We start from the raw sequence: 72,089 nt of genomic DNA on the forward strand, positions 1-72,089 counted from the left end.
TCTGGCGATAAAAGTTGCGGCGAGCCAGCTGAGGGAACGCCTCTCACCTGATATACCACTTTCATGAAGAAAAAAACATTCTGAATCGATAATGCTTTTTACTTTGCACTTATTTAACATCAACTTCCACGCGCGTGTGCAAATAATATCAAGTTCGTGCTCCTTTTTATTTGCGCAAACACTCAGTTAAACTAAATCTGATAATCCCAAGTCATCAGAATTAATCTGAATTTTACTCTTTACCTTCTCTTTGACTGTGACGTTAAACAAATAGTTTGTTGATCTGTAAGAAGCCTGTGATCATGTTTTTGTTCCAGATCACCTCTCCTCGCTTCCCTGTCGTGGTAAAGATGGGGCATGCCCATTCCGGAATGGGGAAGGTACGGTTTGCCGGTATCTCAGTATGAACACCTGATTTCTGACATTGATAGGTGTTGCCCCTCTGGCATTGCGACCAGGAGGACAACGGTGTTATGGTTGTCTCAACGTGTTGAGCTGTGGCAAGAATAGAGAAGACGCAACACGTTGAGCTGACGTTGTAGTCATACAGGAAGGTTTATTCTTTGACAAGACTCAGGTATCCAACAAAATCACAACTGACCATCCTCTTCGTTCACAAGAAATATTTACTGTATGACCCGTTTCCTTCTACTCCTGACTATCCTTTTTAACACTTAATACAAAACAATTAACACATTTTTACTCGCAAACATTCTTATCACCATTTTGAACAATATGAAATACATTTAAATCACAAAACCATAAACTATTGTACTCGTTGTCTAAAATATACCTGTATAATATTTACCGACAATGTGGCAAATCTGATCTGGTATCTACCATGAAGATGCTTTTAACTTAAAAATCCATCAGAATTATTATAGTGCATGAACATTATTCATTAAGTGCAACGTAAATTCAGTCTCAAACTTATCTCAGGTACTTAGTGTTACTTCATGTCACCTTTTGACCCTCTACATCGGCGCTAGCATATGAATATGTTCACTCTTGCTGTTCCAGGTGAAGGTGGACAATCAGTATGATTTTCAAGACATTGCTAGCGTTGTAGCACTGACAAAGACTTATGCCACATCTGAGCCCTTCATTGATGCAAAGTACGACGTTCGCATCCAGAAGATTGGTACCAATTACAAGGCTTACATGTGAGTGAAATGAGCATGCCTGACATCCTGCCTTGATGGCGCGTGACGTCCCCAAATATATTTCCATAATCTTCAACCACATACATGAGGAGTTTTATTCCAATTGACAGGAGAACGTCCATTTCTGGGAACTGGAAAACTAACACGGGCTCATCTATGCTTGAGCAGGTGGCCATGTCGGACAAGTAAGACCTCAAAATTGCAAATTAAGTGAAAGTGTAAATCAAATCAGATCACACTGCAACATGATATCTCTGTTTAACACGTCAGGTACAGAATGTGGGTGGATTCCTGTGCAGACATTTTTGGAGGATTGGATATTTGTGCTGTGGAGGCTCTGCACGGTAAAGATGGCAAAGACTACATTATCGAGGTACTCGAAAACGACTTAATGACATCAATATTACTGGTGATCGCAAAGGGATTTTTGCCAAATCCAGAATATTTTGTTGTTTTAGGTTGATGACTGTTCTATGCCACTGATCGGAGACCAGCAGGACGAGGATCGCGTCCAGATTGCAGATCTAGTGATTTCCAAGATGAACCAGTCTGTTCCACGCACTCCAAGCCCTTCTGCAGTCCGCGCCACAGCGGGGCAGCCGGCCCAGGTGCACAAATCAAAAACCACGTTCACTGCTAAAGCTGACCTTTACTCACCAAAACCATAAATTGCGAAATTATTGTAGAGTTTGTCCTTTGAAGGAAATAACTCAAACAATAATAGGTTGCAGGGAAGTATTGTAGACATACACTGATGCTACAAAAACACCAGGGGACTTACCACAAATGTCAGAAACAATTGATAAATGCAGGATTTAATTATGTATCAAAGTTGTTGATGAAGGTCTAAAACGACACAAATGCGTTTAGCATATTCACATTATGAAATTCTGAACATGTAAGTCTGTGTCTGACTAAATCATTAATCTTCTTCTCAGAAACACTGATTTTTTTTATAACATTCAAATGCATTGGGTGAGCCGATGCACACCTCTGAAGTATTCGATATGCAGCTTCAGCATTGACCTATGCATACAAATGACTGTCATCAGTATAAAAGTATAGATTTATGCCATATTTATGGAAATATATCCAAGAGACAGTAATAAATAATACACCACACACAGACTCCTGTGGCATTGCAGACTATTTCAGTGAAATACAATCTCATTAGCGACACATCAGATAACAATGAAGTGGAACTGGGCTACATGGGCCAGAAGGATTCACACACCCACACTGAGCATCATTAACACTTCCACACACTTTTGGAGAGCCTTGATGCATATTTCCCACCACTGAAAATGAGTCTTCAAAGCTGGAGTATCATTTAGTCAGATTTACTCTCCCTGGCTCATCTTGTCGCAGAACATTTTGATAAGAAAAACTTTCAAAAGATCGAAAATCTTTTCCTCTGGAAATGTTTCATTTTTGTCCTTTAAACCGGCCTGTGTTTTGCAGAAAGCAGTTTCTCCTCAGCCTGTCTCACAGCCCAAAGTACCACAGTCTCAACAGCGTCCCTCACCGCAGGGTAAGACATACATTTTTGACCTTAAAAAAAAAAAAAAGAATCGAAATGAAAATAAATGTCAGAGTTAATTGATCATTGTTCTTCAGGTGGCCCTCAGCAAAGTCCCCCATCTCAGCAACGCCCACAGCCACAAGGCCAGCCCCCAGTACAGGCCCCCCAGTCTGCTGCCAGCCCCGCTGCTGGAGACTCTGGTACCCAGGCTAAAGCCAACCAAGGACCTGCAGCCCAACCACGGGCACCAGGTCAAGGTGCTCCTCCAGGCCAGAGACCTGCTTCTGGTCAGGGCTCTCCTCAGCGGAGCCAGGGGGGCTCCCCTCAGGCTCAGAGGCAACAATCTGTAACACAACAACAGAAATCTGCTGCCGGGGCTCCTGGCCAGAAACCTCCACAGCAGAGGCCTGCGCCACCGAGGCAGCAGTCCCTGGGAGGGTCGCAGCAACAGAGGGCCCCCGGCCAGCAGCCGGGTCGTCCCGGGCCACCCACCACCCAACAGCCCCGACCTGCTGCTCCGGGTCAGGGGGGGCCCGGAGGGAGACCCCCTCTGCAGCAAAAGCCTCAGCCGCCACAGAAGCCAAGTCAGGACAACCCGGCTATGAGCAGCTCTCCACAACTAAAGTAAGTAGCTGCAGATGATAAGTGACTGAGGATCATTTTCATCTATTTTCTTCAGAAAATGAAGCCCATTGCTGAATGTGTACAGAAGTTGGAAATTCCCCCGTTGATAATTATTTTAATGCATCTGATGTTGACATCACAAGTTGTTGATGAACATAAAAACAAAATAACTGGTCGTTGATTACAATAATGATCTGGGCAGGATCACTAAAAACTTTCAGCCAGAAGAATCTTCTCCCTCAGGGACCTGGACTGATCTGAAGAGTGTCTAACAGAGCAACAATGCATTTTCAACCTGGATTAGACCTCGACTGTCTCATATGATCTGTTGATCAAACATTTGAACTCGTTGATCAGATGTTTTCAGCTTTCAATCTTATCTTTGCATGAAGGCACTCCTGATCTCATTCATGAGTATTAAAAGGAAAAGCAAGCTTCAGTTGTCTTCAGTCAGGATTTAAATTAAACTGTTACCACGCAAAAGTGACCTTCACTTTCTTAAGATAACAGAACAATTAGACTGTGATTTCAAGATCTTGTCATTAAAAAATACCGTCAGCCATTCTCATCTTCTGTACACATGAACAAGAAAAAAAATTCCCCTCCTATTCTTTGCCTGCACTGAGAAATGCATGCCATGGAGGAAATGCCTTCATTGACGAAGTATTCTCTTGAATGAGCATGACTTGTTAATTATTACATTTTATAAGTCTTTCCACTGCAGATTCACAAGACATAACATGTCGGATTGTCTGGAGAGATTGTGATTCATTAAAACAATGAATGCGTCACAGATGCTAAATGTTGTAAGATACAGTTGATGAAATATTCTATTTAGACTCTGAGTAGCAGAGATAAGGAAAACTGGAGTAATCTGATATTTTTCTGGTTTAGCTTTTTGTCATTTCTACAACTGTTGATAAAAGTGCGCAACTAAATCAAAGTAATTTTAGCCACTTTTATATACAAATTTCCAACTGATGAAGGGGTACAGTGGTGTTGAAGTTATCCTGTCCAGGATGTACGTACCTGCCTGAAGCCATATTCAGCTGATTGGCTCCGGCCCCCTTTAACCCTGCATCGGATAAAATAGCATATAACCCCAATAAATGCTGACTGATCATGTGACTCTTTTTGATTGAGAAGTTGTGCCATGTTTTCTGCGAGTTGAACACTTTGTAAAGTAACGACAAAAATGCCCTGTTGCTTTTACTTCAGCACCTTTTCAAGTTGATGCTTTATTAGAAAATGATGATTGGATACTTTCCACCGGCTGCATGTTTGGCTTGACACGAGTCTTACGCCTTGTGCTCATCCAGACTCAACTCTCGGTCGGATTTGACCCTCCAGTCACAAGCTGGATGCTCCAACCGTTAGAATCCAACCTCTCGGCCACCACTGCCCCCATTTTATTGATAATCTCACATAATCCAGTCGCTGTATTTCAATATATAGACCTGAAGGTTTTTATATCATGAATCCCAGACAAAAACATGCATCATATGGCAAAAATGTCATTCACTATTCATATCATATCAAAGCTTGCTTGAAATGATAAGGTGATACTGAATGACCGCACAGAATGAATGTACTTTCTTTTCATCTTTTACTGAGCTTTCTCTCTCAGGTTTCTTCCTCTCTCCGTCTTGCCATGCTCCGGTCTTTTCATTCCATGGGTTTGCTGCATGACTTTAATAGCCTCTTCCTCTCCTCTATTGCCATTTTCCTCTCTTTATAGCAAATCCCAGTCTCTTACCAATACCTTCAACATTCCAGAAACCCCAGCGCCACGAGCCAGCCTTAGCCAGGACGAGGTGAAGGCTGAAACCATACGCAATCTACGCAAATCTTTTGCCAGTCTCTTCTCAGAATGAGACGGCGTACGCCCCCCTTCCCTCCTCCCACCGACTGAAAACTGGACAGGCAATCAAGAAGAGACAGACCACTTCCTTCACCCCAACAAGGACCACGATGACGCCATCACCAATTCATGTTCAGGAGCTGATATGGAACAAAAAGTCCACTATTTACACTCACTGCCTACAGAGCTTAAATCTTTTAAAAGAAACACAAAGTAGAATCCAGTGAAGCACTGAGGTCTGAAACATTCCTTGCCTTGTCTGAAGCTCATTTACTCAACATGTGTGCGCGCCACATGAAAGCTTACATATATGCATGAACACACGTACACAAAAATAGGAAACGAAACAACCCAATACTGCTCTCAGTTGTTTGTTGGTGCCGTAAAGTCATTGTGGTCTTATGTTCAAAAGCAATTACGGAACTGTACGAGAGTCATTCTCAGAGGGAGGACCATTGAATCTTCAGTTTCATTTAAAACGATGCCCCTGTTCTTATGAAAATAATGCATAACATTGCGGAATCCCATCTGGTTGCTATTGTTGGATAAAGAGCAGGTTAATAAACTGTTATTACTGCTACAAAATGGGACAAAAGCAACAATTTGATCAGGAACGGCTTGTGAGCAGCAGCAGTTCAAATGGTAAAACTATATAACCTATAAACCATGGCATTGTTTCACCTGTTTGGGCTCTTTCTCGAAAATGACTTTCAGAAATGTAGCTTTTCCCCAACCAGAAATATGAGGTAGAAACAATTCAAAGATCTGATTCTAAAACCCACACTGCCCCTCCTCTCCTGCCGCCCTCCCTTCAAATTGTTTCTGTACAGTACCGAACTCATTACTGCTGCACACACACAGTGTCCAGCGTTAGCAGGAGCTAGAAACGTTTGCGCTCTCGACCACTCATGGTGATGTCTTAGCTGCATGTCAACAGGAGGCAATGGTTGCATTCTCCAACCTTTGACTTTGGTGCTTGTAACTGTGTCGTCACATGTAGTTGAATTAGTTAGTAAATTAGCTTCGTAGGTGTCGTGAGTATGTTGTTGCTCCCTGTTTTTCTTCACTTTTTTTTTTTTTCTTGTTGCACAAAAGCAAAGAGCCCCAAAGCTCCCCACTTTACAAGCATGCCTAACACGGGCTAGACGGTCAAATCAAATGGAGTTGTCTCAGGGATGTCCAGTTGATTGTGACTCTCGTGAGTGTGTGTGTGGGTGAGGGTCTTCCATTGCAGTCTCAATGTGTTCGTTTGTGATGAAGGAGAAAAAAAAGAAGAAAAGAAGCATGCAGTTCAATGAGGCGGAATGTTTTATTGTTTCTAATGCATTTGCACACTTTTACTGCAAAATTATACTTGAATACAAAAGTCATGGACTGATGTACAAAGTCTACATTTTCAGGTTTTATTCATCTGCCAGTTAGACAACGCAGCAGCTCGCGGGTCCCACCGAGGGGTGCTGCTGTGTCTGCGGCAGGTGCGGTACAGTGGGACAGAGCATTGACAGAGCACCTGTACAGGTAGAGCAAGGGGGAAGGGACATACTTTATAGTTTTATTTCATTGTCCCTCTACGTTTTAAACAAGGTGACAAGACAAGCTTTTGAATTGTAAACCAGCTCATGTTTTAATGGATGTATACTAAGTTCTCCAGTGTGTCGGGTTGATTATAATGTGTCACGGTTGGTCAGTGCAGTGGGATTTTGCACTTTATCGTACAGAACAACAGAGCCTTTGCTTCCATATATGCTTCTCGGTTTTCAACGGGTTCATGGCCTGGAGGGTGCAGGCCACACTCAAAAGCATACTAAGCCAAGGAATGTGATAACATGGGTTCATCTGTACAATACAGCAAGGTGAATACTGTCAAGGTGAAGGGAGGTCAGCCGTGGGCTGCTCCACTGCAGTAGATTTAGCCCTCACCGGCACCAGTCTTTTGCACTGACAATACCCTTTCTTGATCACTCCGCTAAATATCTAAGCTGTTACTGGACAACAATCCCAGGCACTTAAAACGTCTTCCAGAAGGAATGCATTACATCTGAATGTCTATGTAGTACGGCAATATTGAGGTTTGGTTTTTTTTTTTTGTCCGGCGATGACCCAATAACCAAGATTATAAAGAAGTCCCAGTGTCCCTGCAGATTCTCCATGCTGCCTGTGTTTTTCGATCTATTTGTATAGCCACAGTGACCCCTTGTGCTCAGTGGTGCATAAATGTGTGAATGTCGTTCTGTAACTGGTCAAACCAAATAGATGTGCTGTGCAGAGCCGAGTGATGCCGATTGTCATGTTCCTCCCCTTGCTGCTATTTGTGCTTGTTGATATTACGTGTGTCTCTGAGTTTTCTATTTTTATTTCTTGTGTAATTGGTTTTGTACATGCATAATTGTCCTTGTATGAGGCACGACTATCTGGGGCTTGTAAGTTTATGTATTAGTTATTCAGAGCTTCATTTTTAAATCTTACAGTAACTCAGTGTCTTTACATAATTGCCAGATTTATCACAGCACAACTACTGTCAAGAGAATCAGTAAGAACAGTCACTGTTACACTGAGTGTGTAATTTATGAAAATGAGCCATTTACAATTTGCATGGATGGATAACTCTGAAAAACGTCCTTCTGTCAGTCAGAGGCTGCTCGGCCATGATGAGACATAACGTTTGACCCAGGACCTCCAGAGTCTGATAGAAGGAGCTGTGGCATCCATGCAAAGTGTTTTTTTTTTTTGTTTTGTTGATATTTTCAGATGATTTTGGTTTCTGAAAGTTTACATTATTTATTGTGGATGTATTTGACTGTGAATGTACATCTTTTGTTATCTTTCCCAATCTTTTGTTCTATCGATGCACTGTATAATCATTGTGAAAAAAATCAAATCCTTAATAATTTGAGTGAAAGTGATTGTCGGTCAATGCCTGCCAGATTTGAAAATGTGCATCTTAAATGTGAGTGCAAAAATCAAAAAGAGGAGATTTTTATTGATCCAAAATAAGAAAGTGCATAATGTAAGTCACAGTGGATTATTGAAATAAGCATAAAAATTGATGTTATATGCAATGTAGCTATATTATGTGAAAGATGAGTATGTTAATAAAACATGCACATGTCCAATAAAGTCTATGATCAACACTGGCGGTTTTGTTTCGAGTTATTGGCGAAATACAGTAACAGTAACCAATGAGTGTCCACGGTTTCAGTTTTCCATTTATGTCCATCCAGAGTGGTGGAGAATATTTTACATTTTCTCATTCAATTGAACGGCCTAGGGTAGAGGTCATTATAGCTGCCTTTTTCAGACTTTGAAACAAAAAGCATCACAAAAAGCTCAAATTGTGCTTCTAATTCTCATATTTATCTTAAATTTTGTATATGGGAATATATTAGTTCTTGATTCTATGAGACGCCTGCCAATCACAAACCCAGATTAACGCATTGTGGTGCTCTAAAGTGATCTCAATCAGTGTCTGTTTCCTTTGTTTGCACTTACAAAATAGGACTTTTCCTTTGACCAAAGAGAAAATTTTTTGAAATAGATTTTTTTTTGTGTGCAAAGCTACAGACCCATCTCATGTGCCCACACAATTACAAAATTATGATATTAACTGTCTTTTTAGACTAATCTGGGCCAACATGTGTTGAAATAGTAATCACACTGATGCTGAAACTTACAGACAATTCAACTTTCCAATGCAGGATCTCTCAGTGAAACTCGTGAATACCATCACAGTCACTCTTGACGTAAGATAGTTAAATTGGGAACTTTTTGGTTTATATCTTTGAATATGAATATAGATAAATAATCATACCCATGTCTCAATGCTTTGGGCTGTGATAGATTAGCTCCTGTAGAACAACCCAGTATATTTAACAGCAGACTTACTGATGTGACCACAAGGTGGTGTGGGCCTGCAGTCTGACTACCACAGGCTGCTCTACTCAGTTGAAGGAAGAGCTATTTATTCCACTGCTTTAAGCTGCATTGTGTCAGTTTGACTGAGAACAGATGCAGTCAGAAACATTTTATAAAAACTGAAGCTTATTGTCAGGACGAAAAGAGCATTTCTTTCAGACAAGCAATATATCACAATACACAGATATATATAAACAACAACTTCCCAGCAAACACTATTCATCACACTGTAGTCCATCTTTTCTTCTCAGACTCAAGCCTTAATGCAAGTATTATGTTACCATGGAATTTCTTTAGTGTTTCCCGTCTGAAAGCAGCAGCTGCAGCTGACAGAGGCTACTAGTATTATTCTCCCTCATTCAACAGAATGATGTGCTTCATTCCATTGTGCAAATCAATAGCTTCTATCTAAAGCTGAAACAAACACATCACATTTGGGTTGTTATTTCTGTTCCCCCGCCACCAGAGTAAAAAAAAAAAAAAAAAACATTTTCTGGGCTGACAGATTTTGCTCATTGTGCAAGAAGGTTCAATTTTAATCACAGATCAATTTTCTCTTCCCTTGAAAATTTCAGTTGCAGACAGAAGTGTCTGGAGAGCAGAATCCAATTTGCAGGCAGGATGTTATATAGGATGTCGCTTATGAAAGGTCAGTGTGATTTTTAATGCTCTGTCTGCGGGCTTGCATTTCTTTCCCCGCTGCCCAGCAGGCCGTGCTGTTCTCACCTGACAAATCTTAGTTTGGTGAGCAGGTAAATTGCTCATCTGGTCAGAAAAGACATGATTTCACATCAGAATTTTTTCAGGACTTCAGTATCACTGTCGCGAAAAGAACCAATAACTTTTGTATCTAGACAGAAGACAATGAGGCGTAATTGGACAGAGTCTATCACTGTCTGGCATATCTGTTCCCAAGAACATGAGAGAAATGGTGATTCCCTCCTAATGCAGTCTTCAGCTGGAGCTTAATCATCCTGATGAAACTTTTATGACTTTGCTGCTCACAAATAAAGGTTTGAAGTACAGACAGGGGAGAGGAGCAAAGTGGGTTGGGCCCTCACGACTTCATCTTTGAGCCAGGATATTTCTAGAGACTGACCCAGTTAAACAGCCCGGAGAAGCTGCAAGCACAGGTGCATCTGGATGCTTACAACCAGAATGCGTAATTACACACATTAAGGTGTCATTTATTCACATATTAAAGCAAGTGTCAAAACTGATTTGCACACACAGTTTGATGGTTTTGCAGTGCAGGGCATGCTTGATCTGAATGGGAGCAATTTAAAAACATCGGGGTCCAGACATATTTACATTTTTTTAGGTCAAGATTGTCATTTCAAATACAAAAGAAATCACACGAGCATTCTCAGCTATGTGAGAAAGCCTGATGTCAGTCTTTTTTTCATTCAGTGTTGTAGGAAAGTCTGAATGGGAAGCAGTGGCTGTTACAGCTATTATACATGGCCTACAGCCTCACACAATTAGTGCAACCCCGTACTGCTTTGCATTGTGCTGCTGTGCGATCCAGGGTGAATAATATCCATATTTAGAAAGCCCTCATTGATTCTTCCCAGCTAAGGCACAAAAGATTTGTTGTCTGTCCGGTCTTGAATAGCAGGACATTAATGACAGCCCTGCTTTATAAAACCTCCTGCTGACCTTAATCAGTGTTTGACAAACTCACAAAACTCTGAGCTCGTCTACATTTGCTCGAAATGTAATATATCCGCTCTCTGTTTCTACGCTGTTGCATAACATTATCATGGTGACCGCAAATAATTCACATTATCAGGAGCTTTCGGAAGGAAGCAGCACCCACTGAGAGGCCTGTGTACTCGTTCCAAATGTGGTTCCCCTTTAATAAACTTGCACACATGACTGAGTGATTCCTCAGCCAAAATGGCAGATGATGAAGGATGAGAGAGTAGTGTGCAATAAAGATTTAATTAAGTCTCACCATGGGATGTCTTACTGCGACTCCAGAGACCACGACAGAGGAGTTTGTGTTTGCCCAGTGCAGCTGTGAATAATACCTACACTATTCTTAATTTGACCTACATGAGGAGGGTCTAAGAATATGTTCGCACATGACCGCAGGTCTCTCTTCCCATCTTTATTTGCACCGTGAGGGTGCCAGAGGGGCTCTCCTTATGCTGAACCTTATGTTAACTTTAAAACCGTCAATCTCAGCTGGGGATAATCTGGAGCGAAAAGACACACTGTATGAGTAAATGTACAGTCAATACGAGGATGCTCTGCCAAATCCCTCCTACGGTGCATTTGCAGATTGCTGAGGAGTTTACAAGCGATTTCCAACCTCCCCTCATTTTATCTTCATGACGTAAATTTTTATGGTCTCAGTGGAAGACTCCCATCAGCATTTTACTTCATTCCCTTTGAAATCTGTTCCGTCTCTTTTGCTCCTACTCAGTGTAGGTTACCATGGATACCGCTCCCAAATGGATTGGCTTGTTCATGAATTTGTTTCTAAGTGTTACTTGAAGTCGACTGGAATGTTCTTTTTTTTTGTGTGTGTGTGTGCAGCCAAGGTAAACATAATTACATCATCAAGAGTCGGAAAATCACAATAAAGCCTATTCTATCACCAACATTTCTTTAATATTCTCCCCGCATGGAGCATATCAGTGACCTGGGAACACCGTCCATTAGGGCCTAAAACAATTCTACCTCACTTTGGAAAAACCTACAATTCTAATGCAAATAATGTGATGTGGATTTTGCATGTTCCCACTGAGCCAACAAGGCATCCAACTACTACTCGTCTGAAATCCTCATGAAAGCACTATATGGACTGTTGAAGCTGTAAATGATGTCTGGGGCAGGAAAGTTTCACCGAGAGGATTGAGTGGTTTAATTTGTTGAGGAATTAAGCAGGGTTTCTTTGGAATTAAGGGAAGACTGTGTGCATGTCCCACTGAGCCTCCAGAGTCACCACTGCTGCACTTCACTCCCCTCTGAATGAGAACCCACTGAATCCCAGTGTCTACACACGAATGTGGGTGGATCTACAGGAGCCAATAACATTGAGCAGTATGTCTATACAAGAGGTCTAATTCTGGTTGTGTAAAATATTCATCACTGCAGGGGTCATACAGAACATCTCAAGGGTCCCGGGGGGCTTCGCGTGACATCTAGAAGAAGCTGAATTTGCTCGCCTTACTCTGCTCATCTAATGTGCTTTTCGTGTTTTCTTCGCTTAACGACAAAATACATTTGGATTACTGCGGCACTGCCTATTTTTGGGCCGAAGTCTGCGAGCAAACGGGGCTTGGCTGTACCGTGTGCACATCCTGTGTAATTCCCTTCAATAGGGGCAGACATCAGAAAGAAAGTTTGCAGGGAGTCACTGAATCTTACATAGAGTTAATTGGCGACAGCTGGAGAGCTGAAGGTTGTTTACTGAGCTGCATGAGAGCTTGTTTCAGCAGTGAAGACAGAGTGAAGCACTGTTCTGCTTTAATGTCGTTACTTTGTGGTGGTATAAGCCTGATTGATCCCCATCAGAGGGACGTCTAATCAACAGAGAGCCATTGATTTCCTCTCCACGGAGTCTAGGAGGTGCCTGAGACACCTGCTAGCGGCCAGCTGACAGACACTTATGCCTGCAAACCAACAGCTGACACAAACTGATGCCAGTTCACTGTGTTGGGGAGAGTGAGTCACACATGCTCAGATAGATCGCACTCTCAAGGAGGCTGGATGCTGCACAATGTGAGATCCACTGTATTCTGAATCACGTCTCATACACGCGCTATGTCACAGATGGAGTCTCGGTGAGCTGCGGTGTTTTGCAACTCGCGCGCGAGGAGAGAAAAGTGAAGATAGCAATAAGCGGGGGAGAGCAAAAAAAAAAAGCCTATCATATACCCTGCTCAAGGAGTGGAAAGCTGTCCTCCCTGTAACGAAATGAGGTCTGTCAAAGCTAAGTAATCATTACGATCTTCAGCCTGACCCTCTGCACAGTTTGTCTACTGATTTCTATCTGCCATGAGAGTGCTTCAGTAAGCAGTTCTTGTGCGGCAGTCACATGCTCCGGGGCCGAGGCTCACTGCCAACTGTCCCCATCATCTATTCAGACAATGCACAGGGACGTGGCGAGGTGAGACAGGGGCAGATGTGATAACACAGCTCCCATCTTGAAGTCAGACAATGCAAGAGGATGTGGTAAGGTTGGACTTCAGGCCCAGATGACAAAAAGCAAGCCAAAGAAAGTTATGTATGATTATAAACCACATGAGGATGAATGGGAGAAAACATTTAGTTGTACTGGAAACATGTTGCATTACGGACATTCATGAGGCATGAGAGCAAATTTTAGGTGCAGTTTATTCAGATGAGAAGTCTATCAGAAGAGCACAGGGTCAGGATTTTATACAGGCTCTGCTGCAGTTAAATTAATGACTTTGTCAATGGATATCAGATATTTGCAGGGTAAGGCATCTGAGGGGTAATAATTTCATGCTCCTCTGTGACAGCCACCATGATGAAGGATGTGGTGAGTAAGACTTTAGGCCACAGGTGGAGAACAAAAGCAAACTACAGCGGTTATGTGGGATTATAAACCACCGGCAATGGTCAATAAGAATTTCCCCCCCCCCCGTGTTGAATTAATACCGTGATATGAACTCCTGGAGTCTGACTATACAGAATTCATAAGCGCTGCAACAGTTTAATTAATGTATGAGTCAACAACATAGATGTTGCTTTATGCTTGAATGTCGCCTTGGAATTATTATTATTATTATTAAAAAGAACTAACTCCAACCACATTAAATAATGAAAAAGAAAGCTGTGTATTGGCACAGGACGGATTTTACTCGTCATCATTCCTGGATCATCAGTGTGGGAGGACCTTTCAGGAGGAGGAGAGGCTCAACCTGCAGGGAAGTGTTTCGATCGTGCCTGTTAAACTTTGTAAAAAACTGAGTAGTCACGTTTGGTTTTGCTCGCAGTAAACAGGACGTCACACTGCAGGATGAGCACACCAGCAGCAGCAGGTCTCTGGGAAAACACCCACACAGTGAATGCTTAAAACTCGAGATGTGAAAGATGAACAGCGAGACCGCAGTGCCGCTCCAAGACTGATCACCCCTCCCTCAGTCCTCCTCCTCCCTCATAAAAACACGCACAACCACGCCTCCAGATCCACGCGCACAGGCGCAGGCTCAGACACACCTCCTCCTTACCCCCCATCACACACACACACACAAACACACACACACACATACACACACACACACACACACACACACACACACACACACGAAGGCAGTGTGAGTGCAGGAGCATCGCAGGCTGAAGCAGACAACATGTAACGGCGGCATGAAGGACGAGTAGTGTTTGTCTCCGGGAAGCTCGCAGCAGGTGCAGCGGGACTGAGGCTGCACCTCGGCGCGTCCGTCATGCGCGCCGCATCCGACCAACTCTCGGTAAGGTAACGGCCTTCTTCTTCTCCCACTCGGGGAAATCCGAAATTATCCCAAACTTAGCCGAAGTCGTCCCCCCTCCCAGCTCTCGTCCTGATTTGAACCCGCTGCAGCCCGGCTCAAAAGCATCGGGTCAGAGGGGGAGGATGGAGGGCCGTGCGTGCCGCATTACCCAAATAAAAAACATTTGGTGCCCGAGTGCGTAACAGCAAGTATTTGATGAGGCTTCAAGGCTGGATGCGCCTCTGTGCGGGCCCGCAGGGAGGCTTCGGGCAAATCTGTATTTGTTTTTGTCTTGAAAAAGCCACGAAAAGGACGAGTTGCTTTTAAACCAAATAAATATGAGCTCAATTTACAAGAGGCTGCGTTGAAAACCCACAGGCTCGTGCAGAAATAAGTGCAAAGGAAAATACTGCGCTCGGGCTCTATGAATAGGCTGTTATGCAATATTGTTGTTCCGTCCTTCGATATAATTGCTCTTGATTGCCAGGGATAAATATGCCCCCGCAGATATTGAAGCTATTCACATTGATTAGCCTATCAAGCATTTGTTTCCCCCTCCAGACTGAGATTTCTGCCCCCAGTGTTCAACTGCAGGGGCATTTAATGGTTCCATTGCTGTGTGCTGTAGCCATGGAGACAGCATGGGGCATGTGGTTTTATACTTGTGCTCGTGTAGTGCCTCTGCTGAATAGGAGCCTCAGACCATGAAGATGAGTGGAGGCAGGAATGCACAGATTTGCTGAATGGAAATGATCTGTCTTCTAATTGTAAACTAACACATCAGCTACTTTTCTCCACACTTGTTGTTTTAATAACCCTTCAACCCAGATTTACTGACTTGATACACGAATATTCTAAATATTCTGTGCGTCTTCTGTCAGAGACCACTTTTAATAGCACTGATGCATGCCCATTGATGATCCCATTCACATCAATAATTGATAAGCAGTTGATTAAAATTGTTCATATCTATTCTTGTGTTAAAGTGAAGCCACTGCCTTTTTGAGAAACACAGATTGATAATGTTTTTGGATTCGTAGAACAGCAACAAAAATATCAGTTATCACTTCAATATCAGTAAAAGTTCTGAAATTACAATAATTGTGTTTTCGTATGACTCTAAATATAAACACATTCCTAAAATTACAACCATGAAAAATTGCTCATTTTAAAGTATTAGCCAGAATTATGTCTCTTCACAAGTCTCATATACATAGCCTAAATATCATATTTCATTTAAAAAGAGGTTAAAGGTAGTTAAACTAAATCTGACCTGGTTCAATAATAACCAGCGCCCTATACATTTTTACATTTTTACATTTGCTGCTATTCTGTGTTATAACAAAAAATTATACTATGACCTTTTCTGTTTTGCTGACACAGGTTTATTTGTTCAAACCTGAAATGATTTGAAGCTTAAAAGTAAGAGGATTTCAAGAGCATTTTTATCTATTCAGAAAAAAATAGATATTCCTATCATTTTGTGACTCTTCATTAATAGGATATTCATATTTTCTTTCTATTACATTGGAACCAATGACACAGAATCTGTCCCAAATTGCAATGATGGAATTCAGCCAATAATTAGAGATTAGTCACTATAGTCCCGGGAGTGATCGAGTAGCAGATAATAGTAGAGTAAGAATCTGCACTACGAAGGATCCCAAACTTTTCTTATGAATTGCGCTACATTTAGGTTTAGGAAATATAGATGATATCACAAATATCTTAGTCACGCAGCAACATGGTTCAACAAGCATTTATAACTTGTAATAGAAGCAATGCCATATCATTGGAAAATATATTTTAAATTGATTAACTTACTGTCATGTGATCTGGAATCCTTATGCAATGTTTTTCAACCTGATGGTGCTTTACAAAATCTCTCTTTTGATAAATAAGCATATATTTCTGCACGAAACAGCCACAAATTACACGCATTGGTTGCTCTCTGATATGTTTTTGAAACATCCCAAAATATAAGAGACCAATTGCAAATGAGTGACTAAGAGTGTGTTTATTGTGTGATGGGGATGGTGGGGAACAGACATGATTTCTAGGTGTGCTGTAGAGACATGAGAGGGGGACGGCTGGTCAGTACTCTCTCGTCACGGTGAACAGATGGTAACTCAGGGTTGGCTTGTGGGTGAGTGCCAACAAGAAAGCCCACGTGTGTCTGTGACACATAAAATCCATTGTCGAAATATTTTAGACCTGAAAATAAACTGCTCTTTAAGCTGTGACTCACAAGCATTAACTGCGTACCTTGTATCGGTGGAATTTTGATACAAGCTTTACCGACATGATATTTGTGTTTGTATATTTGCTCTGAGGTAATAGACTTAGAGCAAGATTATTGTAAATGTTATGTAAACGTTCATGAATTATGAACTAGATTTAAAATATATATATTTTTTCTGTTATTCAGATTTATTCTGTCTTGTACTTTTTCTTGTACTGAGTAGTGCAAGGTATTGTGAGTATTGTGGGTTTCTTTGACAGTTACCTAAAGGAATTTTCTCACTTGTTGTAGTTTGATTACAAGCAAATTGTCACACAGTTCTATTGACTCACTGGCTTTAAAAAATGAAAGATAGAGTTTTGTGTTGCTAAGGTACAATGTTGAGTTGAGACTATAACTGTTTGCTTTACTTGGTAATTGTAAAACTATGCCTGTTAAACATTTGCTCAATAGCATTTACTGATCTGTGATGAAAAGAGCTGTGAAGTGAAACTTAAATTCTACCCAAATGTGATGTTTTTGTATCTGACATTCAGTTTGTTTTTCTTTTATGACTTTAATCCTACACTGAAATTGATTTAATTGCATTTGCTTCATTTTCATCTCTTTCTTCCCACAGGCTGTGTTAATCATGAATCACACCGAATGGAGAGCATTGAAGTTCCTCTAAGATGACACGAACGCATCCTCCTGATATACTGGCATCAACCCTGTATCAGGATATTACTCTAAATCCTGTCAGTGATCGCTCCATTTCTCTCCATTCAACCCAGCAATGTGACTCGAAAATGATTGATAAATCAGAAATCATCAATAAAAGACACTGCCGTAGTTTTGACTTTATTGAGTCGCTGGATGACCCACAGCCCTTTTCTTCCTCAATGGAGTACCCTTACAAGAGGTCTGACCATCAGACACTGAACAAAGATCTCATGTGGAATGGACTAGATCAGCCGGGACATCTTCGCTTTTCATCTCCTGATCTGTTCAACACCAGGCAGTTCCAGCAGCACAACACGCAAGATAAAACAAGCCATCTCACATGGTCAGACTCTAAAAAGAGATCCCGGTCTAAGAGTGCTCCTCGCGTTAAGGCGACTCTAACGCCTGTACCCATCTCCGTGTCTCCTCCTGGGGCCAGGAAGGGGAAGGATGCGCCTCAGGTTGTGTCGGATCCCTCAAGAACTTCTGAAACACAGCGAGAGTCCTTTTCTTCAAACAGGGCTTTTTTGAACGAGGTGCATCCCATCAAATTGCAACCTCACGCTCCCCTCTATGTGTCGGACTGCTTTGAGGAGGACAAACCAGATAAACCTGCCATAACCCCTCATGTCAGGTGCCGCGTGGACATTAAACCAGATGCTGCTGTGCTCCAGCATGCATCAAGGCAGGTTCCCAATGTACGGACTGACCATCCTTGGCAGAGATACTCCCATGCCAGTAGCAGTAGAGGTTTGTACGTACCACGGCAGATTGTCTCCTCACCAACGCCCACTCCAAGCGAATGCTACAGTGGAGATTTTCGACAAGGATACCAATACACAACCAGCATGTCTCCAATCTCTTATCAGCATGTAGACGTGCACAAGGTGCCATCACCGACAGCACCATATCTCAGTCAGGAACATAGAGCTTACTCTAATCCCAACATACCCACAAAGTTTTTCTACACAGAGGACGCTATTCGGTATCCAGTCCATCCCTATTCTAGAACGTACTTTCAGGATGATCGGTCCAGTTTAACTAGCCATGGTAGTACGATGACGAGTCAGTATGATCCAAGGACTCGATGGGTGCACACCCTTCCTGTGAGGTCATACTACACAGACCATCTTTCCAATAGAGAATCAGTGAACTCTCTATACAGTAGACCTTATTCTACAAGTGAGGCAGGATCGTACATTTCTCAAACGCCACTCTCTAGAGCTTATTATGGAGAGGACAGCCGGTTCAATCCATATCATATGAACAGTTCAAGGTTGCTCTACTCCAAACCGTACGGCTGTCCTGAGGAGCAGTACTTTCCATCACGGCCATATAACACAGAAGGTCGTCGACGCCCCCGAATCTCCCAGGCGTTTTCAGATGACTGGTATCGTTCAAGTATATCTGGTTACTCCAACCAGTCTTCGCAGCACACGCCATCAAGAGTGAGGCCAGACTCCAGTATACCCCCATGGTTTATCAACAGCTGTGCCGAGACAAATCGACTTGGAGCAGAGGCCAAAAACCATTCAAAGTCTTGGGACAACATTCTTTTTCCGCGACATGACAGAGAGCAATCGGTGCCACGTGGACGGAGCTACGAAAACCTATTTTACCAAGCAAAACATGCACCGCCCTCAGATGTTACATCACAACCTGTAATACTTAATCTTTCAAGTTCACCCAGGCGCTATGCTGCCCTGTCACTTTCTGAAACCTCCTTGGAGAGGGGATCGAGCAATCCCTGGAGGAATACAAAAAGTGGCCACTGGTTCGTAACTCCTGAAATCACTATTACGGACAATGACCTATGTGCAGGCAACAATAGGCGGCGTGAAGTCCACTCTGTCACCTGGGACATGTTGGACAATGAAAAAGGACCATCTCCAAGAGTAGCCCCTCAGAAGCAGCCACCTGACACAACAGACTTCACCAAAGACAGGAAACACAACAACTTCTCCCTTCAGCAGAGTCTGGAACAGCTGGATGAACTCTTAGCTGATCTGGTTGTTGACTACAAACCACCGACGGGCAGAAAGTCAAGTGAAGACCTCATAGACCAGCTGAAACAACTCATCACAGAAGACGATGAGAAAGACAAAAGACCATCTGAACTGGAAAACTTAGGAGGTCAGAACACACAGCTCCCATCCTCTAAATCCAGCCCCGATACAATCAAAGATCCTGATAGTGGATGCGATGCTTTACAAAGGAGCGCAGAGGAATGTTCTCCAGACCACAGCACAGATGAAGATGACACCATGGTGTGTGCTAACAAGAAGTGCAACAGGGTTGAAAATATGTTCAACGCCTGCTTGTACTTCAAATCGTGTCACAGTTGCTACACCTTTTACTGCTCACGAAATTGTCGCAGGGATGACTGGGAGATCCACAAAGAGACATGCCTGTACGGTCGTGTCAGCAGTGTCTGTCGACATACTCTCAAGTTCTGCCGAGAAAACTCGGAAATACACAAAGCGTTCTCGCGTGTTGCAAAAGCTGGCTATCTCTCCAGAGGGAGAGGCGTTCTCTTTCTGGGTTTTGCTAATCCGGAGACAGCTGACAACTTCCTGCAAGTTGGACTTGAGAGCCTCCTTATGTCTCCGACATACTTATCTCTCAGAGAACTGGATGGGTTCAAGGATAACCTTGGTGAATACTGCAAGGATTTACAGCAGGCAGGTAATGAATACGACCCCAATGAATGTTTTCTTCTGAATGTATCCGTGGCTGTTGGTGAACTAGTGCCTAACAGACCCTCTCCGAGGGTCCAAGCGCCAACAGTTCGAAAATATGCAAAGGTGTCCTTGGCCTCCTCAAGCCCTGACAAAAAGGTGCTGAAGACGGAGAGTGAAATGGAAACTCTCATCCTCACTCCACCTCCAGGCACACCAGACATTGACAAGGAGGGGGAGGATGGAAGAAAGGCCAGGGAGGTTTGCTTTGTCAATATTCAGCGCGAGCTCAGGACCAGGGGAGTCTTCCTTCGTCACGAGTACCCCAAAATCTATAATCAGCTGTGCGAGTTTGTGGAGAGCAACAAAAGGTTCACTCCTACTACTATTTACCCAATAGACAAGAGAACAGGGAAACAGTTCATGTGCATGATCATGGCTGCATCTGAGCCAAGAACACTGGACTGGGTGGGTACCCCTAATCTCTTGGATGATATTATATAGCATAGCACTAAATATTATGATAATGATGTCAACTACACTAAATGTACATACTGTAAATACACGGTGTGATTAAATGAACTGAACATGGATATGGGATCTCTCTCTCTCTCTCTCTCTCTCTCTCTCTCTCTCTCTCTCTCTCTCTCTCTCTCTCACACACACACACACAGATAGGTACATGCACACGCCACACCACTTTAAAGGTTGTCCTCTGTTGTTTTTGGCTTGTTTTGATCCTGTTGCTGCACACAGAAGAGTTGCTACCCTGCATGTAGACTAGGCACAATCCCAGTTATCCAGGTGTTTAAGATGTGAACATGTATGATCTGTGCAGTTTCTGCTGACAATGTATGAAGCACACAATATATATGAAGTCCACATTTCATTGCTGCCGCATAATAGTTGGCCGAACCAGGTTTCATATTGTTATGGTCTCCCACTTTTTATTTTTCCAGCAAATGTTATATCAGAAATTTTGATTGAACCTTGTTTGAGTGGTTGTAATATTACAACTGTTTATTGGTAATTAGATATTTTTTTTCTTGATATGCTATGGCTTTGTCTGTATTTTATTTTATTTTATTTTTAAAAATTTCTGCTATATTAATTGTTATTTCAGACACCAAGAAAAAATAAATCCTGCCACCCGTTTGTTTTCCCAGTCTTTTAGGTTTTCAGTTGGATACTTTTTTTTCATCTTAAGGCTAGACTTGATGTCATTATCATATAAATTGCTTTGTTTGAAAGTGGCCTTCAGTCAAAAACAGGAAAGAAAATGCATTTGACACAAAGCAATGTATAGGGTTAGGTATTTCTAAAGACTTAACAGCTCTAGACATATAGGTTGTATGAACTACCATTGTAAATGAATAATTATTTTGCTCAAAGCATGTTATTTATATTCAGGTATTTTAATATTGATATTGCCTATATTTAGATTTATTATGTTAAGAAGACACAGTTTGATGCTTTGAAATGTAAGAGGTATATTATATATTGAGTATTACGTAATTCGAACATCATGACCCTGACACCTTATTATAACTAATTCAACAGTATGTTCTTAATTAAAGTATATGCAATAAAAGAGCAACCTTAACATCTATATATTAAAATCCTATTTTATTATAAATAAAAAAAATACTTTGAGCCAAAAGCTGTAATGAATCTGTTTGCACTAAAACACAAATTCTAAAATGAGAATGTTCCTAACATAGCACTGAACCCGGATATGATGATATGCCTGCTTACGTTGTCATTGTTGACTAAACTAAGGTTGCTCTTTTACTTTAGTAATGATCTTTGTGCAAGACCTTCCTCAACTTTATATTTTGTGATGTTTATAGCTATACGTATATGAATATATAATAAATGGAATTTAATGAGTGACCTTTTGTCTTTGACTTTTTACACAAACACAAATCAGTGCACTCCTGCTCAATCCTTAGCAATCTCTTTACACACTGAGCTATTTCTTTATTATCATCTGACCTTTTGCGGATGTTTCATGGAATGGTGGAGTATTTTTTGCCCCCCTGGAGCTGTTATTTTTTTCTTTTTTGAATCGTTAACACAAACACGGACATATCACCAGGAGTGCTCTGGATGTGGAGCCACAGGCCATTTTCAGTTTGCTCTCTATGCCCTTACCTTCAGGGAGGCGTTTTAGGTTAGGGCACAGTCACTCTATAGGTAACTTACACATTTAAGAGTTTGTTTTGCTCGGGAACTCTATAGCTCTGTTAATCAATGGAAAAACCCAAATAGAGCCAAATCTACCAACACATAAGGTGGCTCTGTAGTGAGAATGTTAAGAGGACTGACTCTCATTGTATGAGAATTTTGAGTCATTCATTTATTCATTTATTTATTTTTAAGTAGAACTTGATTCAACTCAGGCAATTGATCCCAGCTGACCATGGGTAAAGGCAGGGTACATTCTGGACATGTGATGTGTTCGCCACAGGGCAAACACAAACAGAAAATTACTCACATCTGCAGAGAATTTAGACTCACCAGTGTCCATTAAATGCTTGTTTTTGGGGCTGTGGGAGGAAGTACTGATGGGAAATGCACAGGGAGAACATGCAAACTCAACACAGGAAGGCACCCAAGCCCAACCAAGAACTTCTCCTGCCACTGTAGGTATTCTAGAAGAGAGCTAAACATGCCTTCAATAAATAAATGAATAAATAATCAAGATGAAAGTGGGTTATGATATAAATTAGGCCTCAGGATGATTTATCTTTCTGGCCTCACAGTAGACAAGTGCAACGTTTCAGTTCTAAGCTGAGGAGTCTTCTTATGTGCTTGTGTGGGTTTCTCTCTTGTACTCTGGTTTCCTCCCACAAACATTCACATAACCATACAGTCTATTGAGAGACACCATTTCATCAGATACCCAGGTCTTTGTGTGCATGGGTGGACAGGTCACCCTGACTCCTGATCAGTGTTGTCTGGGATCGACTTAAACTACTCTGCAATCCTGAGTTAGATCAGGTGGATAGAAGATGAATGGATGAATACCTGATTCACTTCACTGTGCTGGTGCCGCCTGCTACTTTTTTCACATCATTAGACTGCCACCTAGTGGAGAAGAGCATGCACTACTTTCACTAGCTTGAATCAAAGAGAAATAAAAGCCTCATTTCACGTTCAAAATGAATTACTGAATAATGTTTTCTTAAAAAAACCCAACACTTTTCACAACAACTTTGAGAAATTATACAATTCACTATAAACTATACCCACAGATAAAGAAGGACAATTATTACCATTATTTGCTAATTTCTTTTGTCATGATTCTCTTTCAGATAATGAAAGTAAGAAATTATGTTGGGAAAATGCCACTCCCCTGATAACCTGAATTTTTCAACTTTCAGGTGGATAGGCCAGCCCCAGATTTTGAGGACCGACTGAAGACCTGGGAATCATGAGGCCCGGGCCCAATGTGACCTTTGACCTTTTCTCACCTGCCCTCGGGGTGTCACTGGGAAGTCCTGAATCACAAGAAAATTACTCTTATTATCGGCTTTTGTTAACAAATAAAATGGTCACATATTTCACGTTATTGGCCATTAGTATATCATTGTAATAGTCTAGCAATTGTTATCTCAAAATATTTGTGTTTCACAGTGGAAAAAAAGGAAAAAAATATAGGTTTAATTTTGTTATTTACTGAAGAGACAATGACTGGGAATGGCTCTGACAAAAGGTGTTGCAGAGCTCATACAAATTGTATAAAAAACGGAATCCTATCATGAGACAATTCATATTGAGCAAAATTCAAGTCGATTTTTCATGTGGACCTTTGGGAAAATTAGTTGCCCATCCCTGCTCTAGTGTAAGATGACCGGCAAAGCTTAAACATCAACACGATATAAAGTAAATATTTTAAACAGCTTTTATTAGAAGTACCGTGTATTTGAATGTATTTGTGTGCAGTTCGTTAGTTAGTGTGGAAGCTCCCTTTAAGTGGAGAGGCGCTGCTCGTGCGCATGCGCGGTGCGCAGGTCTCCTCGTGATGACAGCGGATGACAGCCCTGTTCGCTCCTGCAGCAGCCGCCGTGAGTCCCGCTGACCGCCGACAAACTCCTCTTCCTGACGCCACAAATCTCATGATCAGCCGCGCCTAGAGGCACTGCGAGCAACCAGCGCAGGGTAACCCACGCCAGGTAAGCCGCCGAACTCAAGTTAGCGCGCATCGCGAGGCACATTCGGCACACTTGGGGAGCTTGCAGCCCGAGGCTAAGCTAACGCGGCTAACCAGCTAGCTTAGCTGACCGTGTTTGACTAGCAGGCGTTAGCTCGGTTAACTTGGTTAACGTTAGCAGGCGGCTACATCAGCTACTGCTACCGGTTAAATCAATTCTAACTCAAGCCTCTTCTTGACTAGTACCGTTTTCGCAGCTCGGTCTGAGTTCTGTCAGTTTGCCGACATAGCATTTAGCTGGCTAAATATTAGTTATGTCGTATATTTGATATGCTGCTCGGCTCGTCCGGTGATAAAGAGGCAAATAAAGCTCGCGGACGATGTGCGAAATGAATAATCGACGTAACCTCTTTTGATTTGTTGTCCTCAGTCGGTCAGTCTGGCTCGTCCAGTGCTTCCATCAAACCAAGGACACAACAACCTGGAGACGTTGGCGGTGTTGAATGTTTACCTTACCTTTTAGTATCCAGTGTGCCTCCACCCACATGCCTAAAGTTGTAGTCATGTACAGTCAGACAATTAGACACGATCATGCTGCTTAGGCCAGGAAATAGACCGTCAGTTATCACTATTCTGAATTCATGTTTAAATTCTACATGTGTAATATCTCAGCATCCTTTGATTTCGTGCTCTTAAACTGTATTATGTGTGTCTGAATGTGATGATTTGTCCCTTTTCTATGTGCTAAATGAAATATTTTACACTAACATTGACACAGATGCAGTGAGCTGTTGGGTAAGCCTTCATCCATGCCACATCAAGTCACGTCTCTCAGTGATAATATGAGTTATATATAACATTCCAGTAAGTTACGTTTGGCCAGAGTGCTTATCAGGTGTGACTAAAGCACAGTAAAGGGGACTTTCTTTCTATATAGTGGTGACTGCACATTGCCAGGAAATTGGGTCAATCAAGGTTTAAGCAAGGGATGACTTTAATGTTCAAGTGTGACCAGTGGATCACATTCTTTTTGCTTTGAAATGGGATTTACAGTCATTCCTGGGCTCACGCATTACTTGAGAGGATGCATGTTTCTAAAGGTTTTTTTTATTTTCAGTCGGCACAGCAATGAATGCCAGTATTGTTGATATGGATTCCAACATTAGTACTCTTTTACTTGGTTTAATGTAATCCTCCACCTCGAGTCAGTGCTTCATTCATTCCTACAGGAAGTTAACAGGACATCAAACTGAAGAGCTAGGGTTTTTTTCTTTTTCTTTTTCTTTTGTCGGTGTATGTCAAAACATTTGCCTCACTGTATTGTGACAGCGCTTGTCTCAGTTTAAGGTTTTGTTTTGGGGAAAATATTTGTGTATTCATATTCAACAGGATTTCTACGATCTCTTGGAAGCGGTTTTATTCTGTACTGTGGATTGTGTTTTATAGGCATCAGTTGGTTCCGTTTATCAGTTTGTCAGGAAGCTTGGTTGGATTTAAAATCATTCCCCAGATAAGAAAAACCTCCAGTTTGTAACAGAAATGCATCAAAAACGAGAAATTGCTCTCTTGACAGTAAACCGTCTTAACTTGATTTGATCCTAAAAGTGATGACATGAATTTAAAATGATCGTGTTTATATCAAATCTTGTTTTTTTATGAAGTTGTTTGTTTGCCACCTTGTATGTAGCTGCATATCATATTTAAAGTCAATCAAGATTTGGTTCAAGATTTTGTCAACAATGCCCATGTTGTTAAAAGTTATTCAGTATGAACGGTCATATTTTTCGATAAGGTTCCTACATTTCCTGAAATGCAGATCTAAAAAGGATAAAATTGTATATATGGTGTCACTCACAAGATGAATGGATTTCCCATCTCTACATCAGGACCGGTGGATGTTGTGAGGCAATCCTTTAGGGGAGTGGTGGTCCTGAATGTTGGCAGGAAAAACCTAAATGGGACGTGTGAGTGCTCGTCTGGACCTCACTTGTGTAATCGCAGTGTTTTTAAAAACCTGCCCACAATGTAATTGTCATTAGTGGTATGCAGACAGGACTAGAGCAAGAGGATAAATCCCTAGTCCCCGTTCTCAAATCTTGTTTAGTTTTATTAATTTCATAATTAACAGCTGAGGTGTAGTTAGAGTACATAGAGGATAACTTTTTTATTCTTGTAAATTGAAATGCATCAATGTGATTGTCACCTTAGATTTAATGGGGATCCAACGTTATAAAGTCATACCAAAGTTTCTGAAAGCCACATCACACTGTGTAGCAGGTGAATCAGTCTGTTGCGGAAGCCTCTGCCAAACATCCCTTGCTTGCTGAGAAGTGTAGGAAATTATGGGAAAAGGAAGTGTGAAGAGGATGTCTCCTCACCACAGATACCTTCCGTAGAAAGTGAAATCCTTAGAAGGTGTATTAAAACCAGGTTTGTTTCAGGATTCGGTTTGTGTGTACAGTGGAGCTGCTTAGTTCTTCAAAATCATGATTTGCATTTTAAAAATGATTTCCGAATTTATATTTTCCTTCTGTTTTATGTTTAATGTTCCTGTCTTTTCTGATACCATGCCCCTCGTGTCGTCACCTTCCCTTTGTTTGTAATGGGTTTAAGCAGATATTGACAGTATATTTCTCACACCAACTTTTGAGTTGTAGACTATCCCGTCGATGGTTTGGTTTCTCTTCTGCTTTAGAGTTCCTCAGAGCTCTCCATGACTGACTCACCAGGTAGCTCTGCACTGTGGATTGTGTTGCAGCTGAGGGGCACACGAGGCTGTGACAAACCGCAGTAAACCTCTGTGTTCGCCACTTAATAGCCGAGTTGCTTTTTCACTTCTGTCCAAGTATGTGAGCTATGCAGACTTGAGTGCGCACAAGTCTGCTCTTAACCTGTTGATGTTTACTTTCTGATGTCAAATGGAATCCAGCCAAAGTAAAGTTACCGTTGCTTTTCCCCATTGGGACATAAGAAAAGTAACTCATACATTACAAGTAGTTGCTTTTGATAACACAGGACCTGCTTACTTCTTTTCTACTGATGGTGAAATCAGGGGATTTCCTAACTTTGTCTTCGGGCTTTTGAAACGACTGAATCCAAAACGATTTCCATGCTATTTGATGTCCATCAATCTTTTCTACAGCTTCATTCAACCCGGACACAGGGTGCCGGTGCTGGTCTCGGAGGGGTTTTGGGCGAAGGCAGAGTAGAACAGTCCGTCACAGAACAAATACAGAGAGACAAACAATCATGCAAACTCGCATTGGCCTCGCATTCTTGTTTCTCGTCTGTGAAAAGAAACCAGAGAAATCCCACTCACACACAGGGAAAACTTGCAAACTCTGCGCAGGAAGGCCTCAGACCTGGGACTCTCTCACCACGAGGCGAGACTGCAAATCTCTGCAGCGCCTTATTTACTGGTCATTAATGGTTCATACCTTAAGTCTTCATGGTCGAGCTCTCTGCTGCTTTTCTATAGAATATACTGCACACATTTTGATAAGTTGATACGAGTCAACACTTGGATTATTGGTTGCGTATGTATTTTAAGTGTATCTCATATTTTTACTTCTTGGGATATGCCCACATAGGTATTTTAAATATTTCTTGAAGGAGCCAGTCATTTTGCCTTTACCTTTTTAAATCCCGTCTAACATATGTAATCAGGACATTTTAAGGCATCTGTTTTGACTCTTTTATGTTGATGGAAGTGTCATTAGCTTTTAAATGTATATTATGTTTCCTGATAGTTTGCAAATTAGTGCAATATATCAGCGTGTATCACAGACTCCACTTAGTGGTGCTCAGCAAAGGATTTACAGGCACTATAAATACATGCTATTAGATATCTCCTTACTGCAGGACGATGTGTTATATTTAGATATTTAGATTTTGTCTTTGGATCATAAAAAAACATCAAAGACTTTCAGTATTTATGTTTGCAGAATCAAGCTATTGCTAAATGTGTCATCCGAACTGATGCAATCATCAGTACATTGATATATAATGAAGTAACGTGTTACATATTTGACAGTTTTATTGCTAAATAGCTGAATGTTTTATTCTCTGTAGGATTGCTTGTTATTGTATTGATTGCCGGATTACCCAGCTAATATTATTTGAAGCAGCACCCCATAAATAACCTTTTATTTCTACCTAGATAAAGAAAATGATCGTGCTCGATGTGTATTTGAATTCATATCTGGCCTGTTTTCTGTTTTCTAACAAAATGACAATCCAGAGGAGTAATTAGAGATCCATAATCGCTGTTTTATTTAGGTTTGCCAGGGAATTCATTGTCGAGCCTATCATTATGTGTTTAAATCTGCATAACCAATTTGATTTGTCAGGCACATCAACTCCAATGTTGTGGTTGTCTGTTAGCTTGCGAGCGAGAGTCTGCCTCGCAGTCATCCCCACTCCGAGGCACTTCTCGTCAGTCTCGTCTCATTCTCATCCCAGAGCTCCAACTCCACAGTTCCACAGTTCAATCGCTGTTTTCTATGTCAGCAACCAGCCACAAAGAGGCTTTTGTTGAAAGGATTCACCAAGAAATCATTCGAATTTCATGCACTCGGCTTGGGTTGTATGTTTTGGCTGTGCATATCTGGAAAAGGATGAGTGATTTGCATTTTCGGTTGTGTCGCGTCTCCCAAAGCTTGAGAAAGGGTGTGCTTCTCTTGTTACCGGTCCAGTGTGTGAACCACACTGAATGCAAATCATCACTTCTTTTGCATTATTCAACCATAAATTCTAAGCTGGTCTTCGATCAGAGTGATTCTGCTTCAAGTAAATTCAGCAAAACTGAAATATCTAATAGGATTTGTGAAAAAAATAAGCATTTGTCAAGATAATTTAATCTTTTGTAAATGCCAACCATTCACAAAGAATACTTCTCGAGTTCATTGGAGTGCGGATATTGGCTGACGGCGGCCTTTTTGTGCTGAGTATTCACATGTTCCCTCTCTGCCTGTGTTTCTTTGCTGTAAGTGACGGTCCTCCTTCCGTCAGTCACTCAAAGATAAGCTTGTTAGGTTAACTGTTGACTCTTAAGTTGGCTGTTGGTGATTATCTGTCTCTTTGTCTTAGCCTTATGATGCACAGGTGACCTGTTTAGGTTCAGATTATTAGTTTTTCTTTTTCTTACAACTCCTAATATGGGCTTATTTCAATAGAATTTGCGACACAAGCTGGTCGACTCAACATCGCCCCAGAAGACATTAAGTAATCGCTTTCAATGGCTGATCATACTTTTCTCGACAGGCACAACAGTTCCCCTTCAACACAGCCAACTTCTACTTTTTTTGTGTGTTTTTGTCAATTTGACATATTATTAACGGTTGTTGGAGCTTTTGTGTAGTTTCCCCTTCCATGTATGCGCCTCATTTTACCTGTTTCCATTGCTTCTTGTTCCCTTGTGCAGATTTGACCTCTCTGCCTGTCCGAGCTTGTGAAGATGGTGAAGCCAGACATCCGCACTCTGGCCCACCACCTGAAGCAGGAGCGGCTGTATGTGGCATCAGAGAAGCTGCTGATCCAGAGGCTCAACAGTGATGTGCTGAAGACGGCCGAGAGGCTGTACAGGGCTGCTTGGATCGCCAAGCAGCAAAGGATCAACCTCGACCGTCTTATTCTCACTAGGTAAGACCTGGCATCGCTAGTCACTCCTTGTTTTTTCATCGGTTTGGATTTAATTTAGCTGATTACTTAAAATCAGGTTGTATGTCATAACATCCAAATAATTATAATTTTTTTTTCTTTTAGCGCCACCACTTAGCTGGTGAAAAGAAATGTAAAATGAGATCATCTGGTTGTGTAAAACTTGTGCGTTGCATGCTTGTAATGAAATCTCTGTTCTGTAGTGCGGAGGCCTCTCCGGCCGAATGCTGCCAACATGCCAAAATGCTGGAAGACACGCAATTTATTGATGGCTACAAGACCCTGGGTTTCCAGGAGACAATCTATGGCGAGTTTGTGGCCAGGTTGAGGGATAACCCCAGACTGGTGGCGTCCTGCCTGGTGGCGGGCGAGAGGCTGAACCAGGAGCACACACAGGGCGTCATCCATACAGTCTTCACCTCGCTGTATGGCAACTGTATTATGCAGGAGGATGAGAGCTACCTGCTCCAGGTCAGAGATCCTTCTCATCTCCACTGTGCAAATAGAGAGCAGTTAAGTAAGTCTGAGAGGTACTTATCCGGGTCGCGCATGTTTTGCTTGCCCATTTCTAGGTGCTGCGATATCTGGTGGAGTTTGAACTGAAGGAGAGTGACAACCCTCGCCGCCTACTCCGACGGGGGACCTGCGCCTTCAGCATCCTGTTCAAGCTCTTCTCCGAGGGCCTTTATTCAGCGAAGCTCTTCCTCACCGCGACCCTTCACGAACCAATTATGCAGCTCCTGGTAGAAGACGAGGACCACCTGGAGACCGACCCTACCAAGGTGACGGAGCGCCTGACTCCCGCCCAGCAGGAGCGCTTTGGAGAGAAAGGCTCTGAGGGCTACAAGCAAAGGGTGCAGGCAGCCGTGGAGGCCAACGAAGCCAAGCTGGTCGCGCTGGTCAACAAGTTTATTGGTTACTTGAAGCAGAACACCTACTGCTTTCCTCACAGCCTGCGCTGGATCGTGTCTCAGATGTACAAGACTCTGTCGTGTGTGGAGCGTCTGGAGGTGGGCGAGGTGCGCACGATGTGCACTGATCTCCTGCTCACCTGCTTCATTTGCCCAGCGATAGTCAACCCAGAGCAGTACGGTATCATCTCAGACGCACCAATCAATGAAGTTGCCCGCTTTAACTTAATGCAGGTGAGTGTCGGCTTCATTTCTTCTCAACTGAAGGCTGATGATTCACCGCAGAAATATAACTCTGTTTTTTTGTGGTCCAGGTGGGACAGCTTTTGCAGCAGTTGGCCATGGCTGATGATGATGCTGACCCAAGACGGAAAAGCAGCTTGTCAAAGTTTGATAAGGTGTGTGAAAATGCACTAATGTTTGTTTTTCCTTTCTAACTCCAGCTGTTTGACCTTGTTTTCATGTTACCTTTTCATGTATTGCAGAATTGTGTTGCCGCCTTTCTGGACGTGGTGATTGGAGGGCGAGCAGTTGAAACTCCACCTATGTCATCGATGAACCTTCTAGAAGGCCTCAGCAGGACTGCAGTCTATATTACACATAATCAACTTCTAGCACTGGTAGATGGTTTTTTTTTCACAGTTTATGTACAACTCTAATGTACCGTTTTAACAAACATTGTTTGAAAAAAGTTCACAAAAGGTTTAGGAGGATTATTCAGTTAACCGGGTATCCAGTTTTCTTCTATAGCAACTTTATCCAAATTATGGTCAAAAGGATCTGCAGCTGATAATTATCAAAACGCTGGGTACATCCTGGACAGGTGACATTCCATGACGGGGGCCAACAAACCATCGATGTTCTAATATCATGTACTATTCATTGTGTTTTCATGCAATCGCTTCAGTTTTCTTTGTGTTTATGTGCCGTCATTATTGATCCTACCATTCTCACCTCATCCTCAAGTAGTGGCATGTACTGGTGCAAAGTCCTAGTTCATTAGTTTCAGACTGATGCAGTCATTTTCATTCAGCACACGCATTGACAAAATAGCAAATGAAGCTGCTCATATTTGTTGGCCCATGAGTGTGTTAAGCTGAAAACAATATACAGTTAGTGCTTTTGTGGCCCACTCATCCTGTGGCCATGGCAGTGAATGTGCCTTTGACCATCTAAATACCTAAAGCGAAGCCGCGATGGTAATTAGATCTGTTTCATTTTCTGTAACAGCCAACATATTCCTCTGTGTAATCAGGCCAGGGCTGCAGTGCTCGGCAGTCTGGCCTCATAGTGCGAGTGGGCTTATGGACATTTCTTTGTTGAGTTTGGATGTTCAACCTGAGTACTCCAGCTTCCTCCCACAGTCTAAAAACCATGCGTATGTGGCTCATGGCTGACCCCAACTCTAAATTCCCAGTCTGTTAGTGTTGTCATGATACCAACATTTTGGTATCGGTACCACCATGTAGTTCAATACTTTTTGATACTTTCCAAATAAAAAGAGAATACAAAAAATGTTATTAGATCCAGCCTGTCTTAAGTAGGACCAAAGTCTTTAAATGGTATTTTACTATGCAGTAATCTTTATAATATTAAATTGGTAAAATAAAATATTTTCATATTATATTCTTTTATATTCTTTATATTATATTTATAATAGCTTACAGTTTTTTTCCAGAGCTATTTTTTCATGGGTATATAAGTTATTACCTGTCGTTCTTTGAACTCCCTATGCAGGTCTGGGTGTTTGTCCTTCAGGTGTTTAGCCAAGTTAGTAGTGTTTCCACCCTTGGCCAGACATGTTCTCAAACACAGTTTGCACAGTGGTGCTTCGGTGTTAATGGCGACACCGTGCTCATTTGTTTTGAAGCCAAAGTACTTCCATATAGCACTTGATGCACCGGTTTTTTCTACAAGTTTCTTTTTACGGAGTTTCCAAGGGTCGTTTCAGTCAGTTACACATGCGCACTTTCACATTGATGCAAACGCCATGTCATTTACGCATGCGCATTTCTTTTCAAAGTACAAGCTCGGTTGGGAGAAGATTGTTTTAAAAATATGTTGTTTTGACTTTTATTTGGAAGTTGTGTAGGTCGAGTATGAAGCGCTTATTCAGTTGCGGATCTCTGGGTCGGAGCGCGGGAGTGCTCGCGCTCCCCGTCTCGGAGAAACCGGAGTGCAAAAAAAAAAAAAGGAAAGAAAGCGGAGCGCCGTTTTCCGCACTTTCGATTGTCTAAAACATCCAAAACAAGTCAGAAAGCGGACCGGCCCGCTGACGCTTCCCCCACAGAGAGACTGACTACTCTCCACGGTGCAAACTACAACACAGTGACGCTCCGCGGTGACATAAAAAAAAGAAAAGATACTGGTACCAGCCGGGCGTAGTATAGTATCGTTTTAAAGGCGTCAGTACCGCGATACCAATACAGTACCGGTATACCCAACAACCCTACAGTCTGTATGAATGTCATTGTTTGTCCTGTTAAGAACTGGTGATCTGTCCAGGGTGTATCCTCTCCTGTGTCAATAGTCAGCTGGGATCAGCAACCGTGAGTCGGATAAAGTGGAATAGAAGATGAATAATTAGAAGAAAGTAGTACAGCCGGTTTCAACCAGTGGGCCAAACTTTGTGCACAGATTAGCCAATGTTGGAGTGACACAAGTATAGGCTTGTCCAAAATATGCCATTAAAACAGTCCCCATTATTATAATGTATCATATTTCATAGTGCTTAGATCATGACTTGGCAGATCGCATTTACTAAAGAGTCGGCCATGCAAGTCACTTGTTCCTACAGTTGTAGGCCATGACGGCCTGATAGATGTGTGACAAACGCTCCTGTAATTAACTTGCCAAAAATCTGACAAACAGGTAAAAAGTTTGTTAATGGAGATAGAGTAGAAGTAGAAATGTGACAAAAAGACTGAGCCATTAAAAGGGCCTCGTGACCATAGTTTGACCTGACGTAATATACAAAAACGTATTTGTGGAAGGGCCTAACGCAGCTCATATGCCCATAACTTTGTTTATATACGTGAAAACAGTATAAAAATGTTACTGTCTTTCGTTGAAATATATCTTGAAGTTGAACTCGCATATAATTGCACATTCTGAATCAGACCTGTTTCACAAAGTGCGCGTTTGGCGAGTGCAAACCTGCCAAAGATGTCTTCCAAATATTAAAATCATTCCTAACAAAGTGTGCTTCTTCCACAGGTGGACTTTGTTCGGAATGTGATGGCTGGTGATCACCTCCGAGAGGAGGAGCACATGGCCCTGGAGACCCTGCTGGCCAATGTGCCCCAGTCTCGGACCGTGAAAAGCAACAGCCTGGAGCTGACTCCCTCCAACACCCCGCAGCTCTCTCCAGCGACGACTCCTGCCAACAAGAAGAACAGACTACCCATAGGTATCGTCTTTCACAGCCACGACACCCCTTTCATTTTGGAATGTTTATTTCCAGATGTTCCGAGTCTGATGCTAGCCCCTGGAATTTTTTTTTGTGATGTGATGGTCCGAAGGATATGTTGCTCTATAGAAATATCACGACTTGAAGCTAAAAGTGTAATATTTTGTCTAATGAGCAGCAAAGTAAACAAGTGGAGTTGAGTGGCGATAGCTAGTGAAAGCCTGTGTTTTATAGGAAGCTAATGAGCTACTTCTCAGCTTGTTATAAAGATAATTAGCATGGCCTGGATTGAGGCTCAATTACAGAAATGACAACCAATTAAATTACCAAATATAAATGAACTAATTTTAATTGGAATGGATGGAAAAGATGCATAGATTACCTTCATTAGCATTTCCAAGACAAATTATGCTGTAGCAACACCCCCTTAATTAGAAATGAACCACTTGTGCTTGAAATATGACAGTTCTGTACACAGTCTTGAATTGATACTTGGAACTACTTTGAATTCTGAGATGTACTCTTTATTCTCTTTCCAACTCCCTACCTTGTCCTTCTCCTTCTCCTTCTCTTTTGTGCTGCCAATGAATGACCAGGACAACACTTAGCCGCTATAACATCCTGGGACCCCACAAGCACCACTCTGTCTGCCCACATTCCATTAGTAACCCCTTTTGGTGGGTAGACTGTCAAGTTGTTGTAGAAGTGGAGAGAGAGAGAGAGAGAGAGAGAGAGAGAGAGAGAGAGAGAGAGAGAGAGAGAGAGAGAGAGAGAGAGAGCGAGCTTAACCCGTATTGTATCTGTTGTGTCACCTGTTGGATAACGCCATCAAAGCACTAGTTCATGCTACAGGCTGCACAATAACCACGCTTTGTAACCTAGCACTGCTGTCCTCCATGTGCTCTCACCATGCTTGCTTTGCCCTGCATAGTGATTTTGAACAAAGATGTTTCCTCACTTCTCTTGTTTCTTATAAGTTTTCCCTCCCCCCCTTTTTTTTTTTAATGTTTGTTTGCTTCCTCATTCAGCGGAATACGGCTTTGCATTACCAGGTAGAGTGGAGGAGTTAAATCAGTCCTCGATCCTTTGAGGTGTAGTTAAAGTACAAGAGAGACAACTCAAACTTCTGCATTTATCATCTGCAACCTTGTTGGCATTTTTACATAGCTAAATCTGCTTATCTCACACAGGGCAAGGGTGAGTTTAATTATACTGATACTATCAAAGATTTTGAGTGATATTTATCAGCTCGCGGTTCTTGAGGCACGAATTCAGGTCATGTGAAATCACTCCTGTGAAACAATATTTAAAAAAAAAAAAAAAAAAAAAAAAAGGTAAAGTAGCTTGGCCTATTTTCCTCTGATTTTTGACTTGATAATTCACAGCTCTTGAGTGTGCCGTTGTTGCCTTGTCCTGGTACCAGCATTTACAGATTTTAGCAACAGCTCTTTATTCCTGTGTGTCTTTATTATATTTATCTCAGAAAATAATAATCATGCTGTAATGTGAACAGCTTGGCCTATAAAGACTTGCTCCTTGTTAAATCGGTGTGATATTGTTGTACTTTTGTTAGTGATGTGATAACTGGGCGTTACTTTAGAAGTAAAACTAAAACATATACTATGTTCAGTATAGCCATGAAATTCCAGTATTGGTAATGTGTCTTTAAAGTAGTATGAAGTGGACAGAAGATTTTTTTTTTAAATCCACATTTTTATTTCCGAAATTATACGAACAGATTATGTGGTATTTGTCTTGTTATACGACTTCTTTGTTTGTCATCTCAACTTATCGAACGTATTCCATTAAAAACAATCCTCTTTTCAAATGACATAACTAACTTAAATGAATAAGTTCACCATTCACATTCTGAAATGATCCATCATTTTCATACTTGGAAAACTAATCAAATTTTTTAAGTAAGTTCTGATTAACATTTACAAATGAGATAACTCATCTTCTATGTCATACCAGAGCATTGTCTCATCACGGTGCAAGTTTTTACACGTCTATTTTGTTAACTGATGAATAAATCTTTTCAGCTTAAGTTGAACTCCGAACTCTGTAATAAACAGCTCACAAAGTCATTCTCATTAAATAGGAATCACAGCCGGAGGCAACTTGTTGGTATGGCATGGAGTACGAGAGTCTCAGTTGTCTGTATTCCAGCTTTTGTGCAATTAATGTCAATTTTTCACAAGTACTAATGGATAGTTTTTTATTTTGTTGTTGCTCACTCTTACTTGTTACAATCCAAACAATAATACTGGTTGCTTCTCTGTTGACCTCCACTCACTGAACCACAGCTGCTCGTAGCCGCAGTCGTACCAACATTGCCCAGGAGGGGGAGGCAGAGGCCAGCTCCCAGGAGTCCATTCAGGAGGTGATGCCAGAGGAGGTGCTGGTGATTTCACTAGCAACCGGTCCACAGACCGTCCCCGGGATGATGTCAGAAAATGAGGTAATGGGACTTGAATTAATGCACTCATTTACTGGAGAGATGATGATGTGATAAAACCAATGTCATATTATTTTATCGTCACTGAAGGAGAGTAAGACTTTTTAGAGTCCGTGTCATGTATTTCACCGTTCTTTATGTGAGCTTGATATTTAATTTAACTCAAAAGAAATGAGGTAATGGCTGCAATAGGGAAAAATGACTCCTGTCAACGGAAGTTTGCAGCCAGATATAAACAAAAATATTGGGTGTACTCTGCTGTTTTCTAGGTGTTGAACCTGCAGATGGCAGATGGGACCCAGGGGGATGGGCATGCTGATGATACCAAACTGCACGGCAAACCAGACAAAACCTTGCGCTTCTCTCTCTGCAGTGACAACTTGGAAGGCATTTCAGAGGGTCAGTCTGAAGTCTGAACACGTGATGCTGAAAGGCCACAAAATACAAGTTATTTGGTCCTTTTGTATGGGAGTTATGATTATAATCATTTCCTTTGTCTTTTTTTTTTTTTTTTTTTTTTTTTTGTTGTTCGGCACAAAATGTAATCAAAAGTGTTGCACAGATTAATTGTCCTTTGCATTATATGTTTATAGACAATGAGGTTCTGTTTAGTTTGTGCAAAACTTGATGGTAGTTTAAAAAAAAAACAAAACAAACAAACCTGAATTCATTTGTTTGAATTTGTTTTGCTTCAGGTCCATCCAATCGCTCCAACTCGGTGTCCTCTCTGGACCTGGAGGGAGAGTCTGTTTCTGAGCTGGGAGCAGGACCGTCGGGGAGCAACGGGGTCGAGGCGCTTCAGCTTCTAGAGCATGAACAAGGTGTGCATAAGCATGTACTCTCTATATTAAGAGCCAGAGAAAGATTAACAGGACAGGTTTAACATACAGCGTGTCTTATTCAGCTACCACACAGGACAACCTGGATGACAAACTGCGCAAGTTTGAGATCAGAGACATGATGGGTCTGACAGACGATCGGGACATCTCTGAGACGGTCAGCGAAACCTGGAGCACCGATGTACTCGGCAGCGATTTCGACCCTAATATGGATGAAGATCGGCTGCAGGAAATAGCAGGTGGGGCACGGCTTTGTTACTGTTTTTTTGTGGTATAAAAAAGATTCATTCTCTGAACAAGGATATCGTTTCACTTTTGATGAGCTATTGTCTGATTTTATAGAGCAGATGAAGGGAAATGTCATCACCTTGTGGTAAGTGGGTGAAACAGCGCTGAATTGCAGCGTCCTATGTTTAGCTGAAGTTCTACCAGGAAATGCTGGAGACTTGCTTGACGTCTGGGACACTTTCTATTTCCGTTCTTAGTTATCAACATTAATGAGTTGATAACTTTCATAAAATATTATTTTGTCCAATTGTCCTGAAAGATGCCTACTTTCTACATTTTTATCCATGTGAATAAACTCGTATTTTAATACATATATATTTTTTTAAAGTAAGTCAATTTACCAGTACTTTAAGGATATTTAAGTTGGACTATTGAAACATCTATTCACCACAGGGATATGAGTGGTGTATAGAAATAAAGTAGAAGTGAAGGTGGCCATTGTCTCACCAATCTGCCAAGTGCAATACAATAAAGATTTATCTCTAACAGTTGTAGGTGTGTTTCTGCCATCAAATACAATATTTCCTAATATATTTTTGAAGGAAATAGTCATTTGTCCTACTTTCAGTATCTGTCGACACCCTGGACAAACACAGAGACAGTCATGCACACTCACATTAACCTCAAGCACGTGTATCACTCACTACCTCTGGGAGGAAAACCCTTGCAATCACAGACGGGGAGAACATGCAGTCTCCCACACAAAGGCCTCCAACTGACCTCGAGAATGCTCACTACTACATCACTGTGTCTGCAGTAATTGGGGGAAAAAGAGTGGCCTAAAAAAGTATTCGGTGTATAATCAGTCCACCTAAAGTTATGCCAGTCAAGCATCTATTTCTAAACATGACTTAATATTCCCCAATATGCAACAGCTGTTGTCAAAATATTTGATTCTGGATTTCATTCACACCCTATCCTCCTCCTCCTCTCCTTTGCCTCGGTTTTTGTTCATCCTTCCCCCTGCCCATCTTTTTCCATCCCTCTCTCTTTCCCTCTCTCTGACATTCACTCAGTCCCTGCAGTCTTATTGACCTTGGTTCCTTCTCATTTGCATCCACCATTTTTCATTCTTCGGAATATGGCGTTGGGGGACTTTTCCATCATTAAGTGAATTTACAGCGATTTCCTTATGTGTTTTCTCCAAGGGATTGGGTTATGAGATGCACATTAAATATCCATTAATACCTCATTATCCCACTGATAAGATTACCATGATAATGAGGCAGAAATTCTAATTGTTTCACTTCTTGTTGTGCCACTCATTTAATCATCCACCTGAAAGACAAGTACTCTGCGCCCCTACCTTGAAGACTGTAAACACGGACAGCGGGATAGAGCTCTCCCACTGCCAATGAGAGCCCTGCCCCCGCCAACAGCCGCACACACTGTTGCCTTGGTGCTGGCATGCGTGTGTACTCATGGTGCGAGTGTGCTACGAACTGGAAGCATTACGTACCGGGGGGTGCCGCTACCACAGGTTGATTTTTGGTCATGAGCCGTGGACATTGACTCCCACTCACACCTGCTACCGCCCCCCCGCCCCCCCCCCGCATTCTTCCACCTTGTTAGGCCACAGCTTCCCAAATGGAGATGGAGGGACTCTGAGCTGAGGACTTTGTGGGAGGCTGGACAAAGCAGTAATTTGGTTTTGAATAATGCCAGGTTTAATCAACTGCTCAAAGTCATGGCCCCAGAGGCCGGGGCAGGGTGAGATATTACCATTAACCTCCGACCTTTGGCACAGTGGTGGACCTGCCTGTGGGTCCCAGCATGAAATGCTCGTGACCTCTGTGTCCCTGTTTGGAAAGCTCACTCTGTCTGAACCCTCCTCCAACAAGTCATGAGTTTATAATATAGTTTTGCTTATCTCAAGCGGTTTTGCTGTTGTTATAAAGTCATACCTGAAGGCGTACAAGGGACACTGCAGTTCATTTTTTAATTAAGATGCAATATATGAATCATCAGGTATACACGAGTGATTAATGGACTGAAATAATTTAACTGATTATTTTTAATCATTCTCAAAGCAAAGCGACTGAACTTTCATATTTGACATATAGCTGCTTTTATAGTTTGTAAATCTTAGACAAATTTACAAAATTATAAGCTTCCAATGTTTGTATAGTACATTTTTCAGAAATTTTCTGTCATTCTATAAACTACCTTTTTCAAATCAGTCAATAACATTAACTGAATTCAACACTCTATCGGGCAAGTCACCATATTTGTTCTCATCCACATTTCCTGGAACTTAAAGTCAAAGTGATGGTTGAATTTGAGGTAGTAAAGCTCGTGCATGATCTGTAACATTTTTGGAGAATCAGGAAAATATACAAAATTTCTGCTTCACACTTCCTAGTTCAACTGTGTTTATAACACCAGTGCTTTTCCATATATATATATTTTTTAATTTAAGCCAAAAAATGTGTGACACTGTCAACTTTTTATTGATTACAAATGACATATAAATCTTAAATTTCATTTACCTAAATAAAAAGAATATTCCACAATAAAAAGCTTGAGTTTCAATTTTAAAGGATGCTCGTATCTTTTCACATGATTGTAACTGTTGAGATGGCTTCTTGTTGGACTAAATCAGTGAGTATGCTGCTGAAGGAGCTGAACTCTTTGTCTCTCTCTCTCTCTCTCGCCTCTCTCCGTTATCCCAGGGGCAGCTGCAGAGAACATGCTTGGCAGCCTGCTGTGTCTTCCTGGCCCCGGTTCAGTTCTCCTGGACCCCTACGGCTCCACCATCTCCGAGACCACGAGCGAGGCCTGGAGTGTGGAGGTCCTGCCCAGCGACTCAGGTGTGTGGAGCCAGGGGTTTTTTTTTTTTTTTTTAAGCTGGATATTGTTTGTTTTCCCTCTGGTTCTTCTCCGACACAACGGCCTCGAACGCGCCTTTGAATGCATTCGTGTGCATGTTTTTATTCCGTGAATGTAGTGGGGGTTGGGGCACCAGGTGTGGTTGCACTACATTCCACACCAAAAATGTGTGCATGCATCTGTCATATTTTGTATGCACTTGCTTGTCTTTCAGGGCAGATCTGCCTGTGCCAGTAAAAGGCAGCTTAGAGTTTCCTTAGAGGGACCACCAGGTGTGTTTGCACCTGTGGTAGAGCGGTGGGGAGGAAAGCACAAGGACAGCAGCTGTCCTCCGTCAGTTTACATGGTGTCAGTTCTTTATCTGGATAGTTTTAACGTGATGCTGCTCAAAGATTGGTGTATATATTCTGTTGTGTGATAATCATTCATCACACCAGTTAATGTCTGCTGTGTGGTTGTTTTGAATATTAATGCTATGTTTTAATTTGTACACCTCACTTTGTCTCCTCTGAAAAATACAGAGTGAACCTTTTATTGTATTGAGAGATTACTTGCTTGACTCCCCCTTTGGAAAGCAGTGTTTTGTGAAAATAAGTAGGGAGCATTATTAACATTTTAAAGTGTTTCTTTGAAAACATTGGGCCTCATTTTAATTGAAGTAGTACACCAACTCAATATGTGCAGTGCAGAAATGACATGCATTAGTATCTTGATTGCTTTTTGTTGCGTTTGCTGCCCCTGTTCTGCTCAATAACGGTGTGATCGGAGGGTTTGCTTCAAGTGGAGTGCTTGTTTCATGGCCAGGCAGCAGAAAACTACACTCTGAAGAGCACTTCACCAACACATTATTACTAACGAGCATGCAAATGAGTACTGCTGTTAGTATGGAGCCTCTGGGTTCGACCCAACTGCTCCATTGGGTAGCCCAAGAATTGGCCAAAGTAGCTTTATGGTTTGGATTGGCAGTTATAAGACATGATAATATATGCTTTGTTTCATTTCATACATATGTGCACACTTGGTTTCCAAGTAGTCATAACCGAGGAGGAAGTGCAGTCAGAATGACCACCTCCAGCAAACTTCCATGAGCGTTTTGGGTTTTGACTCCCATTTTTAAAGACGCACACCTCTTTGCCTCTGTTGTGCCCGAATCAAAGAGGAAAATTATTGCTCTTTTCTTTATTTTTTTCTGGTGTTGATCTGCAGAAGCCCCGGACTTGAAGCAGGAGGAGCGTCTGCAGGAGCTTGAAAGCTGCTCTGGGGTTGGCAGTACCTCGGATGACACGGAGGTCAGAGAAGTCAGCTCGAGGCCCAGCACACCAGGCCTCAGTGTTGTTTCAGGTAAAAATCCATTTATCCCATCCCCACCCTTTTCTATTACTACACTGTGCTTTTTCTCTTTGAAACTGTTTTATTTCTGCTTTTGACTCCATAGTTCTTTGTTCTTTTGGTGAGTCCTTAATTGACTCACACCTGAGACTTGGTTTAAATGACTGTGTCGCTCGCTCCCCGTGTTCATGTACAGAATGGTCATGTTGCCGGGAGGGTTGTTAACCAGCACAGTGGGGTCAGTTTGAATTTTTCTGTGCGCCAGAGAGGTTAATGCCGGTTGTCTTATATATGGGCTCAGGTGGACGAGCTATGTTGACATGCATGAAGTAGTATTGTAGATTAAGAAGCCAGCGGTGACGTTCCTGGCTCAGCTCACAGGGAAGCGTCCCGTGGGATTCAGCCGATGGATTGTCTGTGTCTGATGATCACTCTTATTTGTGCCTTTCCCTCAACCCATGGGAGCTTACGCTACCAATTTAGAGTTCCCAGTGGGTTCTCATCTGAGAGAAACCATACAGCATAGTCTAAAGAGAAAAATATCCTCTTTTGTTTCTAAGCCTTTGCGTATGCAACACTGTTATTTGGGAGCTGCCAGGCTAAAACACACGACTGTAGAGGGGATTGCAAAGTGACTTTTGTCCTGAATGTCACCAGAGCTGATCCTGTTGTCTGTGGGTGCCACAGGTATCAGTGCAACGTCAGAAGATATCCCGAACAAGATCGAGGACCTGCGGTCAGAGTGTAGCTCGGACTTTGGAGGGAAGGACTCTGTGACCAGTCCAGATGGGGAGGAGTCAGGCCACGGTAGGAGAGTGTCACATTCCCACTAGGCTGCCGAAGCCATCAGTCTAGTGTCTATCTGGTCAAAACGGCTTCAGCCAGAGCGATCCATCCCTGTCACTTGTACATCTGTCACCCAACTAAATCACTGTTGTGCTCGCTTAAAAGGTAATTGAAGTTTAAAGTTGCCCTGAAGGGCAATAAATACTTTAAGCACACAAGGGTATTTTACTTTTTAATTGATATATAGGCACGTTTTGAATTAACACTCGCAGCCAGGTTCTATGTTTGCACTCGATGCAGTAAACTCTGTTAATTGTCTCCTGTCCTTTTGTGTTTATGCAGGAGCACACCATCTGACATCGCCACCTTCACAGGCTGATTCCTTACTGGCCATGTTTGATCCCCTCTCCTCTGCTGAAGGTAATTTGCACTCTCCGAATGCTCCACAGCCAATGAGAGCTGGAAATGATTATCATTAAATCCCTGCCCTAATGTCGTGGAGTCACAGAACAGCTTGAGCGGTGTGAAATTAACCAAAAGAGTGGCTGTACCCCTCACCCCAATTACTAGACATATTATTAGAAGTGCAAGTGAAATGTCACTTCGTTCGCCTAATTTAGTATCCCAAATTATTCTTTGCGGTCTTTGTTCCTGCTCCTATGCATTTTGTTTGGAGTGCAGGAGGGAGTAGTTGCGAGAAGAATGGTAGTGGCTTGTGTGTCTGTGGCAAGGTGAAGGGATGACAGGTTGAGAGACCTCACCCCAGGCTCTTTGGCACTGTCCCCTCGTCCCACTGTGCTCATGGCACGAAGCTGCCTTTGGAAGCTTTTCAGGAGAGCGAGTCTACCCTTGGAACAGGTGGCCTACCTACACCCAGGGCTCATCTCCCACCAACATCTCTCTTTAGCACTCTCCCCACATTTGAGGTGTTTTTTTTTTTTTTTTCTTCCTCCTGATTATTATGTTTGGCAACTGTTCTGTTGAAGAAAGTGTTATTTTCCAGAACTTTTGTGAAAATCTTCATGGTATATTTAAAGGAACGTTTTATTGTGCCAAAAATATTAAATAAATTGAAAACAAACAAAATAAAACAATGTATATATATATATATATATTCTAAATCTTTTTCCTTGTCTTATTACTCAGGCTCCTCCACTGGAACCATAGTAAGACCCAAAGTGCACTATGCCAGGCCCCCTCACCCTCCCCCCGATCCTCCTATCCCTGAAGCCAGTGCCCTGGGACCGGAGGCACGCCACTCTCTTTTCACGCCCCACTGCTTGGCCCAGGCCGAGTTGGAGCACACCAAGCAGCGCCACTCCTTCCCTGACAGGCTGGTCCGCAGCCGCAGCTCTGACATTGTGTGCCCGGGCCGCCGGCCCACAAGTGACCCCGGCCTTAACCGGCGGGTCGCGGTGGAAGAGCGCGACCCTGCCAGCGCCTTTGCCTTAGGACCATCCTCGTCCCCCAGCAAGGACTCCCTGAAAGGAGAGGTAAACCAGCAGCAGTGGGGCTCGCGAGTAATGAACATCTTTCTTATATACTCTAGTCCATTTTGATAGCCATGTTCTGTTTTGTGTTTGAAGGTTGAGGATCGGAAAGACAGTGACGACGAGAAGTCTGATCGCAACAGACCGTGGTGGAAGAAACGCTTCGTGTCGGCCATTCCCAAAGGTAAAAGACAAGGCCACATGGTCATTTTGAGCATGCCCTCTTTTCTAAACTGAAAAATGTGGTGGTGTTCATTTAAAAGTGATGTTTTATTGCCACGGCCCTTTAGTTTATTTTTTATTTTTTTTGTTGCGAGAAGGGGAAAAAGTTCTCTTAATCACAACTGACAGAAAATATCACACTTTAAAGAGCAGAGCAAAAACCAATTTATAATGTGAGAAAGAGAATGATGATCCATGTTGTCCACTCCATTGCTGATGTTCCAGTTGGAAAATGATGTTTCTTGTTGTTTGAAGTTACTCCAGAGACGTGTCCAGTGCTTTTTCTCTCAGGTCTCACTAGCCGCAGATTTATATAGCCTTTTCAAAGCTAATCAGTCATCAGAGGAGCTTTAGCTGTGTAGATTGTATGGTTGTAGCCCTCCCAGCAGTGCTGTCAGCCAGCGGCTAATGGTCATTAGATAGACCTCTCTGTCATCAGCACTGATAGATGACACATCTCTTGTTGCAGTTCTACTCTGCGACCATCTCTCATACATCTGTCTGCGAAATAATGAGCTGTGCCCACATGGAATGATTGCTTATTACTCTTTGAGATAATGGTATTTCCTTAAGTAAACAATAAATTGACATTCTTAAAATGGCGGACTGTGTGCATAATATGAAAAGGCAAGAAAGCCGTGGTGTCCAGATCTCAAGAGTACAGCCCATTGTGTTTGTCCTGTTGCTGTGCATGGTGATGCACAGTCCGCTGACCCTCAAAGTGGCAGCCTGTGCGTGAAAGGCCAACCCTGTCTGTTGTGTTCCTCACAGTGCTGTATTGGACGGCTGAGAGTGATGTCCCAGGTAACGCTTTCGCGCTGTCGTCATTGAGCTAGCTTTACTGCCGGAGCCAGCGGCTGCGTGCCATGCTGCTTTATAGCTGCTGCCTTTAGAGCTGTAGATCTGTGACGTGACATGGTGTGGCCTGAGTTCACACGCTCACACTTCCTCATCCATGCATCCGTTTTGTCATCCCCTCTCTGTTTAATTTCACCATTTTACCGTTTGCAGAACACAGAATATCAGTGTAGATGTTTCACCCAATATTTCCAGCGTACGTCACTGTACGAGAGTGTCTGTCACTTCTTTGTTTGTCCTGTTGGCGTCTTTGTGTTAAAAGGCTGAGCGGCAGTCCGATTGTCTACACTTACATACACTTAACCTTTTGCAACAGGTTACAGTGGACCAATGTGATATTCTGCTGTGAACAAAACGTACACTTCACCATCTGAATGTTTTCTTTGGCTTCTTTCTTGGTAAAGTTTTACATGAGACTTGTGCGACACTGTTTTGGTGCCATGCATCACATTGAGATTTTCCATTAAACTACAGCTTGTTTAAAGATACTGAAGAAATACCTAAGTGGCTGACCGCAGATGACCCACACTCAGCTTGTCATCAATAGTGAAAGTGATTTTACCCTGTGTGTATCAGTCATTGTATTGTTTCTCCCCCCAAAGCACCCATTGCTGCATTTAGGAAAAGAGACAAACAGGAGAAAGACGACATCCACCAGGAATGTCTTCCACAAGGTCAGCGATGAGCCGTCTTATCACTAGTGAAGTAGAAGCAACATTGTGAATTAAATTTTAATTTGAATGAATCTTTCAGATGACCCGATGCCCAGACAGAGCTCTCAGGCACAGGCAGCAGAAGACATCCTAAACAAGTACAGGAATATTAAGAGGATCAGCCCGAGTGACGGAGCCACAGCTGGAGCCTCCTATGATGGTGCAGGAGGTCAGGAGAAAACGGGAATGTATGCATGTCCACGCTTTTGGCATACAAGATTCTTATTTTGTGTTTTGTGTGCTTTTTCCACAGATCTTTGTGTTGAGGACAACGTGCACGACTCGCCTCGAGAAGACACTCTGCAGAACATTTCCACCGATGACCTCCCGGACTCCGCCAGCCAGACGGCGCAGCAGCATGACTCCAAGTTCTCTTTCAGGTCACACACACTCACTCTCACACACACACACACACACACACACACACACACACACACACACACACACACACATACACACACACACACACACACACACACACTGAACCCTTCGTAAAATTGGAAAACAACCAGTCACTTTGTATTTTTTATGGCTTGTACTAAGCAGACGCTGTTAAACAAAAAAAATAAAAATTCTCTGGTTTGTCTTGCAGTGATGCAAAGAAGAAGTTGAGACTGGCCTTGTGCTCTGCAGACTCTGTGGCTCTTCCCATCATGGCTCCGGCAACCACTCGGAATGGGTTGCCAGACCACATGGATTCTGAAGGTAGGAGCCCGAGAGCATCCGTGGTAAAGCCATCCTGTATTAGTTCTTCAGCTCACACCACTTTTCTACTCGACTTGCTTAATGCTGAATTGAGTGGGTGTGAAAAGCTCTTTTAGAGTCTTTTCAAACAGAGTGAACATTATTTTTTTTTTTGCATTTTTCTTTCAGCATTAGTGCTGTGAAAAATGTGACTGCATTTAAGTGTTAGTCAGTTCACCCGATGCTGGCCTGTGCCGGACAGATATTAATGCTTCCGTGGTGATGAATAGGTGGTAATAACATACATTCATTATGACAAACTATTCAGCCAAAACATGTTAAACAACAAGTTTGGAGACTGTATTAAGTTAGTGCTCTTGTAAAACTTGCCTTCCGGAGTGGAGACCTCTGTCGCGTCTCCGTAGGGAGCAAGGTGCAGGCCTGTGAAGTTGGCAAACATCCAATTTTCTGAAAGTGTCCTTAAGCAAAGCACCAAATCTGTGCCACCTTCACCTTCCGAATCACCCCTGAAGCTTTGGGGCAAAGCAGACGAAGTGAAGAATGCTGAAAGAGAATTTACCATATGGTGTCAGTAAAATATCACATTATCAAATAATGGCGCGTGCACATAGATTAGTTTTGGTTTATGATTTCGTCAGAAAGACACAAGTGTCTCTTCAGAAAAACAAAGGCGGCGCTCCCACACGGTCCTCACAGCAGAATCGGGTGACATCCTGTGAAATTGGTTCAAACTATGGGACTGGCCTCTGTGGCTGTCTGTCACGTTGTCATGCGGAGGTTGATTAGATTGCGGCGAGCAGCCGCTCCTTTGTTAGCGCGGAGCCGCGTCGTCACCGCGTCTCTCTGTGTCGCAGACAACGAGATCGTCTGCTTCCTGAAGGTCCAGCTAGCAGAGGCCATCAACCTCCAGGATAAGAACCAGATGGCTCAGATCCAGGAGACCACGCGCTGCGTCAGCCGCTTCGACGCGCGCACCTGCAGGAAGCTGCTGGCTGCCATTGCCGAGGATTACAGGTAAATCTGGAATCCTGGAGAGACGACGCTGGAGCTCCCTCAAGGCGTCCCCACGGGTCTTTCTGCTTGCTGTCTTCTCTGTTTGATACATGATGCGAGAGGGGAAATCTACATGCAATCCGGAGCACACCGACAACAATTAAATCCACTTTACCCACATTGTGTTTGTTTCTTTTTTTGTTTTTTTTTAGGAAGCGCGCTCCGTACATAGCTTATCTAACGAGGTGTCGTCAAGGCCTCCAGACCTCTCAGGCACATTTGGAGCGGCTCCTCCAGAGGGTGCTGAGAGACAAGGAGGTGGCCAACCGCTACTTCACTACTGTTTGTGTGCGGCTCCTTCTCGAGCATATGGAGTCCAAGATGCTCGACTTCATTAAAGGTATTTGAGCATTATTACATTCAGTGTAACCAACGGCTGAGCTTATTGAATATCGAGCCTCCAGAGTACAGAGCTTCCTGACCCTCCCGTCTGTCTGTGTTGACATGCTAAACAGGATTTACAAGGCGTTTGTTCTCCCAGTCACTCCTCGCACAACAACACTTGTAAAACAGAGATTTTTAAGTAAAAATCTCCATATACGTATATCTGCATTTCACTGTATTTCATTTGCCCGACAGGAAATGTGAAAATCTTAATGGAAACGTTGTATGTCACGCCGGGGTTAGATCTGTAGTTTCTTTGCCCCCCCTCCCTCCAGCATTCCAGGGGTGCACAGCATCTGATGACAAGACGGCAGCAGTGGAGGATTTTCTGCGCTACTTGTACGGCGCCATGGCCAGCGATGCCATTTGGCAGTTTGCGAGCGAGGACCAGCTGCAGGACGCCCAAATGGCTATCGAGCGCAGCGTCATGAACCGCATCTTCAAACTGGCCTTCTACCCTAATCAGGACGGAGATATTCTCCGAGACCAGTGAGTTGCTGGAATATCTACTTGTTTGTAACAAAGTGCTTCTCTCCACAGTATTGGATCTTTCTGCCGTTACTCAGAATGTCTTTTAGCTTTGATCTATTGTTTTATGGGCTTTTTCATAGAACTCATTAATTACACTTCAGAATGTGGATTAATCCATGTTGTTGGAATGGATGTCTTGAGTTCACATTATTACTGAACTACACACAACAATAAAGCTAATTTGTGTTTTAATTATTTCTTTGTTTTAATGCTCCTTTGCAATCAATGTCAGATTATTGATAAGCCCGATAATTTCCACGTTTAATGGTGCCACATTTGTAGGGAACATGTATTTGTGGGAGAGGCAGCGGCATGTTTAAAACTTCATGAATTTACTAAACAGCCTCAGTAGAGTGCATCTACATTCACACTGATATCGCTCTACATTGAGAGGCGACAATCAGACACTGGATCATCAGCACAACGTGCCAGAACCTTTAAATAAAAGTCAATAGTGACGACAGAGAAAAGCTGAGAAGACGTGGGAATTATTTCATAGGCCGTCACCTCACACTCGCCTCTGCTGCTCATCCCACAAATGCATGTTCTTTAAAAAATGGACATAAACTCTGATGGTAAAAGGTTTGTTTGTTTATTTATTTATGGAATAAAAAAACTAGGTTTATTGCTAAGAAGCGTTCCTTTAAAGCTACGATCTGCAGGTTGAAAACCAACCCTCTTTATCGTGTCTGGGTTGTAATCTGGCGAGTCGCTTTTTGATTTGACACAGAATCTGTACTTTCCTTTGCGTCTCACTGCGACTTGTTTTGTCACACGCAGGCTTTTCCATGAGCATATCCAGCGACTCTCCAAAGTTGTGACAGCAAATCACAAAGCTCTTCAAGTCCCCGAGGTATCATCCGACTGCCTCCCCCCCCTCCTCTCCCATCAATACCTCACATTCATGCAGGAGGCACTTGAAGCTCGAGAAAGTTGTTGAACATCTGTTCTGAGTTGATGAGTTTGCGTGCTCGCAGGTTTACCTGAAGGAAGCTCCCTGGCCGTCCGCACAGTCCGAGATCAGGACCATCAACGCGTACAAGACGCCACGAGACAAGGTCCAGTGTATCCTGCGCATGTGTTCGACCATCATGAATCTCCTCAGCCTGGCCAATGAAGACTCCGTCCCCGGGGCGGACGACTTCGTCCCTGTCCTCGTCTTTGTTCTCATCAGGGTAAGTCTTCTTCATTTATTCAGATTCATAACTTTTACCTCCGTCCTTGTTTTTCCTCAAAGGGACTGTAAACACAATCCAGTGTAAAGACCTGCTAACATTTGTGCACATATTTCCCATATTTGTGATGATAATCTGTACGGCGTTGCACGAGCTTCTTTTGAGCGGCTAATGCGGGCCCATCCCCACATCTCCTCCCCTCCAGGCAAACCCGCCCTGCCTGCTGTCCACTGTTCAGTACATCAATAATTTCTACGCCAGCCGGCTGAGTGGGGAGGAGTGCTATTGGTGGATGCAGTTCACCGCGGCGGTGGAATTCATTAAGACCATCGACGATCGCAAGTGAAGCAGAACAGCCACCTGTATGGGCAGACTGCGGGGGAAGGAGCCGGGAGACTGGGAGACTTCCCAACCAACTGCTCCCTCTGCACAGCCGACGAAACCTGGCCCTCCGCCGGCTCTTTATTTGTATAGCTTGTACATAGCCAGAGACGTTGAAAGATTACAAAATATATATTACTGTACGTATGTGGACAAATCCTTTTTTTAGCCGTGCTGAAAAAACGGCCTTGGGGGAAGAAAAAAAATTGGCAAACGTGTAAACTTGGAACCTGATTTAGAATGAAAATTTTTTTTTTCCCCTTCCTTTAATCTTTTTGTCTCCTCGGTCAGGTTTCCTTTTGGGGTCTGTGTTTAGAAATTTTATATACACAATTACAAATATGACGTTAAATCAACTTAAACGATAATCCTATTTAAAGGGACCAGACTTCCTTGATGTGATCGCAGATCTTCTTTTCATTTTTTCTTTTTTTTCTTGTTTCCCCCCCGGGTGAGAGAAAAGGGCTTCCAATTAAATTACAATACAATGTTCATTAAACGCGTTGTGACGTGGGGATTTACTGTGAGTGATAGTGACTGGTGGGATTTACAGACTCATAAACACTGAGATCAATTCACAATTAACCGTACTACTCATAAGATTAGTGTTTCAAACTGTAGGGCAGCTTATTCCATAAACTGTTTACTTTTGTTATATTCCCAAACATGCAGCATTTTGGACAAAAGGGCCCACCTATTTATATGAAACGAAATGTATTTATTTCCGTCATTCTATTTAATGCTTTGTTTATCTAGTTTTTAAAGAAAAAAGAAAAAAAAGCAGTGAAAATACATATCGTGCCCATTCGAGATGTCTGAGGCGAGTGATATTCTCTCTATGAAACTTGCTGAGACGAGTCCAGGAGACACCTTAGCGTCGACTCGCCCGTCGGAGAGGGATACTGGGCGGTTTAAGGCTTACAGGGTCAACTCGTGCACAGAGTAGTCGCGGCATTTGTGGAAATAATGAAAATAGTGCCTTTGACGTGGGGCGCTCTGTACAGGTAGTTTGAGGTTTTGTTTTTTTTTTTTTTTTTTCTTTCTCTCCCCCCTCAACAAAATGTAGGCATTACTCCTCCACAACACACACTGAAAAAGAAACGGGCCGACCACACTTCACTGAGAATCCTTAGGAACCGAGGAACATAGAAATGGCCGCATCTCTTTATTGTCCCTTTAAATGCACTCAAGTTCGAACAAAAATTCCCCTCTGGTGTTTCTAGATCCTACCTCAGAGTTGAAACCAATGATCCTGATGTCATACGCGGTAGCTGTCCTGCATTGGTTGAGTACTGGATCACTTCTTTGCACTGGTTTAAAAAATAGTTAAAGCTCCGAGGGGAACTGAGGAGAATCGGGAGATTCTGAGCTGCTGTGTTGCTTGTTGTGGTCACATCACCCTTAATTAACTCGAGCCTTTGTTTTTCGTGAGCAAACATGTTTTAGTCTCTTATGCCTGAGATGCCGCGTGTGTCCACTCGGGTCGACTAGTAAACTGTCGGATATCGGTTCTCTACCTCCTCATAAGTTCAAGAAAGGGACTCGTGTTTATGTGCACTTATGTTTTTCCTTTTTTTTTGCTCCCCATTTGGCGTGCTGTGATCTCCCAGTGTCACTGTATCTTTCCAATTATAGTACAAGCATGTCTTTAATTAACCAGAAACGACTAAAGCTCCTTTTCTCTTGAAATCCTCTGCTTCATTTTTGTGCGCGGACGTGCCACATGTATTATAGGTTTGGATAATTCTCGACTTTCTCTGGGTTAAATGACGTGACAGCACAATACACGGTAGGATAGGCGAGCAAATAATCAACACTATTGACTTGTTACTGACTTGCAGTTCATGCTGAAGTGGTTGGTGTAGTATGTGAGTGTGTTTTCTTTCTTTTGTCTAGTGAGTGAGTGTGTGTGTGTGAGACTGGTTGACCTTCTGCCTCCTCTTGCATGAAGTCATCGAATGGTCTGCACATTCTCCCATAAGTGTAGAATAGAATTAGTGTCCGCCACAGGCCAGTAAATTGAACCTGCAAGAGGATGCAAAACTTTGTGTCTGTGATATCAGAACTCCATGATTTATTTTGCACAAAAAAGAAAAAAGGAAGAAGGAAAAAAAAAAAAAGATGCATTTTCCTGGAAGATTTGACGGGGAGCAGTGCATTTTCTTTACTTCCGGGCCTTTATAGTCATTTATCACGACCATATTGTGGTTAAAGTAACATTTGAGTAGTGAAATGAAGCACCTGAGCTGACGAACATTCACGGACAACATCACAAGATGTACTTTATTTTTTCTTTCTTTCTTTCCATTAGCCTGCAGTAGCACACACACCAGACCCGTATGTGCAGTGCACTTCCTCGCAGAGTCGGCGTAATCAATTTGATGAGAAAACCATGCACTGGAAAATCAAGTTGCAGGTTGCATCTATACTAATTAGGTTTATGTGATGTCACTTTAATTGGAAATACATACTGCGCAGATCTGATGAAATTATTTGGACCTGGCTTATGTTTCAGCGTTTCCGCTGATAGCTGAAGGTAGCGGCTACGAATGACCGCCCCCACCACCACCACCACCACCTCCTCCTCCACCCAAGTACTGATCAAAACAACCAAATTATTTATGCAACAATTCATGTGATTGTCTTAACGATTCTCAGCCTTGATTGTACGCAAGCCACTGAGCAGTGGTGTCAAGTGTTGCTCTTTACTGCTCTGCTCCCTGTACAACTGAGTCTACAGGCTGAAAGGAAAGAAGAAGAAGAAAAAGTTTTACATCTTGCGTCTCTAATTTTAAAGTTAATTGTAAGCTTGCACAAATATGACATGCGGGGAAAGCCGGTTTGTCTTTACTGTGATTAATGCATTATGTAATTCTTTAAAAAAAAAAACTAAAATAAAAGCAGAAGTTTTTTTTCCTTATTTTTTTTCTTGGCTCTTCAGGTATATTTTCTCAGAAAAACGGTCAGCTGCAGGTACATCTTTCCCACAGTTCCCACAATAAAAATAAAATAAAAGCGATGAAAATATATGCATGATGTATAATTGTTAGTGGGGGCAGTGGAGCAGCATCATCCAATCTAGCAGCCGCAAATAGCAACCTCTGCGCAAACATTTCATTACTGCTGACAAGTGTTTCGCTGGATTGTAATTGGAGATATCCCCTCATCTAAAAGCCCTCCTTACTTCACCGACTGCCTTCTCTAATGCTCATCTTTTTATTTTTTTTATTTTTCATCATAAACTTCTTGGTGGGGTGCTTTGTGTCCCCTGATGATATCTCCCAATTGTTAATTTAAATTCAAATTTTGGTGTGTGAAGTTAATTACTTGCATAAGCCAATGGCTAGATAGGCCAGATTCAGAGATTGGATCTTTTGACTGTGTGGCACTTTGCTGATTTGAGATAGAAGCTCAGTTTTGTTTTTGTTTTGTATTAAAGCGCCTCACACGCCACGACACTACCAGCTAATACTTGCACCTTCTGTGTGGAAGCTTGATCTTACATCCAGTTAGGACGAGGTGTCAGTTGGTTCGCCGGTGATGCCGCGTGAATAATAAGAGGAGAGCTTTGGACCTATTTGAGTTTTATATTGATGCCGTTCTGCTGCCTGAAGACATGAACAGGCCTGAGGTCTCACCCAGATGGCTGTGGGATAACAGATGATCAGTCCAGAGGGGCTCGTGCATGACTTCACACGTTGGTATGGGACTTCCTGACTGTATGGTGGGGGGGCGGCGGTGGCGGCGGTGGCGGCTCAGGGGCCTCCCCCCCCCACCTCATACCTTCAGATAGTCTTCTCATGAAATCACTAAAATACCTCTGAGACTTGCCCTATAGTTATGTTTGGTAATATCACACGTTATGTGGGATATTTCGACCTCCTACACCTGATTTTATAAAACTGTGACTTGGTGAGGGGTGTCAGACCTTCGGCCCAACATCTCCCTACAGAGTGTAAAAATCACATCACATGCAATTTATCAATAAAATGATTAGTGTTTTAAGTTGCCCAATGGGATTTGCTCTGTTTTAGTCAGAGTAGTATCAGAAATTAAGATTGCACTTTATTTTCCTGGGAAGTTGTTTATAACAGATTTTGTAAAAGTTAACCATTTTAAAAAGTACTTGAACTTATGGTATTGAAACTTGAGAAAAAAACAAATTTAGATTCTCTGACGTTATTAGATTATTTTCCTGTTTCGGCTAAACAGATGAGCTCTATGACCCCTGAAAGGATTTTAACGCCCCTGTTCCAGGTATTGGTTTACACCAACTGTTCAAGAAACAAGACAGCTTGATGATTAAGTAAAATCAAAGAATAAACTTGTTCTATAGCAAACATGCAGTCCCTATCTCGATTCATTGGCTTGCCAATTGAACCAATTAGTTTCACAGGTTTTAAGAAGAGAAGAGTAAACACATTTACCTTATTTCAAGATTTAAAGAATTATCCAATCATAGCACTAAATGCAAAAAGCATAGAAGCGGTAGAAATAACTACTGTAGCCTCCTGGTGGTGAGAATAAAATGAATGTGCCCTTTACGATCATCTCTGCTCCACAGGGGCTCAATATTTAAATCCACTCACATCCAGATATTTAGATCCACCTGAAGCAGATATTCGGGCTGATTGTCTTTCATAAATGTTCCCATGCAGCTGCAAGAGGCGCAACACACAATTGCGTTCAGTTTGTAAGCAGCGCGTGCAGTACCGCCAGTGTCCTGCAGATGGCAGACGCATCATTCACGAGGACGCTCTTCATCCGAGATGAGAGCGGCGCAGACAAAGAAGACCGCGGGGCGACGGCGTGACATTTAAAACCAGGGGGACATCATGCTGCCTGCAAAGAGAGCTGCGCTGTTTATTATAGATCCTCATCACATAAGACTATTATTGTTAGTGATTAAAACATTATACATTATAAATCTTAAGGGGGCAGGTCTTTGTGCAAAGTTCCTCGAATCATATATATATATATATATATATATATATATATATAGAAACACTGAAAATCTTCATATGGACAACATGCATACACATTGCACACTACATGTACATGCTGGTAGTCTGCTGGTAGTGGCAGGAAATCCTCACTAAGGACAAAAACAAACAGCACAAGGCAGCAGCACGTCAATTAAATTAAGTGTGGTGGTGGTGGTGGTGAGTGAGGGGAGGGAGGGTGTGCCTAAATGAACAAAATGTCAAATACACATATTAAAACTTAAATGAAATAGCCGCGAGGATGCAGGCAGACGAGAAGATTAAAACTCAAAGGGATACCAGGATCCAGTGCCCCGAGGTGGTGATACTGAAAGAGATGCAAATAGTAAAAGTGAGCACCATTCTCTGCAAAGATCTCAGTCTAAACTACAGAGACAAAGGGTTGAAAGGGAGATTTGTGTCTTGGAACAAATAACATAATAGCTCAGGTTTATTATAAGGTTGCTGCAGAGAGTAAATATCAAACACAGCAAATGCAAACACTGACGATAATGTTGGCTGTAGTATCATTGCAGAGTACAGATACATGGGCTTTTCATCCCTTTGCACTTTTATTATGGCTTTTTTTTGTTTTAAGTGTATAGAAAATGAAAGACGTAGAGATAAAGTGTGACGTTTTCCTTTTGCTACTCATTAGATAGGCTATCAATTAGAAGAAGAAAAAAGGTGTCAATTACGGCCGTGCTCATGAGGCTGCAGCTCCTTCCTTATATTTTGCTTATATCATTAGAAAAAGAACTATTTTCTCTGGCTCCGCTGATCACCTCCGAGAGAAAGAGTGGGTGGTGACATCAAATTGAACCGTGGAAATGGAACAGGAATTAGATGCACTTAGCCATCACATGTTAATGGCAGCAATCAACAGCCAATTACCCAGCATACTTGAGTACCTTGACAAGTGCAGGTGTACCCTGCGACGAACACAGGCCTCTTTCGTGCATTTCCATAAATCCGACAGTAAACTCTCTCTCTCTCTCTCTGATTGAGCATGCATGTTTGAGTAAGGTTGCAATTAAGCAATATTGTTAGGAACGTGTCAAGTGTGGATGGAAAGGAGAAAAAACCCTTAAGGGCAGTAATAACGTGCATTTTATTGGGAGGCCTGTAAATCAATAAAGCTGTTATTTGTTTATATTAAAATGTCCTTTGTTGTTATTGCCCAGAGAAATGCTACGCAGCTAATACTTATGCTGATTTAAACATTTTTTCCAAATCAGTGATTAGAAATGTGTTGGCTGGCAGTGTTTTTCATGTACAGCCGGACAGTGCAGTGGTGTCGGTGCCTGGCACGGCCCTCATTGTGAACATGATCCGGGCTGAAGATCTGCTGCTGATGCTGATGATCTCTGTCACTGGGGTGGATTTCAGGGCTCAGCTCCGGCTGCTGCCCTGACAAGTCTGAGAGAACACACGGACACACACACTCACACACACACACATGTGCACATGCACACACACATGCATCAGATGAACACATCAGCCCCGCGCACACTGTGAGGCCAGCGTCCCGGCATGACCCACTTTGATTATTCTGTCCTTAAGCAACAGGTGATGGGCTTCCCCGGATGTCATCTGTGTCGTTGGCCTCTGTTCAGAGACGGCATTCAGGACCCAGGGAGAGCTGGCTGGCAACATGCCCGATCTACAAGTGAGCTGTCCTATCATTGACATCAAGTAAGCCGAAGATGTCATGTCTTCATCTTGTGAGAGTTCAATCCCCCTTTCAGGATGGATCAAGCTCTCTGTCGCTGGAGAGAGGCTGCGCAGATGAGTGTGGCGGGTCATACGTCCTCCTGGGAATGTCTGGAAAATAACCCCTGGGATACATGCATGCTAAATACAGGCTGATCTATTGTTAATGGTGAAGCAATAGAGCTTCGTCTCATTTGTATCCTGGCATAAAATGCGGCATTTTAAATGTTTAAATAATCTGCATGTACATTTTCTCAGTCCACAAATCTCGCTGTCTTTCTGAATGTCCAGACACAGAAATGCACTTTTAAGAGCTCTGCATGACTCGATGCTCCGCTTAGAGTCCATCTGGTGGATATTGCTGTAAGCTACAGCAGCCGAGTCCAGATATCAGCAGCTGGTGGACAGACTCCAGTTAAGACTGCAAAGCTGTAGAGAGAGGAGAGCACCAAGCTTTTTGAAAGAATTCACAGCTGTAAACAACAGTGTTGCAACAAGAATGCCTAAATGAGCAACCTTCAAAAGTAAAAAAACAACAACAACAAAAAATGAAAAACAAAAGAAATGAAGACATGTTTTTTCTGCACTACTGAGATTTCTTTCATTATTTTAGGTCAAAGTCTCATTTAAATACGGAGCAGTGGAAGACTAATAGCACAGTCCTCACAAGAAGCAAATATGTTTTTATAAAATTCGATATATTACAATATGACCATTGACAGTCCATTAGCTTTTAAGAATGACCTGTTCTTTCCCTCCCCCTTCTCTCCCTTTTGTTTGCCCTCAAGCTGCTTGACTTGTTCTACTTGACTCCTGAACCATTTTAATATCAGGCTGCCATGAGTTTCCTTCCTGTAAGCCACTGTCTTCATATTTCTGTTTCTGCCCTACCAGACCGAGAGATAAAAACTGGAGTGCTAAGCATGCTGCTGGTATCCTTCACCAGTGTATATTAAAAGAGGTAGTGACCCTGTTAATGGCCCTTTTAAACACTGCAGCGTGTGCCGGGAGCACAAATGTTGAGGAAATATGTTGGATTAATTTTGAGTCCGATATGCGAGTAAACATTCAAGAAACGCCTCATGGAGTCCGTCCACAACAAATGTTACATCGAGAGGGCTTGGCACTTCTTTTGAAGACATAATGAATATTGTCAGTAATTTTATTTTTTGTCAATGTAAAAATCAAGGAATTCAGTTCAGGCTTTGTTTCGTGCAAAATGCAACAGCTAGTTAACAGTTGGTATTAATCACATTTGAAATGACATCAATAAAGCAGTCCAATGGAAAAATGGCAATTAAGCCGTTATTGGCCTAAAGTGATCGCTGTGGTCAGAGGTCGTGTGTGTGTGTGTGTGTGTGTGTGTGTGTGTGTGTGTGTGTGTGTGTGTGTGTGTGTGTGTGTGTGTGTGTGTGTGTGTGTGTGTGTGTGTGTGTGTGTGTGTGTGTGTGTGTGTGTGTGTGTGTGTGTGTGTGTGTGTGTGTGTGTGTGTGTGTGTGTGTATGCAATGCGTGTTTGTGTGCGTGCGCACGCGCCCATATATTTTGTGTGCTTACGCATATGAACTGTAGCCCAACTTTTTTCTTTATGACAAACAGCCTCTATAAAAGATGCAGCCGGTCTCGCCGCGGCAAACCTCTTATGTGCCATCTCTCTGTCACTGGCACTTCATTGCTTACTCACAGAGGAGTCCACAATGCTATATATTAATTAAGGGTTTCAGAAACAATAATGGTGACAATAAAGACAGTCCTCCCTCTTTGTCCTCCGCACACTGCCGTCAGACAACATTAGGAGGTATGGGCGAGGAGATAGGGGAGGAGGAGGAGGAGGGGATGGAGAGATAGAGCTCCTTCTCTCCAGAATGTAATCTCCCTGATGTTACATGGTGCAGCCTAAACTGATAAATTGCAGATTAAATGGCGGCCACACTCCACTTCACCCTACAGCCTGCACCACACCCCCTTAGTTCCTCACATTTTTGCTATTCACTGCCTTCTTGGCCTGTCAATTCTGCCTAATCGTGAGAGGCACTAAAACACCAGGTCTTGACAGAGCTAGATCAAGAATGATGAACATCTCTCAATGGCAAAAGACTCGTGCTCCTAACTCTACTAGAAGGCTCGCATCACTTATGCAGAAATCAGCGGCGTGCCAGCATCCAGGAATTATGCCTGCTGACAGGAGATGCATGAGGTACGCATTGTGCGGCTGGAGCAGCCTTGACAAGTTATAGTTAACTGCAGCAATGGCGACCCCGAACACAAAGGATACAGCGGCTTATTAATGGTGGAGCATCCATGTCAATAATCCCTGCTTTTGGGTTGTGTCCAGAGTCATGCATCTTGCCACTTCAAGTGGCACACACACTTGGTTTTTACTGCATTGACACACACACACACACACACACACACACACACACACACACACACACACACACACACACACACACACACACACACACACACACACACACACACACACACACACACACACACACACACACACACACACACACACATATATACTACACACGGTGCACAAATTCCCTCAGTGAATCTGAAGTCATGGGCCGGAAAGCTTTCTTTTCCTACATGAATGGCACAGCAGCAAAAAAAAAAAGGAAGAAAGGTGAATATAAATATCAATATATATGTCTGTGTTTAATTATTTATCTGTTTCCTGAAAGACCCTGCCGTGGGAGGGATCTCCTGACCTAATCCATGAGCAGGAATACAAAGAAATAAGTCATTAAATTCCTAACTGCATGTTGCTGATGTCGTCTATGGAAATATTTGTAATGTATATTCTAATTTTTCTGAATAAATTAGGCAGAGATGCATTTCCATGTAAATTTATTCAAGGCACAAGGATGAGGAGTGTGGGGGGTGCGGTAAGATCTGCCAGATTATGCATAATTGTAGTATTGTAGCCCTCATTTCTACATCTAGCTCCGTATTGCGTGGTCATTAAATTCTAAAATAATGGCAACCTCACAGCTTCTCCGTCCTAATTGCCCCTTCCATACAATTGCCTTCTCAAGACAATATGATGAAGTGTGCTGTAGGATGTGTTAATAAGATGGCATTTCTAACTGAGGAAGACAATGCTTTGGGGTTGTTCTTCTCGAGGTTGTACTGAGTGGAATGACTTCACTCACTCAGTGTCTGTCCTATTTGTTCACCTTTTACTCTTGATGCCTTGAAAGCGGCAAACAACTGGGCCGAGCGGAGTCCTGACACATCCGGAGGAAGCTGGGATTTCAGCTTGTCTCCACTCATCTCAATATGTGGAGAAATCAAAGAGGGAAAAAGGGCTCATTAATGAAAAGACACATCTCTAATCCACTCACGGGTTGGAGGGAAATTCTTTTAATGAAATGCAACACGTTACCTAATTGCGCGGCCGCATCAGCCGCATGGTATACATTTCAAAGGAAAATATGCATGAATTTCAAATGTAGTATCTCTCAACTGAGACCCGATGCGAATGAGAGAAAGGGAAGGGGAGATCAATCTTTGTGATGATGTGTGAAAAGGGCACGCTTCCTGCCCAGCATGTACTTTTCCTCATTACCTTTCATTTAGCAACTGAGCATCTTCCACTCGATCCAAAATAAACAACTTCAGCACAGAGTGAGATGATATTCGGCTGTCTGCGGACGCTCCGGAGCCCCCGCGTCCTCATCCCAGCACATTTGTAAACATCCATTTCAGACGGAGTGCTTTAGTTGTGCTTGCATGATAGGGGGTTATTATAGCGTGCTTAAAGTGTCCCCCAGTGGACATTTGGTCCACGCCGAGACTTGGTGGACTCATCACCGGCAGTTCTGCGGGCCTGATCTGTCTGTGCTGTGCAACCCCTCACACACATAACACCCCAGAGTGCTCTCCTCGTAGCCTAACCCACCTAAACATCCGCTCCGCTCATTCTGCCTCTGACGTTTAGCCATGCTTCATCTCCACATCCTTAAAAGCAGAAATTAATGACAAGCACAAAGCTGCTCATTTATAATTGCTTCATTATACTGTTGTGTTCTCCTGACAATAATGGTGTTGCTGGTGTTTTTCTAATTATATGGCATTTTTTTTTGCTCGTTATCAAGGACTTCAGGTAATTGTGGAGAAAATAATGACTGCCTGCCTGCCTGCCTCCTCTGTCTCTCATGGATTGCACATCACAAACAGTCTCAGTGCAACCCAGAGCCTTATCAAGGAGGCTGTTGGGTTGCCTTTTAAAGCTGACTCCATTTACACCGTTAGTCATCAGCGGCTCAGTGGCTCAAGCGTCTCTAATGAGCAACTTGTACTGTGTTTAACTGAAGCTTTATGACAGATTACAATTAGCTTCTATTTTTGTTGTACTTGATTCAGAATAGCCTTCCTCACTAATTCTCCTTTATTATTTGCTCCCATTGTTTGCCTTGCTGAAACATCTCCTCCGGTTGGAGGTGACTGGTTCAACTCAGAAACACGAGGAAATAGTTTTTTGAAACCAAATATTATGAAAAACAGCATGCATGAGACTCCTTCAATAACCATATATGTCTCATATGAAAAGCCCCAAATATGATTTACAGCAGTGACGATAACATCACTAATAATGCTGTCTGTGTATTGTGATTTCATTCAACTGTGTGGAGATTAGTGATTTGCATTTAATACCCGGTGTGCTCTGCTGTTCCTTTTTTTTTTTTTTTTATGCAACATTGCCGGATATGGATGATGACATTATAATAATTAAAGAACATTATGGACAGAGGGTGCTTCGCTATTTGCTACCATGCATAATGGCAGCCAACGCTGTTATTTCTATTTGAAGAAGGCATCCATGTGTGAAATAATAATACTCCCTCCAGGAATACCATTGTCATATTTTATTCGTCAGTATAAAAAGATGAAACAGAAAAACATAATAAAAAAAAATGAACTCTCACTCTTCATTTCCATTCTCCTTCCTTTTGTTTTTTAATTCTGCTGTTGCAGCATCCAGCACCATTGCTGTCTGCAAACCTCAGAGGCGGACTTAATTAGTTGCTAAGAGAAAGCTGCCAGTGGTGGGGAGCTAAGAGAGTGGGGCAGATTTTAGTTTGCTCTGAACTTTGCTAATTATCAGGTAGGATGTAATTTTCTCCGTTCCCAAGAGGCGCCCAGCAGAGAGCTGCACCAACTAAAAGGAGGGAAACGAGGCTGAGCCCAGAAAAAAAAGTATGAAATATTGACTGTTCTGCAATTTCTTTTGTTACTATTTCTTCTTCCACATCGCTAAGAGTTATTTTTTTCCTGCCATTTCTAGGGGTGTGATTATAGCCTAATGCCCTGACACGTCGCGGACGCCACCTGAGAGGGTGTGGGAGAGGGCGCCTGCACAAAATAGTGATCATGGACAGGTGGAAACAGGATGTAGTGCGGCTCAGAATGGGGAAGGCAAGCGCGGGGCGTATATCATTTATATCCAGCAATGTCTGAGCAGTGACAGGGACTGTGTTTAGCAGGTTCCTATCCCACATGCATCACATTATGATTCTGAAGTGCCTCAGACGAAAGAGGAGGTTGAATTGCCGTTGACCTGAGTGAGCTAAAATGACATAGATTCAGACAAATAGAGCACTGAGCTAAGCGGGAAAACAAGATGGATGTCTCACGGCAGCACATCTGCACAGGCTGCCGCTCGCTCACTGTGCTGCTGAGCCCAAACTTCTGACATTTTCACCACATATGAAGCAGGCACACATCACGGGCCTCCGTGTATACGATTGAAAAACTCCCAAAATGACTTGATTTGTAAGATTCACAAAGTCACGTTTTCTTTTAATGTCACGTCTCAGAGAAAATCCTTTGACTGCACGCAACTGGACGTTAGATTTTTTTTTGGGGGGGTGGGACAATTCAGATCTCTGTGTTCTGAAATGTCAACGGGAAGTTTACAGAGTGGCTTTTTACGGGCTTCACAGTTTAAATCGTTGGCAGAAAGTGTATCGCCATGGCTGCGGCGTCTGATATGCACGCCCCAGTGCATTGAGAAAAGAGAGCACTTCTTCCTCACTTGGTTTAATTGTCCCTCAGAGACCTGTGGAATTGGAATCTAAGTGGAATACCAGTCTCTTTCTCCAGCCTCGCTCCACCCCGACAACACCCCCTCCACCCTCCGCCGCCCCCCCTTCCCCTCTCTCGTCCTCTCTGCGGAGTTGGAGCGGGTGTTGGGAGACTCTTGATTTGGTCCTGTCTTTATTTCATCACAGGCATCTTCTCGGCGTGGCTCCTCGTCGTGGCGCCTGAGCGCCGCAGCGTTAGGCTTTATTAACCCCCCTAAGCAAGGAGTACCTAAGGGAGGTCAGACGCTGGTCGTTAAAAATCTATTGTGACTTGTCTGAAAAATGAATAAATGAGCACATTATTTCCCTCCGTTCCACAGCCCCGGTGCACTGTTTGTCTAATCAAGTGCGGGAGCAGGCAAAGTCAACCAGGGTTGACATGCACATTTTATTTAAGTTTTTGTCTGTCAGAGGAGTTTAAACGTGTAATGAACAAAGGAGTGGTGATTTGAAATATAATCCCATTACACTGATGAAATTACAAAGACGGCGAGAGTTCACAAATCATGCTCATTGTTTTCTATCATGAGCGATGCCCCTGTTGAGGTTGTGGCGCGAGGAGGAAGGGCAGGCCGTGAATGAATAGTGACAGCACTGTAAGGGGATTGGGAGTGCAGCACGGCCTGGCCTCGCTGCACCTTCCTGTGCCGGGAGTTGCTTCGGGGGCTCTGTTGTTGCCTCTGCTGCGGCTCCAGATCAACCCGGAAGAATGAGCCAGACGCAAAATTGAAGCTGGAATCTTATTCTTCTTTAGAGGAAACATATATGAACTCATTTCGAAGCAAACTTTGGGATTATTCAAAGACACAGTTTCAAATTAAGCCAAAAAGCTTTGAACCAAGCAAAGGAAAATGGGAATTTTCAGACAGCTTTTTCAAGTTTTTCTTAATGATGACACATTTTTGCCGCTTGTGTGCATTAAATGAAAGCAGGCGACTCAGTAGAGAGATTCAACATTTAATTGACTGCAGAAACAGGAAACTTTTGGACTGTATCAGTAAAATTCATAATGTACATTCATAACTTTAACAAGAAAGATGATGAAGGATTTCAGAGATTTTATAAATACTTTTGGCAATTACAATTGACATTGAGGAGTGTAACAACCAATCATGTAATAATGGCCAATAACGTAACAAGTGTCATTTAAATGTCATAGAACCAATAAGGTAATAATTTACCACCGATACAATAATAATAATGTCAAAGTAAAATATTTTTTCCAACCTTTATTGAGAGATTCTCAATAAATGAGTAGACACACATTTAGATAGGCAAACTGCACAAAAACCTGCAAAAAAAGCTTTCATTTCCAAAAAACACAATCCTATTTATTCATTACAATTCGCCCGCAGGTCATACTTTTTTGTTGAGAAGAATTGCTATAATACTACTTGTTAATGTGATGATAATGTAATAACTAATTTGATAGAGAAAAAAATATGATTACTATGATGGCTGAAATATATTATTACAGAAGTTATTACATTATTAGCTTTACTACATTTAAAATGGACAAAATTATTACATAATTGGCAGGTATAACGGTGTTAGTCTTATGTTATTTGTTGTTACAGGGGGGTTTGACACCTCCTTTACCTATCAAGATCATTTTCACCACATTATTTATGACTTGTGGACCTGCAGTTTCCTCCCACAGTCCAAAAACATGCATACATGGTAAATTGTTGACCCTAAATCGCCCCTCGGTGTGAGTATGAGTATACTCCATGACCCCGAAATAGACAAACTGGTACAGACGATGTGTGGATGGACTATATTTCAAATGTAAAGATTGATTTCCTTCACCACTGAGAAAGTATGTATGGACACAATCTACAAATTACAGTGGATGTGTTCACTTCTCTCTCTGAGTTAAGCTTGTGAGATTTTGTCTATGGGATTAAAATAGCCATGTGTGCGTAAGCTGCACAAGTCCTTTGATGTTTGCCTTTGATAAGTCGGGTGCTAACGCTCGGGCCCATGGCTTAGAAAAAGTTGCATCTAACTCGAGGAAAAGAAAAATTATTTGGAGAAACTTCTGTTTTAGTTTTCTCCGGCTTTAATTGGAAGCCTCATATGCCCCTTAAACAACATCATCTGAAGCTAATAAGACTTAAAAAGTACATCTGGCTGTAAAATGCTTACCATTTTTAACACTAATGAACTGAGGCGTGCAGTAGAGATAGCCAAACTGCGGAGAGATGTACAGTATATTCTGGAGAATTCCCCCGCTGCACAGGAGCTCATAAAACACATCTGAAGACAGGAACTTGTATCTGGTTATTCGTGTTTAATTGGAGGCGCTGAGTGATGCAAACTAGGTTTTAATGCCCTCCCCTGCTGCCTGACTACAAGTAGCATCAGTGTTGCCACCCCTCCTTTTCCATTTATCCTCGCAGAAATGACCAAACATACTGCTAACAACGGCTGAAACACACTGGCGCAGACTCCCGACTAAATGTGGCGACACAACATGCAGATATTACGCGCTAAATGTGTCTAAATGCCGCAGTTTTGTTTTTGTTCCTGGCATGTGAGGAGGTGCGAAGGTGCTGTGACGAGGCTGCCAAAGATATATTTCTATGACTCAAGTGAGAGGTTGATTAAATCATGTTGGTTTGAGATTATTTTGGGGTTTTTCTAATAGCCGCCGTGGCGATTTACAATGTGATACTTACATCATCAGCGTCGAGAAGTTGAGTCTCGGCTGCCCTCTGAATCACGTGGCCGGGGTGAAGGGGAAATAAAAAAACCCACACCGTGTGGAGTGAGAAAGCTGGGTGTCATCTGCGTGATGTGGTAAATCTTTACCTAATCAAGTTGACAATTACATCATTCAAAACGCGGCGAGGGGAAGGCTCCAGTAAACCTCCCGACTGTAGGCGCCCTTTGATATTAATTTTCTTCCAACTGTCACATGCGCTCTCCGTTGAGCTCCGTCGAAGTGTCCGGCGGTTTGGTGACACGACGGTCGGTCTCGTCCTCGTCCAGGCTTTGATCGTCTCTGTGTACAATATAATAGCTCATCCTGTAAACATGGAAACAGATTGAATAAAGAATACTTTACTTTCCCCTGGCCCTGGAAAACAGTTCTGTCATGTGCTGTCCACGCTCATCTCAGCTCAAGACCGGCTGCGGCGCCTTTATTCAATGTGACAGAGGAGAGCTGGGGACTCTTTCTCCTGGCACCCCGGTACTCGCCACGCTGACACTCTCCTCTGAAGTGCCACATTAATTCTAATAAAGCGCTGCCTTACCAGGGCCCATGAAGACCAGGGCTGTTTGGAAGGGGAGGAGGGGGGAGGGGGGGTGCAGACGCTAGTATAAATACCAGGCTTAATGAAGGGAGGCAGTGGTGGCGCAGGTGGCGTGGCAGTGCAGGTGGCACCTCTCGCCCCCGGGCTCCTGGGTGAGTCCGCCGCCACTGCCACTCCGGGGGGCACAGCAGCAGAGATTGCATTTTAATTACCAGGCACACCTTGTCCTCCTGATGGGTCAACCGCCTTGGTGGGAGTGCAGACGTGCCTGTTTTCAGACCTTCTCTATCTCTACCTGCATGTTTACAATTAGATAACCCCCCCCACTACCCCCCCAAACATGGCAGTGTGATGCTCCAACCCGGATCTTATTGTTCATGCTTGGCCTGTCACCACTCAGCATAACTAATACTGTATATGGGGGAGACCGCCGTCGTCCCTGAATTATGTGCACCTCTTTCCCTGTGGGGAGGCATCCATCCAGCCCCAGTCACTGCTAACCCTCCCCTTGAGGAGTTCTATCCACAGGGAGGTCCACACCTGTTTCCTCCCCCCGCTTCCTTCTTACAATGGAAAAATCATCTCTCTCCCTCTTCTAGTGGTAACTCAAAACTCTTGACATTTCAAATGCTTTTTTAGTTGGGGTTTTCAAGTTTTGTGCAAGCGGCGTACCTGGGTGAGAAATAGATCATGGTTTCACTGCACCCATCCCCTGCATGTGTCAAGACCCTGTGCAGATGGGTGACGAGGGGGATTGGATGTAGGAGGGAGGGTTGTGTGTCCAGGACATGTGAAGACACCACCCCACCACCTACGCTCCCCCCCTCACCCTCCCTCTCTGGGGACGCTTCTGTCAGCACACACACACCAGCACTCAGCAGCACAGATGTTGTTGCATTGTCTGGAGCACCAGAGCTTGGATCAACCCAACCGGGAGCTCCTACTCATTAGCTATTGTCTCTGTGTGTCTGACTAGGCCTTTGATGAATGCAGCAGTTAGCTGAAGATCAGACACCAGGCCCAGGGAGTACAAAACCAACCAGCTATACGTTTTTTCCCCCCACGTTTAAACGACCATCCGTGATTAGAAATGTCGAAATGCAAAGATATATCCAGCCATAGCTGAGGTGTATCTCCTCCTTGGTTGTCTTTGAGATTTTCCCGCACTCTGCAAACATACTATCTCGTCTCAGCTTTGTATTTACCATAAAGAGGCTGGGATCTAAGCTCTGGAAAATAAAAGGGCACCGCGTCTGCCACTTGAAAACTCTGCTTCCCTCTTTGCTTACTCACCCAGAGAAAGGCCAGACTATTATTTATTTAATTCCCTCCCTCCTTCTCTACACATCCATCCAACCAGCCAGCCATCCAGCGAGCCATCCAGCCAGCCGGGCTATGAACACATTGCGTGGCCTGAGGGCAGTACTGTGGACAACCTGCGCCGTGTTCACATGGCTGAGCAGAGCGCGAGCGAGGAAGACTGGCACGCTGGAACCAAACAGGTGTATGATTCAGAGGCGGGAGCTGTGAAGGGTGAATTTCTTATACAAGTCAATGTTGCTTTTGGAGCAAACAGCGGCTTGGAACTGTCCCAGGAAACATTTACATGCACTGTGACTTTTTCCTCTAATAAGCCAAACATGCTCCCGTTGTGTCACGGCGGGCTTATCAAGTCACCAGTTTAATTCAGCGACTGTGTCAAACATTGAGAGTAGCGCAGCGAAATTCATCAGTATGTGCGCCAATGCTATGCATTTTAGATTTATGGTAATGTCAGTCCTGCAAAATCTGTGATAATGTGACTGCTTTTGTCTCCTTTGTGTTTATTGATTTCAAACAAAATCTTATTCCTCCGCGGACAAAAAGTCATGGTGTCCTGTGTGACTGTGTATTATTCTTTGGAGAGGTCTGACCGGTGCACAATAATTACTTCTACAAATGAAAAACTTTTTATGAGCTGGATGAACACTAAGGCTGATGGATAATGCGCCGTTATCACTGGTAATAGAGGACATTAAGGTTTTTTTTTTTAATTGTGGAAAGTCACAGATTATTACTTCTGTGTGGGAACTCTGTCGTTCTTCTCCACTACTATTTGATGTGATTTTACTCTTTCATCAGATGTCACCATCTGATGGTGAGCTGTTTTTTTTTTTTATCCTGTTCCTCTTTCCAACATGGAGAAATAGTTGGACACCCTGCTCATCATTATTACCCTGGGAAAGAAATAACAGATTACAAATGCTCACATTACTGTGATGAGTGGTATTACGCTGTAATTGCACTTTTATGAGAAGATTTGTAGGTATGTAATTCTACTCGTATGGGCTTGGAGGCCTTTCTATGTGGAGTTTGCACGTTCTTCAACTGCGTGTTTGTTTTCTCAGGGTAACACAGTTTCTTCCCACAGTCAGAAAACATGTATTTGAAGTGTACTACACCCAGGCCACAGGGAAGTTGCCATAAAAACTCTTCTTTATACACTGTTGTTCTGACTGTCAATCCCTTCTCCACGTACATGTTGACGCCCAGATTGGAATTCCATGTTGAACTTAAAGACGATAAGTCAATCCCAAAAAACATCATTTGATTTGATTAGAAAACAGTTAATGAACATGTTGATTGTCAACAATGACACTATGTGACAAAGTAATAATGTACAAATGGAAATAATCTGATATGAAAGGACGAGACAAACAAGTGCTGAACAATTTTATTATTTAAAGTAAGTAATAGTCAAGGTCCAGCCTGATTCTAGATTGGGTCAGATTCCATACAGGGACTCTTTAATATCCTAGAAGTACTCTATTTTTGCGTGGCGCTGCAAGGGATTAGCATGGGAAGTATTTCGATCTTATTTTGTTCCATTCCAATAATAGGTGACTCTAAGTTGCCCCTTGGTTTGAATGTGAATGTGGGTGTTAATGCTTCTAATGTGCCAGCTGGGATCGGCTCCAGTACCTCAAAACCCTCAGTTACAGTACAGATCAGATGGATTGCATTTTTGAATTAAAAACAAATAAAATTTACATAAATGACTTGCCATACCTCGATCTATTTCATGAAATGCCTGTGGACCTCGCAGTGATCCGTGTCTGTAGGGTTTCTGTACCTTTTCACTTTATTTCTACACCAGGAAGGGTGAAAACTGAGAGTTCAGTGTTTAATAATGCGGTTTAACAAGAATTCTAGAGACTTTTCCACTGTTTCAAATTCAGAAATGACACAATGTCCCAGCGGAGTCACTAAGGAAGCAGACATAAATCTCTGCACAGTCGGTGTTGGAAGACTAGACCCCGGGGTTAAGATAAGAGACCATGTTAGTGGTTATTAAGTGAAAGTTTCCAATCGATAGCCAGAGAGACGTAATCAGGGAGGGTTTAATTGCAGAAGGGGAAGACATCTATTCACGTTATTGCGGCAGCTGTCCAGAAAAGCTGAATTTTTCTGGCCTGGAGTCCCCCCACCCCACCCCACCCCACCACACCCAAACCCACACCCACACCCATCCCCCACCCACCGGACCCCCTGAAAGGCTACCACTTGCAACGTGTGGAGGTGACAGGCAGTCAGTGATATCACTGCTGTTTTATTTTGTGACATTTATATGAGTCATCTTGTGCAGAAATTCACTGCATTACTTGTAAAATGAAAGCTTTTTTTCCTTCTTTTTTTTTTTTAAATCCTCTTTCTTTGTTCTGTGTTTGAATAAAGTGAGTCAGTGTGGGAGGGGGGGAAAAAAAAGTTTATCAGTCTTCCAGGAGGAAGAAAAGAGAAAAGTTATGAATACAACTCCTTCTTTATGACTCAGAATTCTCTAAACCATTAACCTTTAAAAATTAGATTTACATCTGCATTCGTCAACCTCCTCCGGGTAAATCTGGAAATAAACACCTCAGAGACTCCAAACATCTCTCATGACCTCAAAAATATTTGACTCTCGTTATATATCAACCATCAATTACCACTCGCGCCAAATGAATCACGGGGTAGTCGTTTGCGATGTGCTGTCCAGTACATCAGCAAAAGGGAATAAAGTACACAGATACAGTGGAGAGATTTCTCAGCAGTGATGCTGCATTAATCACTTTAAAATCTTTGGATTTCTCTTTTCTTTTTGCTAACACGGCGCCACTTAATAAAATGTTTAAATATAAGGATTCAGCATTGCCGACAAATTGGATTCCCACAAAGGAAATTGGGCGCATTATTCAGTGCAGTGGTTGTCTCTTTTCGTACTTAAAGAGACTCTTCTACATTACGTCGCATGATCATAATAAGCATAAAAGCCCATTCGTTTCTACAGCAGCCTGTTCATTTCTGGCTCCATGTACTGCTTGATCACCAAAATCCAAAGTCGACTTATTGCGGGGAGATTTCATGCCATGAAATGATGATGATGATGTGAATGGATGGCTGATGCCACGTCAAATCCAGTAGATGTCAGTAAATTGGAACATATGTTACTTAAACTATAACATCATGATAATTCTCCTCCAAGATGGCTCATAAAACTGGAATTTATTAGCCTAAATCTCGGGTGATGATAACATAGATAATTTTTAATGGAAGGTTAATGCAAGAATCAAAAGATAAAAATGGACCCTTTGGCCTTGTATCAGCTGGATCCTACAGTGCTGCGCTAAAATCTGAACAATTTTTATGCACCGTGGGGTGTTCCCTTTTCATTACATTTTATAGCTTAAAGCATAAAAATATACGGAACATTTTCATGGCTAATAAAATCCCAGATCTTTACATGATAAGCAGAATAGAGACACAGTGTAAAGGAAACCTAGCCGGAGCGAGGCGTCTGCAAAACGCTCCCCCTGTTATTTGTCCCAGTGCTGTCCCACCAGAATGAGGAGTGTGTTCAGCTGCTCGGGAGCCATACCTCCTCCCAGCGGGAACCTGGAAAGCCTGCTCTGACACAAGCGCCCAGCGCTTCCTCTATTCCCACAGACGCACTTTTAAAATAGGCCACATTGGAGAAAACATGACTTTTCACTATTCTAATAAATGGGAGCCTGCCTGTTTATTATTAATGACATCCCAGCACACTTTTCAGATTTGGTTGGTGTTACGCCACGCGAGTAATTTATATTCATGCCAGCGTGAGAGCCTGCGTGTGTACGCTTACTGTCTTTTTACTGTCAGCTTTGTGTAGTGGTTCCATGAAATTTTAATGTTTACCAGGTCAGTCCTGACCTTCCTAATCCTCCTGGTTATTAATATGGTAAAGCCAACACAGAAGAACAATTAATCAAAAACACCTCTTTTCTTCCCGTTTCCACCTTTCATACATATTAATTATATTGGGCTGCCTTGGGCTGAGGAGTGCATTAACATGTATGTAGCGGTGTGGAGAAATAAGTCAAAAAGCAGAGCGACTCTGCCCCTACAGCGTGAGGTAGTTCCTCAGGATTAGCCTTATGAGGCTGAGTGGCAGGAACTTGAACATGACAGAGCACTGATACACTTTCTTGTCCAGACAATTATCCGTGCCCTACTTTTAAGGCTAATTCTACACGGGCCCCCCCAGGTCGTGTGTGTAGCATGGGGGTGGGGAGGTGGGGGGGTTGGGGTTGGAATGGGGGGGGGGGGGGGTCGGCCACGGAGGGTGTCAGTCACAGAAAGACCAGACTGCCCCCAAGCAAAGCTGCCGGTCCCCTCTCAGAGGGAGGGGGCGGGGACGGAGGAGGGGGGGCGGG

At 42.7% G+C, this 72,089-nt stretch overlaps 3 protein-coding genes across 7 annotated transcripts in view; all 3 read left to right on the top strand.

The window, feature by feature from the left end:
* Positions 1-5,183, top strand: part of syn1 (synapsin I) — a gene marked incomplete at both ends in the record, with an annotated part of 8,643 nt that extends 3,460 nt beyond the window's left edge. The window contains 8 exons of the mRNA XM_080466833.1: positions 318-380; positions 1,021-1,163; positions 1,274-1,348; positions 1,434-1,536; positions 1,622-1,771; positions 2,625-2,694; positions 2,781-3,309; positions 5,048-5,183. Coding sequence (XP_080322959.1) covers positions 318-380; positions 1,021-1,163; positions 1,274-1,348; positions 1,434-1,536; positions 1,622-1,771; positions 2,625-2,694; positions 2,781-3,309; positions 5,048-5,183 — 1,269 coding nt within the window. The remainder of the gene's footprint in view (positions 1-317; positions 381-1,020; positions 1,164-1,273; positions 1,349-1,433; positions 1,537-1,621; positions 1,772-2,624; positions 2,695-2,780; positions 3,310-5,047) is intronic.
* A 12,262-nt stretch (positions 5,184-17,445) lies between these two features.
* Positions 17,446-20,658, top strand: unm_hu7912 (un-named hu7912; the record flags this gene model as incomplete). The annotated part of the gene is made up of 1 exon (XM_080468046.1): positions 17,446-20,658. The coding sequence occupies one exon, from the start codon at positions 17,446-17,448 to the stop codon at positions 20,656-20,658; it is 3,213 nt and encodes a 1,070-aa protein (XP_080324172.1).
* A 3,520-nt stretch (positions 20,659-24,178) lies between these two features.
* gapvd1 (GTPase activating protein and VPS9 domains 1) lies at positions 24,179-52,414 on the top strand. 5 transcript variants are annotated; one of them, XM_080467716.1, is made up of 29 exons: positions 24,179-24,332; positions 29,733-29,950; positions 30,172-30,439; positions 30,541-31,113; positions 31,194-31,277; positions 31,365-31,499; positions 34,096-34,288; positions 34,885-34,965; positions 36,595-36,749; positions 37,016-37,145; positions 37,442-37,567; positions 37,651-37,824; positions 40,546-40,683; positions 41,909-42,043; positions 42,719-42,838; positions 43,160-43,237; positions 43,964-44,310; positions 44,404-44,491; positions 45,301-45,333; positions 45,990-46,061; positions 46,141-46,269; positions 46,354-46,480; positions 46,693-46,805; positions 47,660-47,819; positions 48,011-48,198; positions 48,518-48,731; positions 49,554-49,626; positions 49,751-49,948; positions 50,154-52,414. In XM_080467716.1, the coding sequence occupies exons 2-29, from the start codon at positions 29,766-29,768 to the stop codon at positions 50,292-50,294; spliced, it is 4,458 nt and encodes a 1,485-aa protein (XP_080323842.1). In that variant the 5' UTR covers positions 24,179-24,332; positions 29,733-29,765; the 3' UTR covers positions 50,295-52,414. The 5 variants fall into 5 exon arrangements, with proteins under 5 accessions (XP_080323842.1, XP_080323844.1, XP_080323846.1 ...); XM_080467718.1 differs by lacking the exon at positions 45,301-45,333; XM_080467720.1 differs by lacking the exon at positions 34,885-34,965.
* The last annotated feature ends 19,675 nt before the right edge of the window (positions 52,415-72,089 follow it).

This window comes from Lipophrys pholis (genome assembly GCF_963383615.2).
Source record: "Lipophrys pholis genome assembly, chromosome: 7".
Lineage (NCBI taxonomy): Eukaryota > Metazoa > Chordata > Actinopteri > Blenniiformes > Blenniidae > Lipophrys > Lipophrys pholis.

Bases quoted from the DNA above. Each gene is read 5' to 3' on its own strand.
- gapvd1 (XM_080467716.1), top strand. From the start codon at position 29,766: ATGGTGAAGCCAGACATCCGCACTCTGGCCCACCACCTGAAGCAGGAG. The intron at 31,500-34,095 runs GTAGATGGTTTT...CTTCTTCCACAG, and splicing joins ATAATCAACTTCTAGCACTG to GTGGACTTTGTTCGGAATGT. The intron at 43,238-43,963 runs GTAATTTGCACT...CTTATTACTCAG, and splicing joins TCCCCTCTCCTCTGCTGAAG to GCTCCTCCACTGGAACCATA.